We start from the raw sequence: 72089 nt of genomic DNA on the forward strand, positions 1-72089 counted from the left end.
ATGCCGGGGAAGGCGTCGATTCCAGCGAGAGAAATGAAGCTGGGTTCTAGTGAAACAGTTCTGAGTCAGACTGGGCCCGAGCCAGCCTCCAGCTCCTAGCCGTGGAAACAGCATGGCTGTGCTATGCATGGGCCAGAGAAAGGACGTGGGAAGGGCGTCTGTGTGGCACAAAGTGGGTGAGACTTGCTGTGCAGAGGTTGGAATGGGCTTCTCCTGGGGACAGAATTCCTCCCCTGCCCCCCGCAGGCATTCCCACTGTCCAGCCCAGATCCTGGAGCTGGGCTATGGGGATTGGCTTTACCTAATTAGGGTTTGGAGGTGCCTTGTCAAACACACCTGTATTGGGAGCTTTAATGCCACTGATGGTATCAGACTGCAAACATACCTAATTCCGCCCATATTCCTGGCCATGCTTTCAACGTGCTGCTTCATAGCAGATCTGGTGACAGGTCCTGGGTCTAAGAGACCTTCCTCATTTCGTTTCGTTACCCACCCCAGCCTATAAACCAGCATAGTCATATACAGCAGCACCTCCGCATAGCTACTGCTAACGAGAAGAAACCTCCTCGCATAATTAAGGGCCTATCGCGTCAGAGCAATATGAAAATCTGCATAGGCCTGGACTGAAACTCCCTCTTGGGTCCGTCGGTGGTCCCACGGCTCCAAGGTGATATGTGACTGCCTCCTGCTCAACAGCATTAGGATAAAGACTTCGTTATAGGCATCGTAGCAAATATCCCTTCAGATCTGCCTCAGAATGCGATTGGGTTATTAAAGGGCTGCAGCAGTGGTGGAATGATAATCCCTTGATTTAAAATTAAGTCATTTTATTCCAAACCTGCATGATCGTATCACTAGGGCAAAACACTGCCTGCTTAGCCCAGCCCTGCACTCAGCAAGTTTGAGGGGGGAGTGGGAGGGTGTCAAAAGAGCTTCTCACCAGGAGTAAGCTGTGAGTTGCATTTGAGAAGGCAAGTTGTTAACCGCAAGAGACAGCTGAACTCCTTAACACATGGGTAAGGCTGAGCAATCGCAAGGGCTTTGTCCATGCTGCAACTTTTAAATGAGTTTTAAATTAATTGGTACTGTTGGCTCTTTACCCCAGTTTGTGTTTGTGACAATTTGGGAACTCTAGCTGTACCATTTATAAATTCTGGTTGATCTTATGAAGTTGTTGCTATGATAATTGCTGTATCACTGAATGCCTCTATGCAAATACGGACTGCACCACTGCACAGGACCTGCGGGAAGCACACACCAGACTGAGGACAATGAGGAGTGCTTAACTTCAACGACCAAGCTTTGACCTCACAATAGTTATGCTAAGGAGGGTGCCTGGGGTGGGAAACCAGTTCCACCAAGTTGGTCTGCGGGGGCTGAGGGATTTGGAGTGGTGGAAGCAGGACAGAGAGAAAGCTGACTATGCAGGAGGTTGTAAGAGGAGTCACAGGGAAGAGACCCATGAGGAATTTTGAGCAGGAGAGGGAAAGGAGAGAAGAATTGAGGGAGAAGGCTCCAAACTAGCAAAATACGACCTAGATGGAGCTACTATAAGGTGGGTGCAAAACTGGTTGGAAAACAGTTCCCAGAGAGTAGTTATCAGTGGTTCACAGTCAAGCTGGAAGGGCATAATGAGCGGGGTCCCGCAGGGATCAGTTCTGGGTCCGATTTTGTTCAGTATCTTCATCAGTGATTTAGAGAATGGCATAGAGAGTGCACTTATAAAGTTTGCGGACGATACCAAGCTGGGAGGGGTTGCAAGTGCTTTGGAGGAGAGGATTAAAACTCAAAATGATCTGGACAAACTGGAGAAATGGTCTGAAGTAAATAGGATGAAATTCAATAAGGGCAAATGCAAAGTGCTCCACTTAGGCAGGAACAATCAGTTGCACACACACAAGTGGGCAATGACGGCCTAGGAAGGAGCACTGCGGAAAGGGATCTGGGGGTCAGAGTGGATCACAAGCTAAATATGAGTCAGCAGTGTAACAGTGTTGCAAAAAACAGCAGGAGTGTTGTAAGCAAGACACAAGAAGTAATTCTTCTTCTCTATTCCGCGCTGATACGGCCTCAACGGAAATATTGTGTCCAGTTCTGGGTGCCACATTTCAGGAAAGATGTGGATAAATTGGGGAAAGTCCAGAGGGAAGCAACAAAAATAATTAAAGGTCTAGAAAACATGACCTATGAGGGAAGGTTGAAAAAATTGAGTTTGTTTAGTCTGGAGAAAAGAAGACTGAGAGGGGACATGATACCAGTTTTCAAGAACGTAAAAGGTTGTTACAAGGAGGAGGGAGAAAAATTGTTCTCCTTAACCTCTGAGGATAGGACAAGAAGCAATGGGCTTAGATTGCAGCAAGGGAGGTTTAGGTTGGACATTAAAAAAAGCTTCCTAACTGTCAGGGTGGTTAAGCACTGGAATAAATTGCCCAGGGAGGTTGTGGGATCTCCATCACTGGAAGTTTTTAAGAGCAGGTTGGACAAACACCTGTCAGGGATGGTCTAGATAATAGAATACCAACCACATAGTTAAGGGTTCATTTGGACAAGCAGGGCTCTTGGAGGCAAGGTCAACTGCTATCCACAGGCTTGAAGTTTCTGCTAATCAGAATGGGAGGAAGAGAGAAAAGAGGCAGCTAATTATGAGACTGAAAGAAAATAAGTGGATGGAGACCTTGAGTTTGGGCATCTTTGATATAAAATGTTATTATGGCTCAGATTGTTAGGAATGCTTTGTTGATAAGCAGTTGATTGAAGTGAGGAGAAGTGATGACCCAGTAGGGGTCACAAAGAGCTGTGTGTTTTGTAAAAGTTAGTTACAAAAAGACTAGATAATAGAGTGTACTTTGGAGCAGTTCTCTGAAGTTGTCCTCAGAGACGTTTTCCTGACACCATATTCCACGGCAGGGAAGCGACCGGCCATTGCTGACCTGCTGCTAATTACTCGATACCATCTCAGATTTTAGATAATTATTTGAGATGTTTTAAACCTATTGTTTATGTCTTTGTGTACTTAGATCTAATAAATAGTAGTTTTAGATAAGAGCACGCTTAGTTGTATCAATCTTTCATCAGCCGGACGTGCTGTGTTCCCATTGATTTATTCCGGGCACCGCCTGGAGTCAAACAGTTACATTTCCACTGCTTTGGGTTCTGAAAACCTTGGGTAACAGTGCCACCATGGGCACATGCCCTCCATGCATGCTGCCCCCTGTGGAGGCCTTATAAGAATGCTGCTCAGATTTTCCCTGCGTGCTCCAACACGAGCACACGCTCAGGCAATGGTGAAGGAGTGAATGCGCAAAAGTGGTTGTGGTGGTGGAAGAGCTGCTGGCATGCACAACACACCAAACTGTGTTACTTGTGATTGGTTAAAGAACTCTGATTAGTTACCAAATCACAGTTAACAGCTGTGGTAAGGACAGGATGTAAGTGGACAACAACCAGTCGCCAGACAAGGTAGGAACAAATAGTGAGATGCAGCTAATAGGAATTATTTGCTAACGTTTTTCCCATTAGGGAGAATGTGTAAGATCTCATGGTTCAGGGTCTAAACCACCCTCTCACTATTAGAGATCAGGATGGGCCCTTCATGGAGGGCGGACTGTCCCACATCTGCTGCAGTGGGGCTTCTGCACTTTTCACTGAAGCACCTGGTGCAGGCCACAGTCAGAGACAGAACACTGGGCTAGATGGGTCCTGATTCTGATCCAGTATAACAATTCCTGTGTTGGGTTTGGGCCTTCACGCGTCGGTGTCACCAGCCAGGGGAGGCAGGGACAGAGCCGGCTCAGAGACCAGGACTAGTTTTCTATTGACACAGTTAATGTGCTTCCTGGTTGCCATTATGGAGATGGGGTGGGGGTGTCATTCTCAAATGCAGTGGCAAGCTACTTTTCAGACACTGGGAAGCTGCAGCCAAGTATCACAGACAGCCGCTCATCAAACTGGCTAGTCACAAAGACCCCTCTTACAGGACTGCCCAAGGGACTGACCATGTTAACTTGCTTAATCGAGGTGGCCTTCTAATGAAGGTGGAGGCCAACTGCACACAGAGGTTCAAACCTCCAGCTGGTGAAACTCACCATAGCTCCATTGTGGTCAATGGGTCAGAGCCCCCGCTGGTGGAGCAGCATCCTTCCACCCATGTCAATAGATCCGTGCACATTCACACACCAGCTGACAAGAGTCGCTTTGCTATGGAGGTGCCCTGTTCAGACAGAGGTTGCCCAGGAAGGGGCTAGTCTCTTTACAGGTTTTGCAGAACTATCAAAATATGGCATGTTTCGTCCTTTTCTTGTAATGGTCAGATGGAACAGTCCATCCATGGTAACGGAGCAGCCTAAAAACCAGTTCACGCCACAATGTGAGCAGGGGTGTCATTTGCTAGGGGGGAAAGTGGGGCCATTGCCCCACTCCTGGTCTTTGTTCCCCTCCTCAGACTTTGTCTAGGTTGGTATGCTCCAATCCGTCTCCCACGTTTTGCCCCCCATGACATTGGACACGGTCATGAGGAAAGCAAGAATTGCCTCGTTTTTTTCATCTGTGATGCTGTTTGGGACAGAGAATGTCTGTCTCCCCAGTCCCAAATTTTTCGGAAATGATGCGCCTGAGCGTGAGGTGTTTGGTAGCCAAAATTACAGGGGTTGGAAGGCAGCACAGCCCTCTGGTTTGCTGGTCTTCCCTGAGTGCTGTGGAATTTGTGACTTTTGTTGCTCGCATCCCCACATTTCCATGCTATGTAACAGGGGATGCTTATTTTTGTGGCTCTGTTGCCTTATTCTTTCACCACTGCTCATCCAACAACAACAACAACAAGTCTTAAGAGGCCATGCATTTTTTGTGGTGATGTTTTATGATGTGTTAATTATGCCAAATCCAATATATGTCTCTGCGCTTCCACTTTTACTCTCTGCATGTCTGCAAAATAAATTGTCATATTAAACACACTTTACCCTTCGCTCTAGAGATCTCAAAGCAATTTACAAATGTTAATGAGGTTAGGCATTCCCAGAAGGCAGGCTGGTTGCATTGTCTCCATTTACAGATGGGGAAACTGAGGCACAGAGCCTTAAAGGACTTGCCCGAGGTCACACAGGAAGTTAGTGACCAGAGTCAAGAATAAACTCCAGGTCCCCTGGCTTCCAGAATGGGATTATCATGGTCCTGTACAGGAATGAGAACGAAGAGACAATGATTCGAGTTGAGTGAATACACCCAGGAGCTTGATGCTGCTTTCTTCCCCCTCCCCCATGTAATCAGTCACTTCTTTTAGGTGCTCCGGTACCTTGTTGCTGGTGACAGAAAGGACTCACGGTGCCACAGGGCTGAAAAAAGAGCCGAAAGGGGAAATTCCCAGCCTGGAAATTGAAATCAAAGCACCAAGCGACTTTCCGCCAACTAATTGTTCCGCAGCGATCAAACGCTGCTCCGTCCAATAGGGAGATTTATTGAGCAAAGAGGGTTGATATTGATGAGGGTAAATCTAATGCTTTAAATGGAATCAAGCCCAATTCCCCCTCCCTCATCACACCCACTCTCCTGCTACAATAAAACTTTTTTACTGTAGTCCAGCCTTGGCTGCACCTGTCTTTCCTCAGTCTTAATTTGTGATGACTTCATTTACATTGGCTGCCAACCTGCTGACACTGCCATCAGCCCCACACCTCTCTCCATAGGAGCAATCAGTGACCGGTGGTATCCAACATGGTGGAATGTGTTATTAATAAAAATAATGTCACCCTGCCCCTGACGGCATTGTGAGCTGGGAAAATCACTTGTTCTCTCCCTATGTGGTGCTATACCTATCTCATAGAACTGGAAGGGACCCTGAAATGTCCACTGCTATCCCAGTTGCTTCCAAACCCATCCACCCAAGTCAGATTCTGCTGTCAGTTACACCAGTATATATCTTGGGTAGCTTCACTATCACTATCACTACACGTGCACAACGCACACACATGCATATGAAGGTACAGCATATGGAGGAAATTTCATGCTGGATTAGATCACTGGGACCATCTCATTCAGGATGCCGTCTTTAGCAATGGGTGGTGCTTGAGGCGACCTACAAAAACAAAAGAAAAGCACTTAATGCCAGACAGACAGACAGATGCAGCCGACATTAGAAATAATCAGACCTGTTTAGATAAAATAGGAACCAGCCTGAACTTTTGTCCACAGGTCAATCTGAGCCCCAAAGCCTCAAAAGTTTGGTCAAGTTTCTTCTCTTTCCCCAGCCACCTCTGCATTCCCTGGTCCCAGCTGGACAGCTGTTCTGAGGCGACCAATGCAAACTAATCCTACAGATCTTCTGAGAAGACATTTCCAGCCCAATTTCCACAGCAGACACAAGTTATTGGGTTCACTACAGGAATAAGTGGTAGAAATTCTAAACTGGGACTCTGACAGGGGTGCCGCCACTGTCCCTTCTCCTGACCATGCTGTAATGACTTGGGGAATCTGTCTGTACAGCTTAGGAACTCTGGTCAATGCTATATTTGAATGCTATATTTTTGAATGCCTCTATGCGAAGGCTGTGTCACGTCTTTCCCAGGTAAGGGGGGTCATTAGAACACAAGAGCTGCTTATCAGTAATAAGTAACAGGACCAGATGGTATTCACCCAAGAGTGCTGAAAGAACTCAGATGTGAAATTACAGATGTACTAACTGTGGTATGTAACCTACCACTTAAATCAGCCTCGGTACCAAATGACTGGACAGCTAATGTGACGCCAATTTTTTAAAAAGGCTCAAGAGGTGATCCTGACAATTACAGGCCAATAAGCCTGACTACAGTATTGGGCAAACTGCTTGAAACTATAGTAAAGAACAGAATTGTCAGACACAGAGATGAACATAATTTGCTGTGGAAGAGTTAACATGGTTTTTGTAAAGGGAAATCACGCCTCACCAATCTACTAGAATTCTTTGAGGGGGTCAACAAGCATGTGGACAAGGGGGATCCAGTGGATAGAGTGTACTTAGATTTTCAGAAAACCTGTGACAAGGTCCCTCACCAAAGGCTCTTAAGCTAAGCAAGCTGTCATGGGATAAGAGGGAAGGTCCTCGCATGGATCAGTAACTGGTTAAAAGACAGGAAACAAAGGGTAGGAATAAATGGTCAGTTTTCAGAATGGAGAGAGGTAAATAGTGGTGTCCCCCAGGGGTCTGTACTGGGCCCAGTCCTATTCAACATATTCATCAATGATCTGGAAAAAGGGATAAACAGTGAGGTGGCAAAATTTGCAGATGATACAAAACTACTCAAGACAGTTAAATCTAAAGCAGACTGCGAAGAGTTACAAAAGGATCTCACAAAACTGGGTGACTGGGCCACAAAATGGCAGTTGAAATTCATTGTTGATAAATGCAAAGTAATGCACATTGGAAAACATAATCCCAACTATACAGACAAAATGATGGGGTCTAAATTAGCTGTTACCGCTCAAGAGAGAGATCTTGGAGTAACTGCAATGTGATATATGCCATCATGTGCCAGCAATGTCCCTCTGCCATGTACATTGGCCAAACCGGACAGTGTCTACGCAAAAGAATAAATGGACACAAATCGGACATCAAGAATGTAACATTCAAAAACCTGTAGGCGAGCACTTCACTCTCCCTGGACACTCAATAACAGACTTCAAAGTGGCCATTCTGCAACAAAAAAAACTTAAAAAACTGACTTCAACGAGAAACTGCAGAACTGGAATTAATTTGCAGACTGGACACCATTAAATTAGGCCTGAATAAAGACTGGGTGTGGCTGGGTCACTACAAAAAGTAATTGTCCCTCTGTTGATAATCACACCTTCTTGTCAACTGTTGGGAATGGGCCACATCCACCCTGATTGAATTGGCCTCGTTAGCAATGACCCCTCCCCCCCTTGGTAAGGTAACTAACTTCCATCTTTTCATGTGCTGTATATTCATACTTGCTTACTGTATTTTTCACTCCATGCATCCAATGAATTGGGTTCTAGCCCACAAAAGCTTATGCCCAAATACATTTGGGTTAGTCTCTAAGGTGCCACAAGGACTCCTCATTGTTTTTACTGATACAGACTAACACGGCTACTCCTCTGGAACAGCATGTTAATGCTAGCTATAAAAACCACAGAGGCTGGGTGGGTCAGGGGGAAGATTCACAGAATCACACAGTAAGTTTTGGGCAGGAGAGGGGAAGAGTCGGGCATGCTTTCCTGGCTGGGAATGGGGGCGGTTTAGCTGTGGGACCAACTGAAGTCAGAAAAAGCAAGCTGACCTGCAAAGAGAGAGGGTCCGTGGTTCAGGAGTTCAGCCATGAGCTGCAGCAGAAGGATCCTGGATGCCCCAAAGCAGTGGTTCTCAGCCAGGGGTACATGTACCCCTGGGGGTACACAGAGGTCTTCCGGGGGCACAGCAACTCTTCTAGATATTTGCCTAGTTTTACAACAGGCTACATAAAAAGCACGAGCAAAGTCAGTACAAACTAAAATTCCATACAAACAAGTACTTGTTTATCCTGCTCTGTATACTATGCCCTGAAATGTAAGTACAATATTTATATTCCAATTGATTTATGTTATAATTATATGGGCAAAAGGAGAAAGTCAGCCATTTGTCAGCGATACTCTGCTGTGACACATTGGTATGTTTATGTCCGATTGTGTAAGCAAGTCGTTTTGAAGTGACGTGAAACTTGGGGGTAGGCAAGAGCAATCAGACTCCTGAAAGGGGAACAGCCGTCTGGACAGGTTGAGAGCCACTGCCCCAGAGGACCGAACCCCTAGCCCAAAGATGACTTCACAGTGGTGAGGAACCCGAGGCAGGGAAATGCATGTAGGGTTTATTTTGTCGAGATCTGTGTATCTCTCCTGCTACCTAGTTAAGACCACTGGTGTTCCAGAACCCTGGACAACATCTGTCTGTCTGTGTTGTGTGCTACACCTGCCCTGGAAGAGTTAACCTGTGGACCCAGAGAGCTGGAGTTCTGAGAAAGGGTATGTTAAAGCTATGGCAGAGTCTGAGGGCTCAGCTCTCGTCCCAGGCGCTGGGCAGTTGGATTGTAGGATCCCAGCCCTCGGGAAGGGGTGCTAGACAGAGGATCTTCACCACAAGAGGCACCTAGAAAGCTGGGGGCAGAGTCTGGACTCTGCTCAGACTCCAGAGGCGTAAAGCATGTGGGGGATCAGCGTCTGCATCCTGCACCGCAATCTGATGGGCATCCGGGAGACGGGGCGCGACGGGAGCTGTGACACGCACAGCCTGCGTGAAGCAGAACGCATAGGCATTGCCTGGCTGCTGGTCTCCCACTCTGCCCAGCGGAGCAGGAGCAGGAGCCGCTGCTAGGAACTGACTCCCAGACTGGGGCGAAGTTCAATAGCCAAGGCAGTGGAAGTGCAGAGTCATTGAAAGACGTGGCAAAGCGTTGCGGGATTTTGTTTGTTTGTGGTTTCCAAAACATCTAAGGCCTGATTCCCCTTTGCACTTTATCATCATTTGTCATCGCCAAGTGAGAAGAGTGGCAAGAGCTGGTTGAAATTTTTTCATTGAAACTCTTTTATATTCAATAATACTGAAAATGGCTTTTCAACCACACGATCATTGGCTTGGAAATGTTTCATTTTGGTTGCAATTTTCTAGCATTTCATCGAAGAGAAATGTAAATATTTTGGGGTTTAGAAAACTGTAATTTTTTACCCCAAACTGAATATTTTTACTGTAGATCAAGAATATTTTTGTAAGAAATATATATATATATATATATAGTTGGTTGCTATCTATATCTATCTATCTCCAGTTAAAAAGAATGAGCAAGTTTTAACCAATTGTAATGGTGCAAGTTATTGGTCTCAATCCAGGAGCAACTGGGTATTATTCTCTGGCCTGTGATATACAGGAAGTCAGACTAGATGATCTAATAGTCTCTTCTGGTTTTATACTCTATGGTAGCATTTTATACACACTTCACACTGGTCTAAGTAGGAACACAAGGTGCAAGGCTACAGAGTGTCAAGCCCTGGATATTAAATATCACGTTCAAACAGACCATCCGAAACGTTGCCTACCCACAGAAGAGAAACAAATGAACTTAGAAAGTTCCAGAACCAGCTGGATGCGTTTGCAAAGTTTGCTCATGGCTCACACAATCTTGTTGCTGCACGTTTTCAATTATCATGCCATCCAGCTAAGTGTGGGAAGCCACTTCCTGACAGTGGTGTGTCAAGGGGGCAAAGTTATCTTCAGCTGCTACTTTGAAGATTTTCCCAGCAAAGACAAGAACTGAGCAATTCATTAAAGAGTTGCCATGCAGTAGAAATCCTGGTAAAAACAGAGTCCAGAATATCAGTGAAGATATTTAAAATTGACTTGGAAACCACCAGCACATTCTCATTTTGTTTAGGTGAGAGCACTTACATAAATCCACAGACGTGACTGGTGGGGATCACAAGGATTACAGCAGGAAGAAGAGCTCATTAAATATTTAGGGTGCAGTGGCCTGAGCATTTTTTAGCAACGGACAAAATGAAAATCTTGACCGTTGTAACAGATGCAGCTCCAGGGCCGCCCAGAGGATCTAGGGGCCCTGGGGCAAAGCGGGGGAGCTGCGGTGCTTGTACTCACCCGGCGGCGGTCCGGGTCTTCGGCGGCATTTCAGCAGCTGGGGGACCGTCAGTCGCTCCGTGTCTTCAGCAGCACTGAAGGGCCCCCCCGCCTCCGAAGACCCAGACTGCCGCCAGGCCAGGGCTCATGGGGCCCCTGTGGGGCCCAGGGCCTGGGGCAAATTGCCCCATTTGCCCCCCCTCTGGGCGGCCCTGTGCAGCTCATGGGAAGGGGGCTGTAATGGGGTAAGGAAGGCTAGAACACTGGCTAAGGACTTTGATTTGAACATGGGCCCAAACCCCTGCTGTGCCACAGGTTTCCTGTGTGACCTTGGGCAAATCACTTACACCCAGATTCCCAGAGCCTGAGTTAGGTGCCTAGGCCTCCATACCATGAAGAGGAGAGAAAGGCACCGTAGAATGCGATCCACAAAAGCCAGCATGCTAGGCGAGGAGCTGCCTGAACCAGCCAGTGGGGGACAGCCACCAGAGGGGTTGTGCCCTAAGTCTCACCCCTCTCCTGGAGTCAGGCAGTTTAGGAGCCTTGCTTATTTCTTGTGAGAATGAGTTCGGCACCACACAACCAGCCAGAAGAGGAGTGTTCAGCGCAGTGGAGTAGAAGAGGAGGTAGCTAGTGGCTGGACCCACTTTCCAGATTTTAACCCAGAGACTAGAGTGCTCAAATGAGAGGGAGGAGACCCAGGTTACCTTCCCCACTCAGGCAGGGAGAGGGAAAGGGTTTGCACTGGGGTCTCCCACCTTTCACTGAGCAATGGGATAGTCTGATTTCGGGCGCCTCGTGAAGCTGTTCCACTGAGTATAAATACTTAAAAGAGTCACTGGGCCAGAAAAGGACAGAAAGCGAATGATTCTATAGGCTAGAGGTGGGAGACCCGGGGTCCAGTTCTCCTGCTCCAATACAGGGAATAATAGCACTTCCCTACCTCACAAGGGTGTTTTGAGGATAAATACATTAGAGCTGGTGAGACATTCAGATATTACAGTAATAGGGTCCATGTAAATACCTAAGCTAGATGGATTCAATGTCTTCCCGAGGGAATCAGCTGACAATAGTTAGAATCTCATTGGATTGGGCATCAGGAGGGGTTCTTTGCCAAAGGACGTTTAGCAACACTTGGAGAGGTCATGAAAGTGGCATCAGAAGTTGGGGATTTCATTGCTGATAACACCTGAGAGTTTAAAACACTTGTAGGAGAAGCAGAGAGTGTCGACATTCATGATTTCTGGTGAACAACAGTGTCAGAAGATTGTTTGCAAGGAAGCAGGAAGGTCTTAGTTCAGAAAGGACAAGATTTCTCAGAGCTAACAAATGTGTCAGGGGTGAATGACTTGATTTTATTTATTTATTTATTTAATTTGCTGACTTCACTCAACATATCAGTGAACTAATGCAAAATGTGACGGCCAAGAAAATGTCTGACAACATCGATACTTATGAAAAGATCTGGAAATGTTCAAGAAAGATTTGGACACCAAAAACTTAAAAAGACTTTCCCTTCATTGAGCAGACATCTGGAAAACTCAGGTATTTTCATGGATAATGAGAACATAAAAATGGCCATACTGGATCAGCCCAAAGGTCCATCTAGCCCAGTATTCTGTCTTCCAACAGTGGCCAATGCCAGGTGCCCCAGGGGGAATGAACAGAACAGGGAATCATCAAGTGATCCATCCCCTGTCGCCCATTCCCAGCTTCTGGCAAAGAGAGGCTAGGGACACCATCCCTGACTATCCTGGCTAGTAGCCATTGATGGACCTGTGCTCCATGAACTTATCTAGTTCTTTTTTGAACCCTGTTATAGTATTGGTCTTCACAACATCCTCTGGCAAGGAGTTCCACATTGTTTTAAGCTTCCTGCCTATTAATTGCATTTGGTGACCCCTAGTTCTTGTGTTATGAGAAGGAGTAAATAACACTTCCTTATTTATTTTCTCCACACCTGTCATGATTTTATAGACTTCTTTTTCAAGCTGAAAAGTCCCAGTCTTATTAATCTCTGAAATGCTGGCACCATTGAAAAAAAGGCACAGATCATTTCAGATATATTTGGGGAGTGGTTGGATATCTTTTCAGGACAGTTTCTTGAGTTCCAACAGCTAGAAAATACATTGGAATTCATCACAGCCACATAGGGAGAAGTAGGGCAATCTCTACATATCAAGACCCTAAAATCTAAATATTGATAAGCTTGAGATGGTTGAATTCAGGAGAGTACTTGCAGGAAAAATGAGTTTGTTGCCCTCAGTTCCCAGCTGGAAAATACTGAGCATAGTAGGACTGAAGTAAATAATTGATCCAAATGGAATCAAAATGTTTTGGTCTCGGAACACATTGCTTGATTATTTTGTTTCAATGAATAAACTACCCATAGTTTTGTGGACAGTCATTGGTTCAATGGGCTCCTGTGAACAACTCTTCTCAGTGATGAGCTTCATCAAGTATGACACAGAGAATTGACTGATGACTCACATGAGTTCAGCATGTGTGGCTGTGATGGTCTGAACTGCCCCCTTAAAGGTAGCGATGTCTAGGGGTCAGCCAGTCCCCATCAGATTGAAGATTTTGGGAGGTCTGGTATACAAAGACCAAAAAGATATCAGACGAGAAGAAATAGCCCAGGAAATAAATAGTGTTTGGGAGGCATCTTGTTCCTGACTCTTTGAAAGACCAGGACCAGATGGAGGCCAAGGTCTGAGCTTAGAGGTCACCAGACTTTGGTCTTTTCTGTTAACCCAGGAGGGGAATTGATTGAGATGTGAGCTGGCTGAAGGGCGAGGCCATGGAAGCAGAAGACCGCTGTGGAACCAGGATGGACAAGGTAGGGTATGAGAGTGAAAGAACTGGTGCAACCCTGCATCCTGACACGAGGGGCCGCTCTGATGGTGAATGCACCCCATAACCGAGGCACCCTGCAGCAGAACCGCACTGGCTGTTGAACAGCTGCAAAGTGAAGGTAATAACCTGTCCTTTCTCCCACCCTGCATCTGCTTTCTTTACTCAGGCTGAGAGTCTCACAGGTGCCTAAGGGAATTTGATGCCCCATTCCAAGTAATTTTGCCATCATGGGCAGTGGCACTGCCAGAAAAGTTTCCTCACTCCTTCACCAGATCATGCTGCTTCCCTACCCTTTCCTCTGCAATCTCCTCTCATATACAGGCACTTCCAACCTCTCCATGCCTGACACAGAATCTCTTTGGGAGGGCTGGGCACCAGCACACTTATGGGCATTATGAAGAGTAGTGGCTTTTTTCCCTCTGTGTTTCTCCAGGTCCTTCCCCGTCTTTGTTGCACCTTTGAGGAGGTGAGGCAACCCAACGAGTCACGGTTCCTTGGGCTGAGCCCAAATCGTCACATCCTATCGGGACACTGACATTGTGTTCTTCTCTATCTTTTTTTTTTCAAGAATTCACCCAAATAGCCTATTTCCTGTTCAGATAGCGGCTGGCCTTTGAACAAGCCTCTTCATTGAGCTGCATGCAGTGACCACAAGATTATTTTCCTAAGGGGCTTCTGCTTGCTCAGAGTCTGTCAGAGGAGAGCCGTGAGCCGTTCAGAGAGGGCTCCCAGTGTGCATTGCCTCGCATTTATCTCGGTTACATTTCATCAGCCAGCTTGGCCGCCCAGTCTCCCAGTTTGATTAAATCCTTCTGGAGTTTCTCACAATCCTTCATAACTAACTTCTTTTTTTTTTTCTTAAAAAAACCCACACACAACCTAAATAGTTTTGTGTCACATGGAGGGATTTCACAAACTCTCTGTCCTCTTCCTCCTCCAAACCATTAATAAATATATTAAATAACACCAGTCCTGGTGCAGGCCCCTGGAGTCCCCCTCTCTTAACCTCCCTCCACCCCAAGGAGCACTCATTCACTCCAGCTCTTTGTTTCCTATTGCTCAAGCAGTTTTTGATCCACAACAGGATGCTGCCCCTTACCCTGTAGATATTTATTTTCCTTAATAGTCTCTTGTGGGGAACCTTGTCAAAAGTCTTTTGAAAACCCAAGTAAATTACGTCCAGAAGTGTCCTATATTCCACTGTTTTATTAACTCTTTCCAACCATTCCAGCAGGTTGCAGAAACACAATTTGCCCTGGTAGGTGGCATGACGGTTTGACTGGATCATCGTATCATAGTTCTCCCAAGTGTTGTGTTATTAGACTCTGAATCTACTAAGGTGGTGGGGTCCATAATATTGCCCATTGTTGGTGTTCTTTGGATGGCGCAGTGCCCTCTGGCTTACTGGGTTTGAATCCATGCGATAGTATTAGAAACTACAAATGAGTCATCTGTTTGTGGGCCTTGTGGAAAAAAGAGTTGTTGGATCTCAGTCCAGTTGCCATCAGTGGCTAGTGATCCCATTACGTGCCTCTCACCTTCCCTGTTGTGCTGTCAAGGACATGGAATATGTAGTCTCCCCAGTCCTTAGAGGTTTTTCATCTTGCTTGGTTATGTACCCTGGGCTCAGTGTTAGAGCTGATTCAAAAATTCTTTCAAGATGTTTTCTCGATGGAAAGTGGCTTTTTGACGAAAGGGAAGTTTTCACACACAAAAAAATAAGTATGTTTTCTGTCAAGAATATTCAGGCTTTCCTGAGAAAAAACTAATTCAAACTTTTGGGGTTTTTGGCAAATGAAATTGTTCAGTTTTAAACCAAAAAATAATGATCTTGGGAAGCAAACCATGAAAAAGTTTGAACTCCTCCCCCCCCCGACGATAATGGAGAAAAAATCACGAGGGACCCCAGGGCTCTGCGCCATTTTAATGATAGGAAGACCAGACACTTACAATGGAGTACAAGACCACGGAGTTGCCCGGTTCTTCCAAATACTTCCCTTTTCTGGGAGGAAAATATTTTGATTTTCTTGAGTTTTTCTGGTTTTGGATCAATTTCACCTTCATTTTTAATTTACTGTTTTTGTTTCTTTTTTTGTTTTCAGTTTCTGTTTTTGCTCCCCGTTTTTACCCATGTTGTTTGGTCAGCTGAGTCCCATGGTGGGATCGTGCAAACTAGTTTTTAAAGTGCAAATTTTCAACTGTGAAGGAAAAACATTTCATTTTTGAAAATGACAATTTTTGAAAGCAAAAAACTGAGGAAGTCTGTAGAAAATCTTTGAAAAGGAAGAAAAAATTGGTCAGTTTTGAAAATCAGATTTGCTAACATGGATCTTTGGATGTATAAATAGGAATACACTGAGCAGGAATAGGGAGGTGATATTACCTGCCTCTATGACATGAGTGAGACCACTACTAGAAAGTCATGTCCTGAGGTCTGGAATACATACCTTAAAATGGGATTTAAGAACTCCAGTCTACTTAGTTTACAAAGAGAAGGTTAAGAGAAAACTTGGCCGTGCTTTATAAAGTATCTACACAGGGAGAAATTATCTGCTACTACAGGGATGTTTAATTTAGCAAATAAAGGCAGAATGAGATCCAACTGCTGGCAGCTGAAGCTAGAAAAACTCAAATTGGAAATAAGGTTTCAATTTTGAAGAGTGAGGGTAATTAACCTTTGGAATAATTTATCTAGGGACGTAGTGGATTCTCCATCCCTTGAATTCTTTAAATCAAAATTGGATGTCTTTCTAAAAGAGACGCTGTAGTTCAATCACAAGTTGTTGGGTTCAGTGTGGGACTAGTTGGCTGGAATTCTGTGCCCTTTGTTATGCAAGAGGTCAAAATAAATTATCATAGTGATCCCTCCTGGCCTTAAAGTCTATTAATCTTGCCAATTCATTCTGCATAACATGTCTAAGTTACAGCTATTTCTCTCCAGCCACTGCAAAAACTCTCACCCAGCCTCTCATCTTGTGTGTCGGTTGGTGCAACACACTTGACAAATGCAATCTTCTCCATTTCAAATGCTGATGCAGAGATCATTCTCCTAGCCCGTTGCTTTGATCACATCGCCCCTCTCTTCTAAGCCCTCCGCTGGCTCCCCCTTCTCTATGGCATCAAACATAAGCTACTTGTCTTCACTTTCGACTGCTTGCATGAGGTGTCCCCGCCCCATCTCTCATTCGCTATCGATAGAGCCCTGTGGTTTTCACAAATGCAAAATAGCACAAAGTAAAGCAAAATCAAACATATACAATAAAAAACTCACCCTGAAGCAGCAGCTGTCCTATGGGGCTGGACCTGGTGCTCCACTTCAGGCATTGGTCCAGCTGATTCTCTGTCATGGCGGGGTCAGTGGCTGAGCCAAATATGAGTGAGTGGCTTTGTGACTTGCATTGTTGCATTAATTTAGATGGAAAAAATAGCTCAAAGGTGTTAACGTAACCTAGTTACAGTCTAACACTAATCAGCAAGGGTCAGGATTTGGTATACAGAGACCGCAGGCTCCTTAGTACTATTGTAAACACTATTAAAATAATTTTAACCTTCTATTGAAGATACACAAAAGAAAGCAAACCTTTGAAAGCCTTTGAAATGTAAGGTATTAAATAAGCCTTTCATTTTAACAACATCCCGTGTTCCTTTTCCCTTTAGCTGGAGAGAGTTTTTAAAAGGAAACAAAGAAAACCTTGTTGTTTGACAATCTCTTAGAGGGTATCAAAGATGGTAAATAACTCTCCTTTTGGGGAAAAGAGTCGTTAGTTGAGATGAGCTAAAGCTTTTGATGCTCCTGCTGTTGGTAAAGTCTGATGCTGTTTCATCCCAGGTGGTGTTTGGGTTTCAGCTGGAGTTAGCAGAGGTGATGATGTCACTTGGGTTCCTCTCTCTGGCCCGATCTGGTTAGGACATTTCTCAGGATCTGGATGATGAAGACACAGGGACCCAGGAGACAGTGGGGGTGGCAGCCATGATGGTGAAGCTCACCCCAGTGAGCTCTGACTGTTGTTTCTGTCTGTTCCTTTTTGTTCTTTCATACCTCCACAAAATCTTCATACTTTCTCCACAATAGCCCTTCCCTTCTTTATTCTGTCCACCAATTAGTCCTAATATCCGACATACCAGTTTTGACTCATTAACTTCCGGCTCCGCGTCGCCTGTTTTTAACAAGCACAATTTCAACACAGTCCTTGAATCAGATCATCTTGGCCTTTCTGTTTAGACTCATTCAGTTATTCTGTCTCCCTTTCGTATCTTTTCCCATCAACATTTGTTCTTGTAGGTAAATATAACCTCACATGAACTTTGACATACTTTTTACAATTGAGCTCACGATTCAGGTAAATGTGTAGGCCCGATTGTCACAACACCATTCTCTCAAATTTGGCCCAGCGGCTCCTCCATGAGAGGGGCACACAAGCCACACCTGAGCAGAGAGATGGCCCTAGACTAAATGGTGCCCCAGGCGAGGGGCATCTTCTGTGCCCGCCCCCTCCATTTGTTAAACTTTAGAATACCTTACAGCACGCCAAGCCCGGCACTCTCCCAGCCCGGCACCCCAGGCAGTCACCTGGGTCGCCTGTCCCTAAATCTGGCCCTCCCTGAGGAGCCCTGAGGCCCTGTGTGCCAGGTCACAAGACCCCAGCCGCAGGGCCCAGAGCTGCTGCTGCAGGCTGAGTGTTGGGCAGGCTCACTCTGCACCCCCATCAGGACCACCCCCCGCCGCCCCCGGGGCAGGAGTCACAGCCCCATGCCTGGAGAAAACAAAATAACACAAAATTCCTCAAAAATAAAAATACAAATTCACCAGTCGACTATCAAAATGTCGACTCCCACCTCCAGTTGGTCCATGATGCCAGCCTCCATTGCCCACTTGTTACATTTTCAAACAAGCACTTTTGTGTTTTCTCCCATGATGGCCCTCACACTTGGGAGAAGCTCCCTATAAACATCTGCACAGCCACCGCATTATCCTCCTCCTAATTCCTCCATAAAACTCTCCTGCTTCATGATTCCGACAAAAAGCTTGACAACAGTTAAGCGGCCAGTGAGCTGAGACCACTGCCTGTCATGGTGACCACTGTTGTCTCATTGTTTCCTTGTTTGTCCCAACTGTCTGTATCCATCTGTTATCTCATGTTTTGTATTTAGTTTATAAGTTGTACGGGGCCAAAGGCTGTCTCTCTGTTCTGTCTTTGCACAGTGCCTAGCACAATGGAATCCTGGACAATGACTAGGCATTCCTAGCTTGTATGGTAACACAAATAAGAATTAATCATCATCATCATCATCTATGAAACTAGCAATAATATTTTCACAAATTATTTTCCAAACAAGCTCTAGTTTCAGCTTGAGTTTCAGGGGGGGGGGATAGTTCATGGTTTGAGCATTGGCCTGCTAAACCCAGGGTTGTGAGTTCAATCCTTAAGGGGGCCATCTGGGGCAAAATCAGTACTTGGTCCTGCTAGTGAAGGCAGGGGGCTGGACTCAATGACCTTTCAAGGTCCCTCCCAGTTCTAGGAGATTGGTACATCTCCTATTATTTATTATTAGCCCTTTTTTTCCTCCAGATGCTAATCTCAGTTAGAGCACTAGGACAAATGTGATGTAGTGCTACATGCAGATTCCTGGTGTGGATCAAAATCTGCCTACGGTCATGAGACATTACAGACTCAGATGCCAGCAATACACTGATGAAACACAGATCTATATCTCCGCATTTTAATCAAGTCAGAAAAAAGCAGCCGAGTGTGTAGAGTGGTATTTTCTGCTGTGGGTCATACATGAGTTTATTCTGGGTACAGACAAGATAAAGTAGCCCATGACCACAGTTTATAGTATATCAAATGGACTAGCATCCTCTAACACTGAGTTAAAAAGGGGGAGCCAGTTAGGGATGTCCCTTGACACCTAGCCCTAAGATCAATGGTGCTCACACCACAAGAGCATTAAGGAAGGGAGGAAGTCCTGTTGAGAAGAAACTTAAACTTGCTGATTGTGAGCCAGATCCACAAGTAGTGTCAGCTAGTCATCAGTGGAGTGGTTCCAATTCACTCCAGCTGAGGATCTGACCTAGAGTATATATGAAGATGTAAAATTAACCTCACATAAGAAGGTTCCTCATGTTAGAACTGTGCTCTTCCCATAACAAGTCAAGTTGCCAAGGCAGCCATAAGATATTTAGGCCTTCTACAGCCATATGAATAAACAAAATTAAGGCAGAGAACTCTATCCTTTGAAGCAGCAATACTTAAAAAGACTCAGGGTGGATAACCACGTCAACAATTCTCCCAGTGGGATACTATAGCTATGAGGATGAATGTGATTTTTGGGTTTTTAAATAGGGGAATAGCAAGCAGGAGCAGGGTGGTGGTTTTACCTATGTATATGGCATTCGTGAGACCATTACCGGATACTGCGTCCAGTTCTGGTGCCCATATTTCAAAACAGTTTGTTAACAAATTGGAAAGAGCTAAAACAATGATTTGAGGTCTGGAAAACCTGCCTTATACTGAGAGACTATAAATTATCCAAGAGAAGATAAGAAGTGACTTGATGATGGTCTACAAATACATACATGGGGATGAGATTTCTGGTAATAGGCAGCTCTTTGATCCAGCAGAAAAAGGCAGAAAGAGATCCAGCGCTTGGAAGCTGAAGCTAGACAGCTTCAGACTAGAAATAAAATGTAAATTTTTAACAAGGAGAGTAGTTAACCGCTGTAAAAACACACCTAGAGCTGTGTTGGCTCAAGACTGGGTCTCTCTCTAAAAGAGGTTCTCTAGCTCAAGCAGAAGTTATGGTTTGAGCCAAAATTTCTGCATGAGGTTCTCTGGCCTGTGCTATGCATTAGGTCCCACCAGATGATCACAGTGCTCCCTTCTGGTCTTAAATGTTGGGAAATGTCTCCGTTGGATGATAAGAACATAGATCTGTCAGGGACCTCTTGTGTCACCAAGTTCAGTCCCCTGTTCTTTCAGGCAACCATGTCCTACGATCCCTTTCATAAACTTATGAAGCTTTATAATCATGAGCGGCCGGTATAATGGACCAGGGGAGGCTCAGCCTCCTCTGGTGCTACCGCAGCCGCCGAACCCTGGTTGCAAGGTTTGGCGGGGGAAGTTTTTACTTTATTATGCCCCATGCAGGTTCCGGGGCAGCTGAGGAGGTGATAAGTGCTACTCAGCTTCCTAGGTCCATAGTAATCTCCCTGGACTCCAGAGAGATTACTGATGAACCCAGGAAGCTGAGTAGCAAATACCACCTCCTCAGCCGCCCTGGAACCTGCATGGGGCATATCAAAAGCCTCTTCCGGACGAGAGTCAGAGATGCTTTTCCCCACTGCGGCTTGGGGTCTGGAGAGGGGAGGCATGGTGCAGGGCTCTGACCGTGGGGAGGCCTGCAGGCAGAAGGGGCGGAGCTGGGGGCTATCCTCCCTGAAGGGGGCTCCACCCACTGCCCATGTTTATAATGCACAAAGCTTCTATAGGATACATGACATAGAAATGTGACGGAACCTGCCCTTAGGCTTACACAGTGGATGTGTGGTGATAAAAATGTACACAGCTCACGTAGCTGCTCCAGATGTTTCCCTATGGTCCATGGACTAAATTTTAATAAAAAAAATAAATGGGACAATAAAAAGCTAAAGCTTGCATAAAAATCCTCCAATTCTGTTGAGACAGAGGAAAGGTAAACGTCCCCATCGGATCTCACTAAGGGCCAGTGTGAGCCTTCCCACGGATTTCACTGGGCTTTGAAACAGATCTGAATTTGGGTCCCTCCGTTAGGATGTATATTACTGGACTGATCAGTAGCTACTGGCCACTGGGCCCAACGGCAGAGCATTTATAGCTCCTGTATTTTTAGTAAAGATGCTGTATTGCCCCTCAGCCGAGCTTTAATACAAATGAAACACACGCTCTTATGGGAGGCTTATTAAAAATATGGTCTGGTTGAAGTCAGTGGGAGTTTTATCATTGGCTTAAGGAGGGTTAGGATTTCACCAATAGAAAGTTATCCAGCAGTTTACATGAATTCCTCCTGAGGTTGCCGGACGACACTGTTGGAACATGGGAAAAAAGCAGGATCCAGAATTGTAAAACATTATCAGTGGGTCACGGTGCGCTGATATGATCCCGGGCTGTATAAACAAGCATAGTGAGTAAGGAGGTGATTATATCTCTCTATGCAGCAAAAAAACCAGGAGTTCTTGTGGCATCTTTTTTTAGAGACTAACACATTTATTTGAGCATAAGCTTTCATGGGCTACAGCCCACTTCATCGGATGCACAGACTGGAACATACAGCAAGAAGATATTTATACACGAAAAGGTGGAAGTAGCCATACCAACCGTAAGAGGCCAATCAATTGAGATGAGCTATCATCGACAGGAGAAAAAAATGTCTTTTTGTGAAGTGATAATCGAGATGACCCATAGAAGGTGTGAGGATACTTAACATGGGGAAATAGAAACAGCATTGGTGAGACCAACATTGGAATGCTACGTCCAGTTCTGGTGTCCACATTGATAAAAGGATTTTAAAAAATGGGAGAGTGCAGAGAAGACCCACAAAAATGATTTGAGGCTGGAGAAAATGCCTGAGTGAGAGACTTCAGCAGCTCAGCCTGTTTAGACTCACAAAAGAGAACTGAGAGTTGACTTTATTACAGGGTGTATGTACCCTCACGAGGCGAAAACACCAGGTACTAAGGGTTCTTTAATCAAGCAGAGAATATCAGACAAGAACCCATGGCGGGAAGTTAACACTACACGAATTCCAATTAGAAATAAGGCATAAATGTTTAACAGGGAGTGTGATTAACCATTGGAACAAACTGCCATGGGAAGTAGTGGATTTTCCATCTCCTGAAGTCTTCCAATTACGACTGGCTGCTTTTCTGGAAGAGATGGTTTAGTGACAGTCAAACACAAGTTATGAGGCTCAAGGCAGGGGTAACGGTGAAATTCTCTGGCCTGTGATACAGGAGGTCAGACTAGATGATCTAATGGTCCTTTCTTCCCTTGACATCTATGAAAATATAATGCAGACTTTCGATGTCTCACATACACATGCATTTCATTGGGTAGGAGCTAAGCACATTTGCATAACAAAGAGACGCCATTAAGGGGTAAATGTTTTTGTTTAGTTAAATAAAAAAACATGATTAGCGGGTTTTAGACAGCAAGGAGGGAAGGGCAACCAAATCCATGGCCTCTAATGACTAGAAAATGGCAAAGAAAGTAACAGCTGGATGCAGGGCGTGTCAGAATCTGCTCCCTGGGATGAAGCGAGAAACCCAATTTCTTATTTTATTCAGAAGTTTTATTCTCACCAAATTGCATCGCATAATAACACGCTAGCAGAACAGCTGTGCCAAGTATGAAATGGGAAATGTGTCACAATTCCCAATGATCTGGAAGAGTCTTTTAATAATGCAAAAGGAGCAGGCAAAGATTTGCCGTGTTTTGCTTGTTTTATAGGGTGTCTGTATCCCTTGTTCGTGCGCTGCCCGATCCTGCCAATAACACAAAGGGTTGCGCTGCCATGCAGATGGAATCCGCCACAGGGCTGAGCATGGCCTGGGAACCCACCCATATGGCTCCCAGCTGCATCTGGTCCAGAGAGCTAGGCACACAAGGCTGCCATACAGCAGAGGTCACACACCCCTGGTGCCCGCTGGAGAACTAGGTGTGGCATCCTCCCAGTGGATGCAATGTCCAGAAGGCAGTGACTGGGTGCCGATGATGCCCGTCCCACCAGATACTCCCACCAGCTGCAGGTATCAGGACGTCCACACAGACAGGAAGGGCCATACCTGATGGCTTGCCAGCCTAGGGTGCTCCCAGCTCAGCAAACCAGAGAGGTGGCCCCGGACAGAATCCTCCTCCTGCGCTTGTGCAGAACTCTGTGACCCTAGTCTGCCGCATGTGCAACACTTCTCCGGGCGGGCGGGCAGGGGCCTGGCCCTTCCTGCGCAAACAGGCTTTGGATTGCAATGCTCAGCGTGGTCCTGCAGCCTGAGATCCATGCGGTGGTGGGATCAAGCCCCTTAGGACTAGACTGGGCAGTGCAGTAAGAGAAGCACTGGGAAGGGATTGTACCCTCGAGACAGAACTTCTCTGCCTGGAGCTCCCCTTTCCTGCTGTTGGGGGAGGTATGTGCTGTCCAAGAGAATTGTAAAATCTCAGGGTTGGAAGGGACCTCAGGAGGTATCTAGTCCCACCCCCTGCTCAAAGCAGGACCAACCCCAACTAAATCATCCCAGCCAGGGCTTTGTCAAGCCTGACCTTAAAAACCTCTAAGGAAGGAGATTCCACCACCTCCCTAGGGAACCCATTCCAGTGCCTCACCACCCTCCTAGGGAAAATTTTTTTCCTAATGTCCAACCTAAACCTCCCCCACTGCAACTTGAGACCATTGCTCCTTGTTCTGTCACCTAGTACCACTGAGAACAGCCTAGATCCATCCTCTGTGGAACCCCCCTTCAGGTAGCTGAAAGCAGCTATCAAATCCCTCCTCATTCTTCTCTTCTGCAGACTAAACAATCCCAGTTCCCTCCTCATAAGTCACATGCTCCAGCCCCCAATCATTTTTGTTGCCCTCTGCTGGACTCTCTCCAATTTTTCCACATCCTTCTTGTAGTGTGGGGCCCAAAACTCCCCCCATCACATCCAGTTAGTTCCAGTGGCTAGTCAATGAACTACCTATTCCCTACCCCTCCTGGCTGACCTGCCCCTGGGAGGGAATATGAGCCCCTTTCCTCTCCCATCGCCTTGAGTCATGATCTGAGAAGGTCTTAGGGAGCCATGGGGCAGTAGGTTTAGCGCCTCCTTACTTCAGGGTTTGGCTGTGTACTGCTAGAAGGTCCTAGTCAGAGCTGATCGAAGCCAGAAAATCTGTTGCACCATTTAAAAACAAAAAGACGTGAAAACTTGATTTTCCATGAACTGTCATAAAACTTTGTTTTGTTTTGGTGGGACCGGGAGGAGCACAGACCAACCCCTCACCGTACACACACGCCTGCACACCCCCGACCTTTTTCCCAGCAGGAAAAAAGTGAATGATTTGGCCTCCTGTCAAGCCTTTTCAAACAGTGAAAAAAATTGACCATTTTCATTAAAAAAAAAATTAAAAGCTTCATCGAGAATGAGTTTAATTTGTTTTTTTGCCAAAAGTTTTCATTTCAAATGAAAAGGCATTTTCCATTAAAAAAAAAAAAGTTTCAACGCAAATGTTTTCCTTCTATTCCATGTAGGCCTGGAGCGTAAACTAGCCCTTCCATGTTGTGTTCTGAACATAATGAAAAGTATTCATTTGAATAGGATTATTAAAATGGTAGGTCTGCTTATGCTACTAATAGCAAAAATGCCTAAAGGAATTCAGTGACAAGGTGTGGGAGGTAATATCTTTTACTGGATGAACTTCTGGTGGGGAGAGAGAGAAGTTTTTGAACTTCTTCTCTGAAGAAGAGCTCTGTGTAGGCCGAAAGCTTGTCTCTCTCCCCAACAGAAGTTGGTCCAATGAAAAGATATCACCTTGTCCCCCCGGTCTCTCTAAGATCCCGGGATCGACACAGCTACAACAACACTGCATATAGGAACACTGGGAGCATGAGAGACTGTTTCTGTTGTACTGGACTGGAATTATTGTTATTTAACATTCATACTGTGGAAGTGCTGAGAGGCCCTAGTAAGGTCGGGGTCTAATTCTGCTAGACTCTGTGCATATAGTAAATCACAGGTTTTCCACTTAGGGTTGCCAGGTGTCCAGTTTTCGACCAGAACGCCCAGTGGAAAAGGGACCCTGGTGGCTCGGCAGCGCAGCGGGGCTAAGGCAGGCTCCCTGCCTGCTGTGGCTCCCCACGGCTCCTGGAGGCAACTGCATGTCCCCCATCCAGCTCCTAGGTGTGAGGGGCAGCCAGGGGGCGCCGCACGCTGCCTCTGCTGCAAGCAGCAGCCCTGCAGTTCCATTGGTTGGGAATCATGGCCAAAGGGAGCTGTGGAGGTGGTGCCTGCGGACAGGGCAGCACGCAGAGCTGCCTGGCCATGTTTACATGTAGGAGCCGGAGGCGGGACATGCCGCTGCTTCTGGGAGCTGCTTGAGGCAAGCACCGCCAGGAGACTGCACCCCTGACCCCCCTCCCGTGACCCAACCCCCTGCCCCAGCCTTGATCCCCCCTCCCCCCTCCAAACCTCTCGATCCCAGCCCAGAGCCGCCTCCTTCACTCCAAACCCCTCAACCCCAGCCCCACTCCATAGCCCTCACCCGCAGCCAGAGCCCTCACCCCCCCCCGCACCCCAATGCTCTTCTCCAGCCCTGATCCCCCTCCCACCCTCCAAACCCCTCACCCCTAGCCCAAAGCCCCTTCCTGACCCCAAATCGCTCATCCCTGGCCCCACACCAGAGCCTGCACCCCCAGCCAGAGCCCCCACCCCTTCTGCACCCCAACCCCATGCCCCAGCCCACAGCCCCCTCACACATCCTGAACCCCTTATTTCTGGCCCCACCCCAGAACCCACACCCCCAGCCAGAGCCGTCACCCCAATCCCCTGCCCCAGCCTGGTGAAAATGAGCGAGTGAGTGAGGGTGGGGAGAGTGAGCGACAGAGGGAGAGGGGATGGAATGAGTGGGGGGCGGGGTCTCAGGGCAGGGGAGGGGCCTCTGAGGAGGGGCAGGGCAGGGGGTGGGGCAAGGGTGTTTGGTTTTGTGTGAGTAGAAAGTTGGCCACTGTAATTACACTAAGTCACTGGCTGAGCAGCTGGCCCAGGATGCTTTCATGCATGTACTAATTTGCATGTTTATATATACACAACATTTTATAGCAGACAAAAAAGTAGTCGAGGTGAATGGATTCTGCAGAAACACTCCCCATGGATTGTGGTTTGAATTCTCTGGCGAATTCTTTCTGAATTCATTCTTGCCTTTTTGATGCTCACTTCCCCTGATTCTCATGTCCCTTATGCTGATAGAAATCAGGCGTTACACTGCTGATGTTGTATGTTTCAGCCTGGGCTGACAGTCACTGCTGTTAGGAGGGAGAACAGCATGAGACGTTTGTTCCCATGAGCGAGCTGGTTTCTCAGCCGGGCTCAAGAGATGAAGCATTTCAAGGAAAGCTGACGAGGTGAACTGGACTGGGATGCTTGGTCCAGGCCCCAGAGGAAGATTTAGAGAGGAGAGGATTGGGAAAGGCATCCTTATTGCAAACCATAGGGTGGTACCTAAAAACCGCAAGGAGAGTCTAGGAACAATTATCTTCAATAGGAAATGGATAAGCCTCTACCCGGCTCTACCTGGCGGTGGGGCTGGCTGGCTGGCGGAAGGGGCGGGGACGAGATATAGGCATCGCTATCTTCCTTTTTCGTTATTCCCAGTCTATCCATCAGTGAAGGATCAGAGCCTGGGAATCTTGGCCATGTTCCCAGCCTTGCCATGGGCTGCGTGTCACCGCGCAGAAGTCATTTGCCCGCTCCGTGCCTCAGTTTCCCTAGTCTGTGCAGTGGGGATTCTGGTCCTTACCTCTCAGAGGTAACTCTGTTGTGAGGCTCAGTTCGTTGATGCAGGCACAGGTTCAGAGCACCTCAGATGGAAGACAGCAGAGAAAGGCCAATAAGCATCCATTCTCTGCCCTGCATCACCCCTTTGCCTGCACTCACTGCTGAGTCCATGCTTAGATTTTCCTTTGTCCAGCTTTTTTCATAGAATAAGGTATTTCTAAAGCACCTGGTTAAAACAACTCAGATGCTCAGCCCCCCCATGCACCTTGGGGTAAATACGTCATGGACACCAAACCGCCATTGCAACAAGATACACCCTTGCCCTGGTTTTACTGGCTCGGTTTGCTTCCCAGTGTGCTGAGATCCAGGTCCCTGCCTGCTGGCATTGCCGTTCCATTTGGCAACGGGGCAACATGAGACACACACCTCAATACTCAGCTGCAGCTTGCACCCAGGGTTTGAAAACACAGAGAGAGGGAGCGTTCATGATCCCTCCAGGCTCCGATGGAAAAGTATCGGCCCTGGAAACGATCCAGTGCTTGGGGCTGGGGGTGTGCGGAGAAGGGAGCCGGCAGAGTGGGGAGGGGAGCTGGTATTAAAGTTCTAAGACAGAAGGCCAGAAGCAGCCCAGGCCAGGAGCCAGTGTTATTATTTCCAATCTTCAATGCGCTGGTTTTAATTACATAAAAAGCCTCCTGTAAAGTTCCCATCAGTCTCGCTCATTGCGTTGCAATTTCTTTCCAATAAATCATGCCAGCTGAAACCAATGCAATCGTGTATCTCGCCTTCCCAAGCCAGGGAGAGGGAGACTGAGTCTTGTGTCTAAGCGGCGACTGGAAAACGTGGCTTGGCAGAAGACTTTATTCCATGTCCCTGCCATTGTACATGTGTATCGTAGTTAGGAATCCGCCCCGTGTTACGCCTAAGAGATCATGCTTTCAGCAGAAGCACATCCCGATCTGGAGACCGTCCCACCACGTGTCATGTGATTGCACATGGCTCAGAGGGGAGGTATTAAAATCCTGCCACTCTGACTCTGCAGTGGGTCTGATGAACCACAAGAAGGCACCTGAGGAGCCGGGCGTGTGTCTCTGTAATCAGCTTTAGGAGGCTGCTAATCATCAGACAACATCTATGTTTGTGGAGACTCTTCTTTTGCAGCACAGCTACACCCTGTTAGGCCTACACAGTTGTCACTAGGCTGCATATCAGCACCACACAGCAACAAAGAGAGAACCCAGATTCTCTTCCTCTAACATCTGCTGCTTGAGCTACAGGGGGAATGTCTCTCAACTAACTTATCTGATATTGAGAGACACTGGAGCTCCCTGCAGCAGAATTTGGGCCTGGGTCGTGGTCTTGTTGGCACTGTAATTAATTGTGCCCTGAGCCACCACCTTATTGCAATGTGCTAGGAAGGCCGCCTCTGAAGAGACATCAGTCAAAGCTGTGATGAGATGCCCAGAGGGATGTCTTGTCTCACTTGATAAGGGCTTGTAGCACCACCTGGACTGACAAGCAGATACTGAGGTGCACTTACACCTTAAGGTATCAGAGGGGACCCAAGTGGAAATTCCAGTTGCAAATTTTCAGCTGTTCTCTGATGGTTCCAGTTGACCACCAGGTTTTGGAACGGAGCACCAGGCCTGTGGGCAAGTCCTCCAGCTAACACCCAGTAGAGGAGAATAAAAACCATTACACACCAGCAGAAACCAACAGAGGCCAGCGAGAGGAGTCTAATGGAGTTGGCTGGAATTTTTGCAAGGGTGTCTCCCGTGTAGCAGGGATGGTATCCAGGAGCCTTTGAACAAGCTAGTTATTACCAGCTTTCAGAGAAAAACACAACAAGGCAGGTCTCTTTAACCCCATAAATCCCTGCTTCTCACAGGGAGCAATTCTGAGAGCTGCTGGAAGGTGGGGGAGCGCAGGAGTTCTGTGCACATCACGTAAAGCAAAAGGCAGGATGGAAGCTGGTAGCAGGGCCAGGAAAGACCTACCTACCTATCTACCTACTGTACTCATACAGCATCGAACCACTGTGGCATCAGCTGCTGAGCTCCAGATGGCAGGTCCCAGCCTGGGACATAGAAATTATTGGTGGAAATGACCTTGACCATCTCCCCACCGATGCATTAGTAGATACGGTAATTAGCTACCGGGTGCTGTCAGTGTGCCCAGTCATGGAAATGGAGGGGGGGGAGTCAGGGTCTCAGAAGGACTTGAAGAAGGTGATTCCAGCCCCACCACCACCACCACACACACACACACAGGTGCAGGTTCATTAGATGTTTATTAGCCTGCTGCACACTAAAAGCTCTTGCACTAGACTAAACCCCAGCAGTGCCCGGGTTCTCAAATTACAGCATTATGGTGGCTTTAAAGGCTCCCCCGCTGCAGTCCCCCAACCTTGCTCCTCCAGGTGGGTCCAGAAAGCAGCTGGTCCCAAGGACAGGATTTTTCTCCAGTATTGCCAACCGTTAGCATCCAAAAGTCATGAGCCAAGCCTCCAGAATTATGAGACGGGGCTTAAAAATAATGAGATTGTAAACGACAAGCAGTGTGACTTGCCTTTCAGCCTTTAGGGTTCACATTTTCAAGCTTTTCTCTGGAACCATAAGAACTAGAAATTCACCAAAAAGGAAAATTAAGATTCTCATATAATCACATGAATCCAGGAGCTGGGGCTTTAAGAAAACAGCGCACCAAATACCACAAGACTCACAATAAAATGCTGTTTCCCTACAATACATTCTCCAGGGAAGTGTCTAGGCTCAGTTTAGGGCTTGTCTTCCTAGCCCTCAGACTGGACTCCAGGGAGCGTAAGTTGCAGCATGCACTGAAGTATTGCACGGTAACTGCCTCCTGTAGACCATGCTAGCATGAACTAAAAGGTACTTCGTTTGCATCAAAATAGTCCCATCTCAAGCTGGACCACATCAACACGAACTAGGTACCTTGTCGTTTGCGGTAGCAGGGTCTACACAAGATAGTTACAGCATAACACTTCAGTGTGTGCTGCAGTTCACACCCCCTTAGTCTGCACTGCAAAGCCACATAGACAGTGATTTAAACTGATGGACCCTCCACTATGTCCCTTGAGCAAATATCCCACCACCAAACAGATCGCACTGTTAGAACATGTCTTCTCTGATGTTCAAGCTAAATTTCCTTTTGCTCACTTTCATCCCGCTGTGCCTTCGCGCAAGGGAGCTGTGGTTTATTTGTGCAGCCTCTTCCAGGCGAGCTCTCTCAAAATGCTGAGTGTTACACATGACAGGTACAATGTTAAACTAGCCCATTGCACAGGGGAGAGGAACGCAGAGGCTAAGGTGAAGGAAGAAATAAAAAGCTATGCTCCCGGTTGAGCTGGAGCATTCATAGATTATTAGGGTTGGAAGGGACCTCAGGAGATCATCTAAACCAACCCACTGCTCAAAGCAGGACCAATCCCCAAATGGCCCTCTCAAGGATTGAAACCATAAGCCTGGGTTTAGCAGGCCAAAGCTCAAACCACTGAGCTATCCCTCCCCCTTGTTATTGGTTTTGTTGACAGTTTGGTGGTATGCTGGTTAATAATCTTAGGTCGACATCTTCCACAAAAGCCTGGCTTGCTTTCCATATTTTGTTTGATATTTCCTGATTCAGGGAAACCTCACTGGAGATGGTCCTGCCTAGGCATGTAAAATGATCTCCATTCTTTAGTTTTGTACCCTCAATGGTGATGATTGGCTCAGCAGAAGTGGTTGATGGGGCCGATTGGAAGAAGACTTCAGGTTTTCTCAGGCTGTTAATGTGGCCAAAAGCCCAGACATAGTGAAAATGATGTCTGGGTCCTCCGAGCAAGCTTTCCTTGTCACCAGCGGTTTTGGTAAGATATAAGCCAGAAATTTTGGAGCAAGTTTTAAAAAAGCATTTGCCATTGGCCTACCTCTGCCCTCCCTGAAATCAGCCTGAAGCCCACACTGAGTGCTTTGTTGGTGAACACCGGACATGAGAGCTACAGATACTTAGGCCATGTCTACACTACAGGGATGACACCAGCATAATTACAGCGCTGTTACTTTTTCAGCATAACTCTGTAGTGTAGACGCGGGGCTGGGAGTTTCAGGGTTTTCAGGCAACAAGAGCTGCCCCCACAAGTGGAAGTTTGTTAGAAGATTGGCGCTAGGTGAGCAGAGAAGAGACAAAGTCAGCGAGATAATCGGGAGCAAGTCCAACAAAATGCTCTTAACAGCAAGAAAGACCGTTTTGAACTGGAGCCTGAAATGACCAAGGAGCCAGCGGCGTTGTTTGATGTTGGGGCTACTCTGCTGATGCTTCTTTGCACCTGTAAATAGCCTGGAAGAGGTAGCCTTGACCTTTTCCCACAAAAAGTTTCGGTTTTGACAAATTTAAATTTTGTGGAGATAAAAACATGATGTCCAAAGATTCCCAACCAGCTCTACTCTTAACCCCTGAGCTCCGGAGCGCACGACAGTGCTGTCTTCCTGACTGTAGCTAGGCCAGTGGAACAGATGGTTTTCACAAGCCACATCAATATAATTTAGCCCAGCGTAATTTTTCTTAATATTGCTCACAACTTTAGGGCACCGGAGAGGTTCAGCAACATGACAGTTGTCAATGGCTGAGCCTCTGGAAACCAGTTGGATTTGCTACTCCTTCGTTATGAGGCCCCATCTGGTTGTGTTACCGCACTGCGGGCACCAGGATCTGACAACAGTCAGTGTTATTTTCATACTCGGATTCCTGCCTTTCTCAACAGGGTGTTGATAACCCCAGACGGAAAGGAGCAAGATCTCTGCCTAGAAGATTTTCTTTCATCCTCAGCAGGGATTCTCCATCCACTCCTCCTCTGTCAGCTGAGATGGCAGAGCCCAAACTGAACAGGTTCAGATAATGTCACTCTTCTTCCTCCTTTCGGTGCAATTTATAATTTTTACTGAGAAAGGGAAGACATGCTCCATAAATCAGGATCTGAGGGACAGAGTCTCGGCACAATGTGGCATCAGTCGCTCTCTGTAGAAGATAAAGCTGTAAATATAATGCATTTTCAAACAGCAAGGCTGCAAGGCTGTGACATTGTGTGTGTGTCTGTTTCCCCGGCACATATTTCAAGAAAGGTTGTTGGAGTTATTTGAGCAGTCTCGTTTTGAGAGGCAGTCAAGCCCACATAAGCCACAGCCAGAAATCCAGCCATGCTCAGGGATAACCAGTGGCTGGAAACTCAGACACGCCAGAAGGTCAATAAGGCAAATACCCTGGTTGGATTCTAACAAAAAGAATACAGTAAAATGTACCGCAAACCACATAAAGTGACAGAAAGCAATGGAGCTATTGTACCTAGGCTTGTTTGATGTCATGCTGCATGCAAATTACTGCCCAAGGACATTTTTGTCATATAAGAACATAAGAACGGCCAAAATGGGTCAGACCAATGGTTATTCTAGCCCAGTATCCTGTAGTCTGTCAGTGGCCACTGCCAGATGCTTCAGACAGAATGAACAGAACAGGGCAATTTCAAATGATCCATCCTCTGTTGTCCAGTCCCTGCTTCTGGCAGCCAGAGGCTAGGGACACCCAGAGCATGGGGTTGCATCTCTGCCCATCTGGGCTAGTAGCCATTGATGGACCCTTCCTCCATGAACTTATCTAATTCTTTTTTGAACCCCATTATAGCTTTGGCCTCACAATATCCCCTGGCAATGAGTTCCACAGGTTGTGAGTTCTTAGAAATACTTCCTTCTGTTTGCTTTAAACCTGCTGCCTGTTAATTTCATTGGGGGACCCCTGGTTCTTGTGTGGTTAGTGCTGGCTCAAATGCTGGCTATACCCAGTGTGTTCTGTATCTATAAGGTTACCTACCGGGAATCCCCATTAGATGTTTGAAGTATAGGTATTATGTCACACAGATGAGAAGTTCTGATTCCCTCCAGCAGAATGATCTCTCTGTTTCTCTCTCCCTCTCTCTCACACACACTCTTCCCCCCATCTTAATTCTGACTTTTTGATTTTCTGAGTAAATTTTTGTTTAAAACAACAGTTTCAAAAAGTTTCTCTCCCTTAAGTTACTGGGGATTTACAACCTTCAGTTCCAGTTTTATAGGGTTTTTTTTCCAGGGATGTGCCTAGATTTTATTGAACTTGCCTCATAATCTAATTCTAGCAAAGTCCCAGTGATACTGTTTTAATAGGAACTCCACAAAATACAGCTCCGACTGAAACCAATGGAGCCTTTCCATTGAGTTCAAGTGGAAGTAAATTTTGTCCGGGGGTGATTATCAGGGACACAGCATCTCATTTGGGAAGAAGAGGATGCCACAAGAGTGACTATTGGTATACAAGTGGTCTTTAAAATCTTCCAGCGCAATCTAGAAGATAGACATTGCTTGTAAATCTCATTCAGAGATGATACGGAGGCAGGGGAGCTGGGAGCCCACCAGAGCACAGAGAGCAGTTACAGAAGAATGTAAAGCAAAAACAAAGAGAAGCCGGGAGACACCAATGGAGAAAGGTTCAATTCAGATACATTAGTACTTCTGGAATCCTACTAGCAGGCACCGGACAAAAGGAGAGGTTATTGGTTCGAAAGCAGAAAAGCGAAGGGAAATCTGGGAGTGAAAGGGGCTGGGGAAGACTTTACTGAGTTTCTCGCAGTTTTGTGTGTGACATTTTATGTCAGTTATTTAATTAATTGGCATATTTTCCTAGAACTGTTACTACTGTTATTGGTATTGGTATTACAGTAGCTCCTAGAAACCCTGGATAAAATTGGCACCCCTGTGGCGTAGGCGCGAGAAAAGACATAACCAGAGACAGCCCCTGCCCCGAGAGCTTACCTACTCTGACCAGTGGGGTAACAGGTAACAGGGAGGGAAAATGTCGGCCCACAGTCACCCAGCGGAAGAGCTGGGGCTAGAACCAAAGCTGCCTGATTCCCACTCCCGTGTCCTCTTACCCGACCCATTAGAGACAGGCAGATGCTGTCTCCAGCCTCCTCTCTGGTGTGTCAATTTAGCCCTTTCAGCAACTGGGCACTGAAAGCCCAAACCCAAAGCATCACTGGAGTCTTTTCACTGGGGTCTGTGTTCAGCTCCCACCTAGGCATGGTGTGGGGAGAGGGAAGCTCCAGCCTTGGGCCCCTACAAAGGAAGCAGCTTCCCCCTGCAGGCCTCCTGGCCTCTCCCTAAAGCCACCTCTTTCCCCGCATTCAACCTCGCCCGCAGGCTGGGACCTAATGCAAAATCCCAACACTTCCAGTCAATCCAAAACGCACCCCCCTCTCCAGGGTCTACTTCCACGTCACCCTCTGTTCCGAGGAAAAGGGCTTTCTCCGTGCCCTTGCCCCATCTCCCAGCATTCCTTGCTGCAGCCTATAATCACATCCTTTTAGGAATGACAACTCATGGCATTCCTCAAGGCCGCAACCAGGAGCAGGGCAGAGCAGGGTCTGGACCCCATCTCTTAGGCTGAGCCCAGGATCAGCTATCCCCTGTACAGCCAGCCAGTGAGGAGTGGTAGGTCGACCGCCTCAGTATGCCCACACTTGGGGTGCTAGACTGTAGGGGGCTTGATCCTGCAAAGTTCAGAGCCCTGTTGTGTGGTACCCTCAACTCCCAGGCATTGCTCAGTGCCTTGGAGGAGTCAGGCCTAGATGTGGCCTAGATGTCAGGCCCATAACAAAACAGAAGGAATCCATAGGTAGATGGTAGATGCTAAAAGGCTTGATGGGAGGGAGCTGTGGAGAGAAGTTAAGGGAACATATAAAATAGAGCTGGAAGGGAAAAAAGTGGTGAAACATTTTGTTGACCAAAAATGGCTTTTCGATTGAACATTTTTGATCAGTCTGAAACTTTTGGGTTTTTGGCAAGAGAATAAAAACTGTTTGAAAACAGCAACAACAAAAAATTTTCTTGTTTGGTTTTTCAACTTTCCGCACTCTTCCTTTTTCTCTCTCCCCCTTTCCAGGATAAAAAAGGGTGACGAAGTTGGGGAAACCCAGAAAATTGATTCTTTTCCCCACTTTTTGAAAACCAGAAACCAAAAAAATAATTTTTCATTTCATTCTTTTTTTTTTCCACAGCAAATAAACAGCATTTTTCAACCCACTCTAATCTAGAGAAAAGAGACAAGCAAAAGGGTTCTGAGGCCCAGGAATAAATAGTGGAGAGGGAAGATGAGGGGGGTGTATTTATTTACAGGGTTAAAGTGTTAGAAAAAGGAATAGTTCCTTGGAAACCGTGCTGATTACACAGAGGAATCAGGCAGGGGAATAAATTGCCAATAAAAGTCACTTAAGCAGCAACAGAAGAGGTCATCAGGAAGGGACGAGATATAGTTGGAGCTGGTCATAAATTTCCAAAAAGTTTAAAATGTTAACAAAAATTGACAAAGTATGGTGTGAATTTCTCTCTCTCTCTTGCTATATATACACACACACACACACTTGAAATTTTGTTGAAAAATAATGAAAAGAATTTTTTTGGCAGAAAATGTTTCCTGGCCTTCGTTTTAATCGATGGGGAAATATAGTGTAAGGCATTATTGTGCAACAAAGGAAGACTATCACCTCCCCATCCCAACTGTCATTAAATTAGCATATGGTGAACCTCTCAAAGTTTGATGTTGATCCAGACCTTACCTGAACCTCTGGAGTCTGCAATATTGGGTGGGAAATTTCAGAGGAGCAAGCTTCCCAGTGAGATTCCCACGCTACTTCTGGCGTCCCATTGGGCCGGTTATCACAACGGGACAGCCTTGCCTCCTGTTATTTCAGCTCTTCTGCTTCCAAGGAGTGCAGAGCTGGGCACACATGGCTGATACATACGGTGCTGGAAGTTCAGTGAACGCTTTAGAACCTCAGAGCAGATTAGGCTTGGGTCTGCGGGAGAAACGCATGTGCTGCCAGTGCCAGCCCCTTGGGGGCCGTGAGCAGGAATATTTTTGGCCCCTGTGACGAGGCGCTTGCCCTGCACTGACCCTGAGAGGGTTAAAACCAGCCTAGGGAGGCTGAGCGGCAGGCAGCCAAAGGAGTCACCCCGTGACACCCCCCAACATACTAATAATTAATAGGAGGCCCCCTTGAGCTACTCGGGGACCTTAATCAATTGCTTCATTTGCTTATGCCTACAAGCACGTTATGACTGAACTAGTCCATTTCCTACTATAAACTTTAGACCCAGTCTCCTGTATTTCCTAGTTAACAGAAAGCCAGTTTCCCGAAGCGCTCCTGTGATGGGGCATCCACTCCACACAGGATTGGAAGGGGTTAATTAATTAGCTGGGAACTAATTGATTGCACACAGGCTCCCCTGTGCAGGAACAGGGGCTTATAAAGCCAGGAGGCCGGCTACAGAGGGGGGCTGCAGGAAGGCAGGGAAGTAGGCTGCAGCCACTCCCTCAGGGGAGGAAGTCGGAGGCTGGCAAACCTAGAGAGGGGAAGCCAGATGAGTAGGAAGAAGCCCAGGGAAACAGCAGCAGTAGGACCGCACAGACCTTGGCTGCTTGTTCTAGGGACCCTGGGCTGGAACCCAGTGCAGAGGGTAGGCCTGCTACCAGCCACCGGGGAGTGTCAAGGGCGTTGGAGACACAGCCAGCCAGTAGGTCCGGAAGGACTTTGAATTCCCTGGAAGGGGAGGACCTTAGTGACCTGGCTGGAGGGCCAAGCCACGACGAGGAGACTGCAGTCCCTGGGGTGAGAGAGGCCACAAGGTAAGACAGCCCAGGGGAAGACACTGCCAGAAGGGGAGTGCAACCCCTGGCAGAGCTAATTCCCGGGACTGCCAGCAGGAGGTGCTGCTAGCAGTGAGTGAATCCATGACAGCTCCACATACCTCTAACCATTTATCATTCCAACCATCTTCTGGCATAGTGTGATTGCTCCCAAGAACTCTAAGAACAGAACATCAGAGCGGCCACACTGGCTCAGACCACGGGTCCAGCTTGCCCAGTAGCCTGTCTTGCAACAGTGGTCAATGCTTCGTGGTTCAGAGGGAATGAACAGAACAGGATAATTACTGAATGATCCATCTCTTGTCATTCAGTCCCAGCATCTGGCAATCAGAAGCTTAGGGACACCCAGAGCATGGGGCTGCATCCCTGACCATCTTGGCTAATAGCCATTGATGGACCTGTCCTCCAGGAACTTATCTAGTTCTTTTTGAACCCTGTCATGGTCTTGGCCTTCACAACATCCTCTGGCAAGGAGTTCCACAGGTTGACTGTGTGTTGTGTGAAGAAATACTTCTGAATGTTTGTTTTACACCTATTGCCTATTAATTTTGTTGGGTGACCCCTGGGTCTTGTGTTATGTGATGGCATAAATAATACTTCCTAATTTACTTTCTCCACATCATTCATAATTTTATAGACCTCTATCATATCCTCCCTTGTCATCTCTTTTCCAAGCTGTGTAGTCCCAGTCTTTTGAATCTTTCCTCATACGGAAACAGTTTCATACCCCTAATCATTTTTGTTGCCCTTCTCTGTACCTTTTCCAATTCTAACACATCTCTTTTGAGGTGGGGCGACCAGACCTGTCTGCAGGATTCAAGCTGTGGGTGCACCAGGGATTTATATAGTGGTACTGTCCTATTTACAGTTTTCTTATCTTTCCCTTTCCTAACATTGTTCACTTTTTTGACGGCTGCTGCACACTGAGCTGATGTTTTCAGAGAATTATCCATGATAACTCCAAGAGCTCTTTCTTGAGCGGTAACAGCTAATTTAGACCCTATCATTTTGTATGTGTAGTTGGGATTGTATTCTAGTGTGCACTACTTTGCATTTATCAATCCTGAATTTTATCTTCCATTTTGTTGCCAAGTAACCCAGTTTTGTGAGATCCCTTTTGTAATTCTTCACAGTCAGCTTTGGACTTAACTATCATGAGTGATTTTGTAGCATCTGCAGACTTTGCCACCTTTCTGTTCACCCTCTTTTCAAGATCGTTTATGAATGTGTTGAACAGCACTGGTCCCAGTACAGATCCTGGGGGACCCTGCTATTTACCTATCCCCATTTATTCCCACCCTTGGTTTCCTTGGTTACTGATCCATGAAAGGACCTTCCCTCTTACCCCACGACAGCTTCCTTTGCTTAAGAACCTTTGGTGAGGGAGCTTGTCAAAGGCTTTCTGTAAGTCCTAGTACAGTATATCCGATAGATGACCCTTGGCCACATGTCCATTGATCCCCCTCCAAGAATTATAATAGATTGGTGAGGCATGATTTCCCTTTACAAACGCTGGGTTGGCTCTTCTTTTATCGTGTTCATCTATGTGTCTGATAATTCTATTCTTTACTGTAGTTTCAACCAATTTGCCTGGTACCAAAGTAAGGCTTACTGGCCTGTAATTGCCAGAATTGCTTCTGGAGCCTTTTTAAAAAATTGGTGTTACATCAGTTATCCTCCAGCCCTCTGTAACACAGGCTGATTTAAGTGATACATCACATACCACAGTTAGAAGTTCTGCAGTATCATATCTGAGTTCCTTGAGAACTCCTGGGTGAATCCCATCTGCTCCTGTTTAATTTATCAATTTGTTCCAAAACCTTCTCTAGCAACACCTCAATCTGGGACAATTCCTCAGATTTGTCACCTGAAAAGAATGGGTCCAGTGTGAGAATCTCCCTCACATCCTCAGCCGTGAAGACCAATGCAAAGAATTCATTTAGCTTCTCCACAACAGCCTTGTCTTCATAGAATCATAGAATCATAGAATCTCAGGGTTGGAAGGGACCTCAGGAGGTCATCTAGTCCAACCCCCTGCTCAAAACAGGACCAAACCCAACTAAATCATCCCAGCCAGGGCTTTGTCAAGCCTGACCTTAAAAACCTCTAAGGAAGGAGATTCCACCACCTCCCTAGGTAACCCATTCCAGTTCTTCACCACCCTACTAGTGAAAAAGTTTTTCCTAATATCCAGCCTAAACCTCCCCCTCTGCAACTTGAGACCATTACTCCTTGTTCTGTCATCTGCTACCACTGAGAACAGTCTAGATCCATCCTCTTTGGAACCCCCTTTCGGTAGTTGAAAGCAGCTATCAAATCCCCCCTCATTCTTCTCTTCTGCAGACTAAACAATCCCAGTTCCCTCAGCCTCTCCTCATAAGTCATGTGCCCCAGCCCCCTAATCATTTTTGTTGCCCTCCGCTGGACTCTCTCCAATTTATCCACATCCTTCTTGTAGTGTGGGGCCCAAAACTGGACACAGTACTCCAAATGAGGCCTCACCAGTGCTGAGTAGAGGGGAATGATCACATCCCTCGATCTGCTGGAAATGCCCCTACTTATACAACCCAAAATGCCATTAGCCTTCTTGGCAACAAGGGCACACTGCTGACTCATATCCAGCTTTTTGTCCACCGTAACCCCTAGGTCCTTTTCTGCAGAACTGCTGCCCAGCCATTCGGTCTCTTCCTTGAGAGCTACTCTATCACCTCCGTTGTTCAGTGACCCCACTGGTTGTTCAGCAGGCTTCCTGCTTTTAATGCACTTAAAAACATTTTGCTGTCAATTTTTGTGTCTTTTGCTAATTGATCTTCAAATCCTTTTTATTGGCCTGCCTAATTCTACTTTTACAATTGACTTGCCAGAGCTTATGCTCCTTTCTCTCTTCCTCAGAAAAATGTGACTTCCAATTTTGGAAGGATGCCGTTTTGCCTCCAACTGCCTTTTTTGTTCTGTTGCTTAGCCATGGTGACATTTTTGCTCCTTTTGTTGTTATTTTTATTTGGGGTATATATTTAATTTGAACCTCCTATTACGGTGGTTTTTTAAAAGTTTTCATGCAGCTTACAGGCATTTCACCGTTGACTGTTCCTTTTCATTTCCATTTAACTAGCTTCCTCATTTTTTTGTGTAGTTTTCTTTTTGGAAATTAAATGATACTGTGGTTGGCTTCTTTGGTATCTTCCCCCCCCACAAGAATGTTTAATTTAATTACATTATGGTCACGATACAGAGCTGTCCAGCTCTATTCACCGCTTGGACCAGAATCTGTGCTCCGCTTAGGACTAAATCAACAATTGCCTCTCCTCCGGTGGGTTCCAGAACTAGCTGCTCCCAGAAGCTGTCATTAATGGTGTCTCGAAATTTCATCTCTGCCTCACGCCCTGAGGTGACTTGTACCCGTCAATATGGGAATAGCTGAAATCCCCCATTGCTATTGGACTCTAGTGCTAACTAGTGAGTCCCCAGGTGGTACCAGCTCCATCCAGTTTGTGGTCAAGAGCGAAATGTCTTTTCAGCACTCATCAGGTTCCATTCGCCAGCTCTCGCTGACAGTCTGCTCTTCCTCAGGGGAGACAAAAGAAGGAGAGAGGATGTTATTGTAAAGAGATGCTAATTGCCCGACAGGGATCTCCTTAAGAAAATGGGTAGCCCTTTGTGGAGAGATGCCACATCTTGTCAGACTTCTTCGTTTCTCCTCGGATTTCTTTAAGACGCCGGGTGTGCCAGCAGAAGGGGAAGCGTTTGTGAAGATATTGAAGGGCAGGGGAAGGGCAGAGCTTAATGCTGATTTTAAGAGATTGCTGTAAGCTCTGCTGAGCTGGGAGCCTCTCTTTGTTGTAGACGTGTGCAGAGCCTAGCACAACGGGGCCCTGGTCCTCCTCTGGGCTCTACTATATTTATTCATGATTATTTTTTATCTCCCATTTTATTTTTTCCTGCCAAGGGCTGTGTATCAATGTCCTACCACTGACTGCCTGGGAAGCTATAGCTTAAGCCTCCACGTTTCTTTTTGTGGAATTCTGGAAAGGCAGAAAAGAAACTAAGTAGTTCAATGCTGTGTTGTAACCCAGGACATGAGAGACAAGGTGGGGGAGGTATTATCTTTTATTGGACCAGCTTCTGTTGGCGAGAGAGACGAGCTAGGGAGCTTACACAGAGCTCTAGGCCAGGAGTGGCCAACCTGTGGCTCCGGAGCCGCATGCGGCTCTTCAGAAGTTAATATGCGGCTCCTTGTACAGGCACCGACTGGAGCTACAGATGCCAACTTTCCAGTGTGCCGGGGGGTGCTCACTGCTCAGCCCCTGGCTCTGCCACAGGCCCTGTCCCCACTCCACCCCTTCCCGCCCCCTACCCTGAGCCTGCTGTGCCCTCGGTCCTCCCCCACCCCCCAGAGCCTCCTGCACGCCATGAAACAGCTGATCGGGAGGTGTGGGGAGGGAGGGGAAGGCACTGATCAGCATGGGAGGTGCTGGGGGTGGGGGAGCTGATGGGAGGCTGCTGACGTATTACTGTGGCCCTTTGGCAATGTACATTGGTAAAGCCTGGCTCCTTCTCAGGCTCAGGTTGGCCACCCCTGCCCTAGGTAGTTCTTTCCGCCTGCAATAGAATGCACGGCCTCTCACCTCGAGGGCACGGGCGTGAACCTTTGCAGATTGGTAGGGGCTGAAGCACTGATGACTTTGGTCTCAATGCCTGAATCAGCCCCCGTTGGCTTCATGCATTGGGCCTTCACCTGCAACGAATGAGAGGCCTCAGTCCGGTTACTTGATGGCAGGTGTCCATGTCACTCAGCTAGCCTCACTGTCCCCGCCCCATGAGACAGAGGCCATGGAGGGAATGCCATGGAGACAGGTAGTAGCTGACTAGCAAATCTGATCCTAGATGGGGGTTCTTCCAGGTCAGAGGGAGGGTTTGTCAACTTCAGAAAAGAAAACATTGTCACATAATAAGTCACAAAAGGATCAAACTTCCCCCTCTGCAGCTTGATTCTAAGATGCTTCCTCTTCTCTTTCTTCTGACAAAACTCCATAGTTCACACCTCCGCGAACTGTGTGTTCCTTCCCCGGTACAGGAGTCCCATGTCAGCCGCTTGGTGATCATTTGGAAGGGATGGCCAAGCCCCCATTCTCCGCCAGAAAACAGAGCTGTAATCCATGTAAATACAGGCCAAAAAGAGGCTGCATCCCAGTTTGGTCTCAGCGGATGTTCCAGAAACGGTTTGAAATCGGTGTGTTGTGTACGAAGGAGCAAGGGGATTAAAATTCTCCTTCGCCGCCGGTCTGCTGCATTTGCTGTGCTGCTCCTGGCTATTGACTTTCCATTGAAATCCACTACAGTCCGTGACATGCTAAATAGCACAGCTGTGCATTTGGCAGTGCTTGGCAGGTGTTCTTCACCTAGGCTTACTTTGCGTTTTGAGTGGTGCGCAACAGGTGTGTTCTATGCTTGGGGGAACCTGGCGTGACTGGCCGTGCGTTGGCAGGCACGTTCTACACAGGCATGCCCTCTACACCCCGTAGGGGCCTCTACCTGCATCCCTTTGCCATGTGCCCGAGTGCTTGCAAGTACCAGGGCGTGCCCATCATTGCGTTCCACCCGGCACTGGGAGCACGATCAGTGGCTGGCCATCACCCACGCCTGTGGAAGCACCCAAACGGTTAACTTCCCTCCAGATGGTCTCAAGTCTGAAGACTTGAAATGGGACCATAAGGCTGCAAAACAAAGACGGGAGCAGACCAGCAAACCATATGCTGCTACACAGGAATAACAGCATCATTAAAATCCTGAACTGGGAGCTCAAAGGAGCATTTATTTTGAAAGTAAACAGCTGCGGAAGCTGCATCCTAACTATGAGCTAAGCTTCAAAGTTGCTTCCCCCTCCCTCCTCACCCCCTTGTTTCCTTAGCATGAACTGAATGTAAAAGCAAAATGCCTAAGTTGCAGCAACAGCCCCCTTGTACCTGGAGTAACTCTTCAGTCTATCCACTCATCGGAGGAGTGCTGCAGTCCATACCAAGAGCCGGAGAAGGAGCCTGGGGAAGCAAACAGGTGAAACAGCAGAGAGTGTGTGTGTGTTTGAGAGACCAACCTCGGGTCACTGCTTAAACTTTGCTTATTTACAGCAGTAGCATACATATGAAGCTCAATAGCACTTCCACCCAAATCAATCCTCCCCTGGAGACAGGCGGCAGATTTCCCACTCCATTATTTACAGCCACTTCTCGGTGGAAACTGCCAGCTGTAAAATGTCCATATCCCGTTGGAGAGATTTATGGCTGTCCTCTATTTCAAACGCTGCCTGCCCCAGCGGGCTGCAGCTGGGATACACTGGAAATGCATTCCGAGGTGTTGGGTGAAGATGAAGGCTCATTTATTACTCAATCCTTTGCAGAAAGGTATTTGTACCTCACTGTGGTAGACACGGAGAAGCAAAAGGCTAATGCTCCCCCATCCAGTTAATGGTGGGCTTTATGAGCACTGAGGATAGGGGCTGGATTGATATCCCTGGGGAGAGACGCTCTCTCTTGATCCACAGAAGAGGGACACCGACGGCAAAGTCAGGGCAAGCTCCCATCACATGGCTCTGTCGACGTAGGGCAACCCCTGCTAGGTTCATTTGCCACGGACTGTTCTGTCCTGAGCCCTTCTGCTGAGGCTGCCAGCAAAAGGGCCAATTAGTAATGTGGACTCCTGTCCACTAGGAAGCGGACCGAGGTCCCCGCTTCATTTAGTGTGGGTCACCAGCCAGTAGTTCCCTTTCGCCCGCTGCCAGTGTCAAGGTGACCTGCTCCATCTTTGAGAGCCCCGGGCCAACCACTTCACTGGGAGCTCATGCACTCCCCTTTCCCAGACGTCCCTGGCCTCGGGAGGCCCATGTCTATGAAATACAGTAGAACTTCAGAGTAACACCAGAGTTAGGCACTGGCCGGTCAACCGCATGCCTCATCTGGAACCAGAAGTACGCAAGCCAGCGAAGATCAAAAATAACAAACAAAAAAGCAAATCCAGCGCAGTACTGTGAATGTAAACTACTAAAAAAAATAAAGGGAAAGCAGAATTTTCCTTTTACATAGTAAAGTTTCAAAGCCGTGTTAAGTCGACGTTCAGCTGTAAACTTTTGAAAGAACCACCATAACGTTTTGTTCAGCGTTACGAGATTTCAGAGTTACGAACAACCTCCATTCCTGAGGGGTTCGTAACTTCGAGGTTCTTCTGTACCCTGGAATTTGATACCCGGTGAGAGTTGGTGGGTCTCAGTCCAGTTCTCAGTGGCAGGTACCCTGACCAAAAGCAGCCCCACCATTCTAAGTGGCCCTAAGCCCCCACCAGAGGGGTCTGTGGGCCTCCGTGACCGAACTCTCGAGGTGGTCCTTGTTAATCAGCAGTGCCGTGCACAAGTCATTGCTGCCAGAGCGCTGTCTTCTTTTGGGATAAAGAGAGGCCTTCAATCTCCGGAGCTGTCAAAATGGTGCATTTCACCAGCGCTCCATTCCCACAAACCTTTAATGTGAAAACAGAGAAATAAAAACACAATATAAAAATACACGATAAAAATATAATATGAAATCTATCACTTAACTCTAAAAGTGCTGACTTAGTGAGTTTGACATTAATGCTCTGTTGGTGAAGATGCAGCATTCCGACTGAATACTAACGCTGGTTGCAAAGCCTCATCCCATCCTTTGCACAGGAGCTGTGCTATTGAATCTTTCCTGTTCCGCTGTGATCACAAGTACACCCTTCTCTTCTGTATTAGCCTTTCTTTACGGCTGCAGAGTGGCAAAGAATTGTTTTCCAGCCATCATAGAATCATAGAAATGTCAGGCTGGAAGGGACCTTGAGAGATCACAAGTCCGGCCCCCTGCACAGAGGCAGGACCAAGAATAACTCAGATCATCCCAGAAAGGTGTTTGTCTAGGCTCTTCTGAAAAGCCTCCAGTGACGGAGATTCCACAACCTCCCTTGGAAACCTGTTCCACAGCATAACTATTCTTAGAATTAGAAAGATTTTCCTAAAATCTAGCCTAAATCTCCCTTGGCGGTGCAGATTAAGCCCATTGCTTCTTGTCCTGCTTTCAGTGAACGTGGAGAACAATTGATCACTGTCCTCTTTATAACAGCCCTGAACATATTTGAAGACTATCAGGTCCCTTCTCCATCTGCTTTTCTCAAGACTAAACACGCCCTGTTTTTTAAACCTTTTCTCAGAGGTTTTCTAAGCCCTTTATCGTTTTTGTTTCTCTCCTTTGGCCTCTCTCCAATTTGTTCACATCTTTCTTACAGTGTGTCACTCAGAAATGGATGCAGTCCTCCAGCTGGGGCCTCACCGGTGCCCAGCAGAGTAGGCTAGTTACCTCCTGTGTCTTATATATGACACTCCTATTAATACACCCCAGAATGCTATTCGCCTTTTTCGCAACTGCATCACATTGTTGGCTCGTATTCAATTTGTGATCCACTATAACCCCCAGATCCTTTTCGGCAGTACTACCACCTAGCCGATTATTCCCCATTTTGTAGTTGTGCATTTGATTTTTCCTTTCTAAGTGAAGTTCTTTGCACTTATCTTTATTGAATGTCATCTTGTTGATTTCAGACCAATTCTCTTTCTTTATCAAGGTCATTTTGCATTCTAACCCTGTCCTCCAAAGTGCTTGCAAACCCTCTCATCTTGGTGTCATCTACTAATTTTATAAGCGTGCTCTTCACTTCATTATTCAAGTAATTCATTAAAATATTGACTAGTACCAGACCCAAGAGAGAACCCTGGGGATCCCCTATAGATAAGTCCCCCCAGTTTGACAGGGAACCATTGATAACTGCTTTTTGAGTAGGGTTTTTCAACCACTTGTGCACCCACCTTATAGTAGTTTCATCTACGCCACATTTCCCTAGTTTGCTTAGGAGAACGTTGTGTTGGATTGTGCCACAAGCCTTCCTGAAATCAACATTTATCACAGCTTCAGCTTCCTCCCTACCCACTAGGCCACTTACCCTGTCAAAGAAGGAAATTTGGTTGGCTTGGCAGGATTTGTTCTTGACAAATCCTTGTTGGCTATTCCTTATTATCCTCCAGACCCTTCAAAACTGGTTCTTTAACCATTTGTTCCCATAGCTTTCCAATATTAGACTGACTTGTCTATCATTCCCCCCGTTCTCTTTGTTCCCCTTTAATGATAGGTTCTATGTTTGCCCTTCTGGGACTTCACCTGTCCTCCAGGAGTTCTCAAAGATAGTCGCTAATAGTTCTGATATTGCTTCAGTGATTTACTTACGTACCCTATGGGCCTGCCAACCTGAATACATCTAACTTATCTAAATATTCATTAACCGGTTCTTTCCCTATTTCGGCTTGCGTTCCTCTTTTTGTGAAGAGTGAAGCAAAACCGGCATTAAACACCTGCTCGTCTGTTGTTAGCTCTCCACCCCCACTAACTAGCCGGGCCTGCACTTCCCTTCGTCTTTCTCTTGCTCCTGACGTACTTGTAGAACCTCTTTTTATTGCCTTTATGGCCCTTGCTGGGTGTAGCTCATTTTGTGCCTTAGCCTTTCTGATTTTGTCCCTACTTGCTGGTGCTGGTCTTTTGTGCTCCTCCTTAGCAATTTATCCAGGTTTCCACTTTTTGTAGAATTTCTCTTGATTTTCAAGTCATGAAAGGGCTCCTGTTAGTCAGAATCACTTCTAAAACGGTTATTTCCTCCGCGTGCTGAAATGAATCGTTGTCCCTGATTCAGCTCAAGAACCTATTGGACATCTTGTTTTGCCATATCGTTTTTCCAACAGATGTGTGGGTAGTTAAAGTCCTTCATTACTCCCAGGTCACATGTGTTGGATATTTGTTTTTGTTCCAGAAGTGCCTCATCCGCCACCTCCTCCTGATTTAATGGTCTAGTGAACCCCACCCTGACATCACCTCTGTTTTTTCCCCTTTTACCTTCATCCAGAAACTTTCAGCGGCTCTGTCTCTCCCCTCCTTCTGGACCTCAGAACACGTGTTTATATTCTTGGTGTGCAATGCACCACCTCTGCCCTTTTTTCCCTGCCTGTCCTTCATGAACAAGCTGGACCCCTCTATACCAATATTCCAGTCAGGAGATTTATCCCACCAAAACTCTGTGATTCCAGTTAAATCATAATTTAGTTTATGAACTAATGCTTCCAGTTAGATTCATAGACATTAAGGTCAGCAGGGACCATCATTATCATCTAGTCTGACCTTCTGCACATCGCTGGCCACAGAACCTCACCCACCCGCTCCTGTAACCTCTGGCTGAGTTACTGAAGTCCTCAAACCATGATTTAAAGACTTCAAGTTACAGGGAATCCACCATTTATACTAGTTTAAACCTGCAAGTGACTCATGCCCCATGCTGCAGAGGAAGGTGAAACGCCCCCAGAGTCTCTGCCACTCTGACCCGAGGGAAAAATCCTTCTCGACCCCAAGTATGGTGATCAGTTGGACTCTGAGCATCCAGGTAGGACCCACCAGGCAGATACCTGGGAACGAATTCTCTGTGTTAACTCAGAGCCCTGCCCAGCTAGTGTCCCATCACCAGCTATTGGGGATTTTTGCTACTGGCAGTCGCCGATGGGCCACACGCCATTGTAAGCAGTAATGTCACACCAGCCCTTCCATAAACTTATCAAGCTCAGTCTTGAAGCCACGTAGGTTTTCTGCCCTCACTGCTCCCCTTGGCAGGCTGCTCCAGAACTTCACTCCTCCGATGGCTAGAAACCTTCGTCTCATTTCAAGCCTAAACTTCTTGATGGGCAGTTTTTATCCATGTGCTCCTGTGTCCACACTGGTGCTTAACTCTAATAACTCCTCTCCCTCCCTGGGGTTTGTCTCTCTGATGTATTTATAGAGAGAAATCAGATCTCCCCCTCAGCCTTCATTTGGTTTGGCTAAACAAGCCAAGCTCTTTGAGTTTCCTCTTGTAAGGTAGGTTTTCCATTCCTCAGATCATCCTGATAGTCTTTCTCTTCCTGTTTATTCCCTGTACTCCTCACATTTCTGTACAGACATCTAAGATGTTGAGCAGATTCCCCTACTGTTTCCCCTCTTGTTGTGCCTACGACCTGACTGTAATTCCCCCCCACACACACACACACACTTTGAGCCCTCTGTTAAGGTCACCTTTGGGCTTTTGTCACCTCCGCCCTTTGAACCGAGTGTAAATCCCTCCTCACTAGGTTGGTGAGTGGGTGTGTGAAGAGGCTATTTCCCTTCTTGGTCAGGCGGAGCCCATCTCTAAGGTAGACTCCATCCCAGAACAGCGTCCCATGGTCGAGGAAGCTGAAGCCTTCCCGTCGACCCCATCTGTGCAGCCATGCATTCATCACCAGGATGCATGTGTCCCTGCCTGGGCCCCTATCCTCAACCGGGAGGATGGACGGGAACACAATATGTGTCCCTAACTCCTTCACCCTCACTCCCAGGGCCTTGTAGTCACCGCTGATCTGCTCAGGGTCAGGCCTGGCAGCATCGTTAGTGCCCATGAGCAGCATGGAGTATTGTCCAAGGGGAGAACGCGCCTCGTCAACCTTTCCATAACGTCTCAGATGCAGGCGACCTCCCAGGATGCACAGTCAATTTGTGGAACTCCTTGCCTGAGGAGGTTGTGAAGGCCAGGACTATAACAGGGTTTAAAAGAGAACTGGATAAATTCATGGTGGTTAAGTCCATTAATGGCTATTAGCCAGGATGGGTAAGGAATGGTGTCCCTAGCCTCTGTTTGTCAGACGGTGGAGATGGACGGCAGGACATCTTGATCATTACCTGTTAGGTTCACTCCCTCTGGGGCACCTGGCATTGGCCACTGTCGGTAGACAGGATACTGGGCTAGATGGACCATTGGTCTGACCCAGTACGTCTGTTCTTATGTTCTTATGTCATGTCAGGTCGGCAAATGGATGCCTCCATCCCCCTCAGAAGGGAGTCCATGAGCACCAGCACCTAATGCTGCCTTCTTTTGGGTGTCTTCTTGTCACCTCATGTTTCCAGTACAGCATACTGGCTCTTGCCTGCGATGGATGGGGGGACTGGGAGGGGTGGGGAGGGGAGCATTGTCTACAGCTTGAGGTTGCCAGTAGCCAGTCTCCTCCCCACAGAGCAGCTGGTTTTCCTTCCTCCTCCAGTGCTGCCGTAGTCAGCTATCATCCTCCGTCTCAGACATCTCCATGTGCATCCCGTCAATGAAGCCATTGCGATCCCAGATGCTATGCTGACGAGCCATCTCCTTCTGCAGCTCTCTGACCTGCTCCCTGAGGGACTCCACCCACAGACACCTCTCAGGCCAGGTGGTTTCCCCTGGCTGGCTTTGTCGGCGAGGACATGCAGGCTGCATTCCCAGCAAGTCAAGTCCAGGACCCGGGTGGATGCTGCCAGGCTCAGGATGTCTGCCTGGCGGGGGCCCCCACAGGTGCAGGCAGAGGAAGAGCTAGCGGCAGTGTTGGCAACGGGCCATGGTCCTCCCATTGCGGGTTCCTCCTTATAGAGCACCCAGCAAGTTAACAACCTTCCTCCCTGCCTGCCTGTGCTGGTGAACTCACCTGGCTAACTCCCTTCATCTCACAAGCCACGTGTCTTACTAGCCACTGGGAGTCTGCATGCTTCTGAAAGCCTCAGCCGCCTTGCCTCCCCAAGGGAGACTCTCCCCCTCTCACCCAGCCACTGGCCTCTTCAGAAAAACCTGTCCTGGATCTTAACCAGAGATGGACAAAATACTGGCCCCCGGCACTCCTCGAACTTGGAGGAACTTGGCATCTGGATCCCAACCTTGTAGTCCGGGGTGGAAGAAGCAGGAGCAGTGTTAAGAAAGGCCTCGCTCAGCGAAAGATGTCTGTGTAAGGGGTTCGTTAGTAGATAAGGTGCCAATAGATGACGCACCAAGATACAGAGCGTAGCTCCTGGGTTTTGTAGCACCAGTTAAATTACTTGGTCCTGTCCCCTGCAAAGGGCTTCTTGTGTGCAGCTCTTTCCATGGAGCTGTTACCATGGTAAGAGCCGTGGGCTCTGCAGAAGAGGAAGTCCCTGTCCTCCTTGGCTAGCGTGGTGAGAATTCCCAGCGAGGGAGACTCTCTGGATGCTGACATGGTGGCATGTAAGGGCCACAAAACCAACTTAAGTAGCCAGGACAAGACTCCCTCCATGCAGGCAGCGTGTGAGAAAGGCAGCACTGCGCAAACCCTCTCACAAGGCCTCGTGCGAGAGCCCTGCTGGAGGAATGTCAGGGACAAGCTGGGGCAGAAGGGGCTGCTTTTGGTCACCTGCTCATTCTGCAGTAGGCCGGGATCTGAGCACTGCCAAGCCCCCAGCGTGGGAAATCCAGAGCTGAATTGGAATCCAATGTGCTGCATCAGGGCTCCTGACTTTTTTTTTTTTAATTTTATTTATTTATTTATTTTTGTACCTGCCAGCACAACCTTAACTAAGATCTGCCCTTAAATGTTCACAACTTGGAATAAAGAGACACAAATCCTCAATTTCTACAAGGTCACAGAAAGTGTCCTCCTTTCAAGGGCTATCTGTCCCCACACACCCCATATCTATCTATCTATCCTCCATATACACCCATCTATCTATCTATCTATCCTCCATACACACTCATCTATCTATCTATCTATCTATCTATCCTCCATACACACTCATGTATCTATCTATCAATGAGTTTTCTGTAGTATCCACCACTGTAGCAGCGAAGGGACCGGAACGATACCACGCCTTGATCTCAGATACCAATCACCTGTCCTCAGCCTAGGAATTATAGCCATAGAGTCATCCCTCAACTATTCACCCATTACCTCAGCTCACCATCAGCGGGGGCATGTCACGGCCTTTTGTGGGCTATTGGGCCATGATTGCTCCGGTGATATCTCCCGGGTGGGTTTGCGACTGTTTGTCTCAATGCTGTAATGACCAATTACGGAGCCTATAAATTCTGTAATGACCAGTTACTGAACCTATAGAACTGAGCAGACAGGTACTGATCTCTTGCATTATTTGATCCATTACAGATTATAATAGAAACTCCTGGCACTGCTACTTGAGTTAATGGCCCGTGTGTCTATTATGTATATGAAAGGGCAGCCTTAGGAATGCACATGGAACCACTGCATGGCCCATATACTGCACATCCCACTGCTTCTGCCTCATTCTTTTTCTCCCTGAATAGTCCTCGGGGAGGAGGTCAGGTGTGTGGCAGCTCCAAGGTCAAAGTGGATGATGATGGGTGATGGAATTTAATCGCCCTGAAAGTGAGAAACTAGCTGCCCTGGCTGAGGCAACGGCATGGCACAGGGAGGACATATGCAAGCTTCTGGAGTGTCCGTCCGGAGCTCCTGCCCTCCCTCCCTGATACTCCAGTCCTGGGACTCCCCACAGCTCTGCAGGTGCCGTGCAATCCAGACCTGCAGCCCCATACCCGCTACAACCGTCCTGCACACCTCCAGCTCTGCCAATGCCCCTTGGTCCTGCCCCGCAGCCCCCCTGCTCCCCCAGTCCTGGCTTCCCCACGCGCCTCCGCCGGTGCCTCAGTCCTGCCCCGCAGCCCCCCTGCTGCCCCAGTCCTGGCTTCCCCACGCGCCTCCGCCGGTGCACCTCAGTCCTGCCCCGCAGCCCCCATGCTGCCCCAGTCCTGGCTTCCCCACGCGCCTCCGCCGGTGCCTCAGTCCTGCCCCGCAGCCCCCCTGCTCCCCCAGTCCTGGCTTCCCCACGCGCCTCCGCCGGTGCCTCAGTCCTGCCCCGCAGCCCCCCTGCTGCCCCAGTCCTGGCTTCCCCACGCGCCTCCGCCGGTGCCTCAGTCCTGCCCCGCAGCCCCCCTGCTCCCCCAGTCCTGGCTTCCCCTCACGCCTCCGCCGGTGCCTCAGTCCTGCCCCGCAGCCCCCCTGCTGCCCCAGTCCTGGCTTCCCCACACACCTCCGCCAGTGCCTCAGTCCTGCCCCGCAGCCCCCCTGCTGCCCCAGTCCTGGCTTCCCCACACGCCTCCGCCGGTGCCTCAGTCCTGCCCCGCAGCCCCCCTGCTGCCCCAGTCCTGGCTTCCCCTCGCGCCTCCGCCGGTGCCTCAGTCCTGCCCCGCAGCCCCCCTGCTCCCCCAGTCCTGGCTTCCCCTCGCGCCTCCGCCGGTGCCTCAGTCCTGCCCCGCAGCCCCCCTGCTGCCCCAGTCCTGGCTTCCCCACACGCCTCCGCCGGTGCCTCAGTCCTGCCCCGCAGCCCCCCTGCTGCCCCAGTCCTGGCTTCCCCTCGCACCTCCGCCGGTGCCTCAGTCCTGCCCCGCAGCCCCCCTGCTCCCCCAGTCCTGGCTTCCCCACGCGCCTCCGCCGGTGCCCCTCAGTCCTGCCCCGCAGCCCCCCTGCTGCCCCAGTCCTGGCTTCCCCACGCGCCTCCGCCGGTGCCTCAGTCCTGCCCCACAGCCCCCCCGCTCCCCCAGTCCCGGCTTCCCCACGCGCCTCCGCCGGTGCACCTCAGTCCTGCCCCGCAGCCCGCCTGCTCCCCCAGTCCTGGCTTCCCCACGCGCCTCTGCCGGTGCCTCAGTCCTGCCCCGCAGCCCCCCTGCCCCCCCAGTCCTGGCTTCCCCACGCGCCTCCGCCGGTGCACCTCAGGCCTGGCCTGCAGGCCCCCTGCTCCCCCAGTCCTGGCTTCCCCACGCGCCTCCGCCGGTGCCTCAGTCCTTCCCCAGAGCCCCCCTGCTCCCCCAGTCCTGGCTTCCCCACGCGCCTCCGCCGGTGCCTCAGTCCTGCCCCGCAGCCCCCCTGCCGCCCCAGTCCTGGCGTCCCCACCCGCCTCCGCCGGTGCCTCAGTCCTGCCCCGCAGCCCCCCTGCTGCCCCAGTCCTGGCTTCCCCACGCGCCTCCGCCGGTGCCTCAGTCCTGCCCCGCAGCCCCCCTGCTGCCCCAGTCCTGGCTTCCCCACGCGCCTCCCCCGCCGGTGCCTCAGTCCTGCCCCGCAGCCCCCCTGCTGCCCCAGTCCTGGCTTCCCCACATGCCTCTGCCCCAGTCCTGGATTCCCCACACACCTCCGCCGGTGCCTCAGTCCTGCCCCGCAGCCCCCCTGCCGCCCCAGTCCTGGCTTCCCCACGCGCCTCCGCCGGTGCCTCAGTCCTGCCCCGCAGCCCCCCTGCTGCCCCAGTCCTGGCTTCCCCACACACCTCCGCCGGTTCCTCAGTCCTGCCCTGCAGCCCCCCTGCTCCCCCAGTCCTGGCTTCCCCACGCGCCTCCGCCGGTGCCTCAGTCCAGCCCCGCAGCCCCCCTGCTCCCCCAGTCCTGGCTTCCCCACACACCTCCGCCGGTGCCTCAGTCCTGCCCTGCAGCCCCCCTGCTCCCCCAGTCCTGGCTTCCCCACGCGCCTCCGCCGGTGCCTCAGTCCTGCCCCGCAGCCCCCCTGCTGCCCCAGTCCTGGCTTCCCCACGCGCCTCCGCCGGTGCCTCAGTCCTGCCCCGCAGCCCCCCTGCTCCCCCAGTCCTGGCTTCCCCACGCGCCTCCGCCCCAGTCCTGGCTTCCCCACACGCCTCCCCCGCCGGTGCCTCAGTCCTGCCCCGCAGCCCCCCTGCTCCCCCAGTCCTGGCTTCCCCTCGCGCCTCCGCCGGTGCCTCAGTCCTGCCCCGCAGCCCCCCTGCTCCCCCAGTCCTGGCTTCCCCATGCACCTCCGCCGGTGCCTCAGTCCTGCCCCCAGCCCCTGCCTCCTGCATCGCAGGTCCTTGTGTGGAAGATGCAGAGTATCCCCAGGGGGGGTTAAAGAGGGCATTAACCAAGCCCTGCCAGGGGGGCGGGGGCAGCCTGTGGAGTTTCGCCCTGCAAACGCTCTCCAGTTTAATTAAGGCATTGAGGGCCGCAGTTAAACAGAGAGACGAGGAAATGCTAAGGCCAGCTAATTTCTTAAACTGCTCTTTGGCACCTGCTGAAACTTACCTCATGTAGCAAATTAAAAATGCTGAGAGACGGCCAATAAAAAACCCTTCTTCTCTGTAATTTCAGCCAGCTGAGTGGCTCTGTGCATTAATTAATGGTGGGAAATGGGGCTCGTTCGATTCAGGAACGATTAGAAAGGAGATGTATACGTACAGCCGGGCTGCGCTCTGGACTCGCACTCCCATCCCACAGAGTTACAAGGGCTCAGGGCCGCGAGGAGCTTTCCTGGACACCCGTGTAACCCGGGACCCCTCCCTGCCGGCCCATTTGCCCTCTTCTCCTACCCGCAGCTTTGCACTTTCTGACATGCTGCCCGTGGGATGCCCTTCCTGCCCCAACCCATGACGGCCCTACCCCGCCCTCCTCCAAATCCCTCTGCAAGACCCACTTCGGCCCTGGCTGGGTCCAATTTCAGATGGAGTGTCTCCTTCTGGCAAACATGCCGTGTCTCTGGGTCGATGCAGGACTCACTGAATGTCTGTCTGTGGCGTGCAGGGGTTCCGGCTAACAGGCCCTTCCCACCTTAAAATCTACTACCTATATGATGCCATGGATAAATTACAGCCTGAACATGGTTACCCAGGTGGGACCAGCAACTACGGATCCTTAATAGCTATTGTTTACTCATACTAATGCCCCACCTCAAAATCCGAAAATGGTGCCCACAGCTAATCTATGTAACCATGTGTTTCTATTACACTCATCCTCATCTGCCCACCTCCACTTCCTTCCCTTTGTCACAGCTACGTGTTACATCTTCATTTCGACCAGAAGGTCCAAGGGGCAGGGACTGTCTCTGAGCCAGTGCAGCAGCTAGCAGGGCCCGTGGGTGCTACTGTAATATCAATCACTCGAATGGTCGTGCGCGGACACTGTCTTTGTACCCGCTTGCATCACCCTGTCAAAGCAGGTGTGCTCACATGAGGATCTTAGATATTATCCTGCTGGCAGCAAGCGGTACTGGCAGTTAAAGGGAATTACACCTGTGCTGCAAAAGATGAGAACAGAACTCCCCTCCCGTGCTGCCTTTGACATTAGACAGCTGCATCCCTAAAACCATGGATTAGAAACTGCCACATCCTGTTAGATCCCGTCTTGTCCATTCTCCCTCCATCACGGCCAGGCTGTGAGTGCTGAATCTAGCGAGAGAAAATGTCTCTTGAATGGTCCAGTTTGGTTCCTTGTGATGGGGAACAGGGAGGCCCTGTTTACAGCAGCTAAACAATGCCTGTCCCTCCCAGCTGTTGCGTTCTCCCATAAATACCCTGCAGCGATGTAGATATCAGAGGCCTCAGTCTGGAGCCTGACCCAATCAGCTAAATATCCAGTCCAAGGGGATTGATTTTCCAGGTCACCTGGGATACCTTGCAGGTAAAAGGTCCAGCATGAGTGATCTTGAAGGAGCTCACGGACAAAGAAGCAGACACACTTCTTGGCCTCTATCCAGTGGCTGTGTGTTTAAAAGCTTTCAGCCAACGATACCCAGCCTTGCAGCACCAGGAAGGTGTGAACAATAAATCTGGAGCATGTTAATGATGCTTCTGTCTTTGGTGTATTTCACCCGTGTCCTCTCTTCTCCCACCCAGCCCTGCTTCAGCAGAGCGGACAGAGGGAATGACAAAATAAAAGGGGAAGTTTCTACCTTCCCTCTCAAATTGTCTTGACTTCCGATTCCCCCGAGGGCCGGCCGGGTCTGGCACGCTGTAGGGCCGGCCAAATGAACAGTGACCCGTTTGGAACTGCACCTCAGATGGAGTGCTCTCCAAAGGGGAGACAATCCCTTCCATCGGGGCCCTAGCGCTGAGTGTGTGTGTGCGATGCATCGGGGAGACATTCAGCTGCACCATCCCTCACCAAACGCACGGCTCTGCTGGACAAAGGAGGAGGTCGGGGGACATAGGCCTCGCTGGGGTCTGAGCTCAGTGATCGTGCTCTCCCCTGTCTGCTGACTTCAGGGAACTAAGATTTACACCAGGGAAACTGGGGTCAGAATGTGGCCCCTAAAGGCCAAGAGATGCGACATCAAGTGCTTGATAGAGATTCAGATTAGAAGGGAACCACTGTCTTGTCTGACCTCCTCTATCACACACATTATAAGATGTCCCTGGGTTAATTACGAGGGTGCCACAGCTGGGGAAGGTCACAGCGGGAGCAGGTCCTGGATTTTTCCCGAGACCCAGGTGGGCCTCCATCAGTCACAGGCCTGGGGGAGATGGTAGAGAAGGAGGCTTTAGCTGCTGGGTTTGGGGCTCAGGTGCTGATTGTGCCTTTTTCTGGGAGCAGAGAGAAGCCACCCAGATCCTGACGTGTACAGGCCCCCAGTGATGTATGACAAACAGGGCTGAATCACAGGTCTGTTTAGATGTGGGGCCAGACTGTGTCTAGACCTGCATTGGTGCACTGCCAGGAGATGGGGCAGGGTGGGGACCAGGTGCTTTCCCCTCACCCTTTGCATGTCACGCAGCCGCAAGCAGAGCCCTTGACTCAGCTGCTTCGGGCTAGCACTAGCCACCCCAAAGCAGGGGTCGGAGGGGCAGGTCCATGGCTCCAACTCACCTTGCCCACTGGCTAGTGGAGCCGACCAGATGTGGAGAGGGGGCAAGGCAGTAGGAGATGCTGCACCCTTGGTGAGCGTGGCAGAGCCGCTGTTCCAGGATTCTGAGTCCCTCGGGGCAGGATTCCCTTCTGGACCAGCCACTCTCTCTCATGACTCCAGCTGCTGTGCCTTCTCCTCCTCCTCCACCACCACATGGGCTCTGGGTGAGTGTGTGCACACGTGTCCCTGTGTGCACGGGAGAACAGAGCACGTGGCTGCAACTGTCCCTACTACCTAATGGGTGATTTGTCAGCAATGGGTTGGCTTGTGATTGAGGCTTTATCCTGGGATTCGGGAGATTGGGGTTCTGTTCCTGGCTCTGTCACAGTTTCCCTGTGCGACCCTGAACAAGCCACTCTATTCCTGTCCCGCTTCAGCACAGCTACTAATTAGACAGACTCTAACCCCCTGGTGCGTTGGCTGGCCCCTGCCCGCCCCCCTCTGATTTCTGTCCGTGGCCCGGGGCAAAGGGATGTATCACACTCCAGCTCCGAACAGGCAAATGGCAGAGGCTCCATTATTGGCAGTCACAGCAGAGAGGCCAAGGACTGGGTGGGACATGGAAACAGGCTCTCCTGCCCCGCACTCCCGAGGAAGACCAGGCCAGCCAGAGGGGAGGGAAGCTTATTCTAAGGCGGGAATTGCAAACATTAACATCCCTTTAGTAGGTGGTGGGAGAAAAAGAGAGATTTACACTTGCCAGATTCCACAAACTTAATTAGAGTTCTTGGAACCACATCGTGTGTAGTTCATTTCCTGGAGGAGTGTTTGGGTATTTTCTAGCCCAAAACATCTTTCCTGAATGGTTGCAGAGCGTGCGGTCGACTGAATGAACTTGTGCACCCGATTCACTGCTCTTTATGCATCAGGGTTCTCGCCCGGGAAGAGCTTGGAAGTGCCTCGGTGGAAGAAGGGAGCTGCCAGGCTCTCTCCCTGCTCCATTATTCTGGGGACATTCCTGGGCCCAAGAATGGGTAAGGAATGGTGTCCCTGGCCTCTGTTTGTTTGTCAGAGGGTGGAGATGGATGGCAGGAGAGAGATCCCTTGATCATTGCCTGTTAGGTTCACTCCCTCTGGGGCACCTGGCATTGGCCACTGTCGGTGGACAGGATACTGGGCTAGATGGACCTTTGGTCTGACCCGGTACGGCCGTTCTTACGTTCTTATGATGCTTTTGCAGCCTTTGGAAGCCCTGGGGACAGCTTAACTCGACACATCGCTTAGTGATGTGATGCCGTGCCATTGGGACAGCTGATTGCGACTCACGGGACATTTGGACTGAGCCTAGGTCAGTGTGTTCTCTCCCTGCTCCGGTCATGCAAAGCGTGAATTCAGCTACGTTGCATGAGGGTGCAATGATCTTGCACCGGTGAACGCTGACATTCGCTGTTGGCCTGACCGTGCCAATATTGCAGGGCGATTATTTCACCCAGCAGGATGCAAGGTGACAGCCCTGGGCATCTTCCCGGTCTCTGTGCTTTCCATCTCTGGGTTCTCTGCGAGTGACTACTCTACATGCTCCTGCCCTGCTACCCAGGTAACATGCTCCCCCCCACCCCGTCTTGCACAGACCCCTCGACAGGTGAGAGAGGAGGTCAGCCGCCAGGGCTCATCCCTTGGGCTGAGACCTCCTGGCTCCTTTCCCGCACAGGCGGCCGAACAGCCGTCAGCTGGTAATGGATATGGGCGGAGCTTCCGGAGGGAGGAGCCTGGGGACGGAATTTCATTCATTTTTAGAGTTTTGTAGCCCCTTCCCCATCCTCCCTCTTTGCCAGCGTCCCAACTGCTGCACCTAGTTTGGCCGGGGCTGCAACCTGGCCCACATCGTGCCCTGGCCTTTGCTCTCCCCAGCCTCACCTGAGCCCATCCAACGGCCTGGATCCTACTCCAGCCACGTGGGCAGAGCACATTCCCAGCGCAGTGTGGGCATGCTGGGATTAGCGGCATGGCCCCCTTCAAAGGAGGGCATGCCTCTAACCTCACAAATCCTCCCCTGTGTCTCCTCCCGCCGCAGCCTGTCCTACGCACCACAATCTCCTCCCGGCCCGTCGTGCCCCAAACCCCATTAAACCATCAGTTGCTCAGTTTCTCTTCAGTTGTTCAGGGCTGGTCTTCAGATCAATGACCCCGTTCTGCTTCCCTCCGTGCATTTCCTGCGCCTTTCTAATGTGGACCAGTTAATTGCCGTTCACAGCTCATCCTAATGCTTCCCCTCTCTCTGCCTCCCTCCTTCTCTTGTACATTTCAGGCACTTGCGAAGCACGTTCAGGCTGCGCTGGCAGCTGGATTCCATGATAACGATTTTTGACATCCAGTGATTGTTGCTTGATAACATTTCTGTCCTGTAATGGAGATGGGAGGGGGCAGGAGCGATGAGATCATTATCTTCTGAAGTGTGGGAGTGAAAGAGAAACAAGTCCTCACAGCTGAGAGCAGCCCAATAATCACCTCTAGCCTCCCAGCCCAGAGATTGCTCCCCATACTTATGGCTCGGCTCACTGCGCGTCTTAGTAAGGGGTTCAGACCGGACTTCACCATGCCGGGAGGGGGAAGGTGGGTTTCTCTTCCTCTCCAGCGATCCACGTTGCTAGGGCTGGGGCTGCCAGCTGGGGCCTAGACACTACCATGGAATCAGCTAGTCACTGGGGTGTGTCTGTGTGTCCTGCACGGGACTTGTGGGGCCCACCAGCCATCTCTTCTATCCGCCTGTCTAATCTGGGGATCTCTAATACACTGACAGGCCGGTCTCTACGCAGCACAAAAGCCATGGGAGTCAGTAACGCAGCCAGTAGCACATGCTCCCAGGTGATTAGGGAGCCTACCTGGTACACTAGCTACTAGGGGTCTAATCCCAGCTCTGTCAGGGGCTTCCTGGGGGGCTGGTTGCTCCACCTCTCCGTGCTCTGTAAAATGGGGCTGATGCTAGAGCCTTGGTCTATTTAGACTCTGAGCTCTTCCAGCCAGGGACTGTGTCTTGCTGTGTGTCTCTGCAGCACCCACTGCAGGGAGGCCTCAGTGTGTGACTGATATGCAGATAATGAGGGTAAGAATACCTGCCTCACCTTGGCCTAAAGCTCAGGCTAGAAGGAGAATCTCCCCGCCCCCGCACATCTATTTAGACACCCAGAGCCAGAGGCAGTGCCTGGGCGCTGTTCCGAGGAAAGTTTCAAAGCACACGAGTCTAGCACGTGGGACCCAAACACACTGGTCTGCCGAGGGCCCAGATGTGGGGGCTGGAGCAGGACTGGTCTGGTGTTTCTTGGCAGCACAGGTGGTATGACAGTCGGGAAGCTAGAGGCCCATAGGGTATATGTGTGTGTGACCATCAGAATCCCCAATTATATTTGTTACCGCTGAATCCCTCCCGCCTCTCCTCTATATAAGTCCAAAATAAAAAGACTGTAATTGAAGCCACTGGCCAGTCAAGGTGTGTTAGGTATCCCCAGCTACACCCAACCCTCAGAGGATGTTGCTAACAAAAACTGCAGGACATCAGAGTGGAAACGCAGGAAGACGTATCAGTGGGGATCCTTAAAGAAGTGACCAAGGGAGGCCTGAAGAAATAAGCAGTTGCAGTCCAAGTACAAGAGACTATTCTGCAGACATGAACTTACTGAGTAGTGGAAGCAAAAGGCCCAACTTGTTCTAAGACTGAGCTTGATAAATGTATGGAGGGGATGATGAGGTTGTTCACAATGACCTACGGACCATCCATGTCGGCTCTGAGAAACTATCTCCAGCAGGCAGAGATGGGGAAGGCTCTGAGTTACTACAGAGAATTCCTTCCCAGAGCTCTGGCTGGTGGGTCTCGCCTACATGCTCAGGGTCTAACTGATCACTATATTTGGGGTCATAAAGGAATTCTCCCCAGATCATATTGGCAGAGACCCTGGGAGGGATTCGCCGTCTGTGACACACTGTACCTCAGAATGGCACCCTGTGACCCCCTATATTCATCATTTATTGATATTTCATGCAAAGCAAGCCATGTAAGATATCATATGAAAGGTCATGATCTCCTGAAACCCATTGTTTTGTCCAAATATGTATATCATTAGTGTGTATGAAGTTATGAGATTTTGCTGTAGGGTTGGTACTGATGTATGTTATACATTTGCTAGTGGCACACAAAGGACCCCCGCCCAACAAGGTGGTCAACGACCATTAATCAGCAGGGGAGTTGTAATCAAGGGATTTACAATTCAATGACAGCTGCCCAAGCACCACACAATGGGGATTGCTTAACCCAGTGACTCAGCAAAGCCCACCAGGACATGGCTGGGCAAGTATCTTCCAGACACATGGATTGAGCACTGGAATGGGTTACCTAGGGAGGTGGTGGCATCTCCATCCTTAGAGGTTTTTGACAAAGCCCTGGCTGGGATGATTTAGTTGGGGTTGGTCCTGCTTTGAGCAGGGGGTTGGACTAGATACCTCCTGAGGTCCCTTCCATCCCTGATATTCTATGATTCTATGACTGAGGATATAAAATAGGGGACAGCGGCATCTTGTTTTTGCCTTTCTCCTGCCGGCAGCTATGGTGGAAGCAACAAGAATGCTGAGAAGACAAAAACTTCAGCTGAGGAGACTCGTCCAGGCTTAAGGAGAAGCCTGTGCATTAAGAACTGTAACATCCAGTGGGGTGAGAAAACTGCTGATCTACATTCTGCCTAGTGTAAGAAGGTTTAAGATTTACATTGTGTGTTTATCTTTTATTTTCTTTGGTAACGTTCTCTGATCTTTTATGCCTCCCACTTATGACCACTTAAAATCTCTCTTTCTGTAGTTAATAAATCTGTTTTATACTTTACTTAAAACAGTGTCCTTTGCTTGAAGTGCTTGGGAAATTACAGCACATTTTACAAGGCTGGTGCGTGTCCTCTCCACACCGAAGGAGGGGCGGGCTGGGTAATGGTCAGGCTCTGATCAGAGCAAGATGGCACAGTTCTGGGGTGCAAGGCAGGAGAGCTGGAGCCCCTCTAGTGTTAGTTCATGAGTGGCTGGGAGAAGCATTCATGTACCTCAGTTGGGTGTGTCCCTGCTTGTGAATGTCTGTGTGAGGGCATGGCTACGCTTGCAGATGAAGAGCGCTTTGGGTTAAACCAGCCTTTGGAGAGCACAGTAGGGACAGCACTGCAGTCTGGCCACACTGCCAACTGCCAGTGCACTGGCGTGGCCACATTAGCAGCTCTTGCTACGGCCACAGAGAGCAGTGCATTGTGGTAGCTATCCCAGCATACAAGTGGCGGCAACGTGCTTTTCAAATGGGGAGGGGGGGTGGAGTGTGACAGGGAGTGTGTTGTGTGTATGTGGGGTAGGGGAAAGAGTGGGGTTTTGGGGGGCTGAGAGCATGTCAGCATGTTGTCTTGTAAGTTAAGACAGCAGCAGACCCCCTCTCTCCCGCCACCTCTCTCACACACACAGCATTCCACAGGAATGGTTGCTTTGTCTCGGAGCAGATAAGCAGCCAGCTGTCAGAAATGGAGCTTTCAAAGGGCACTTCCGCATTTCTACAGCCATTCAAAACAATGACAAGAGTGGCCACTTGTCTTAAGGGATTATGGAACGTTTCCGGATGCCGATCAGAGCGCAGTAACACAACACCTCATTCACACTGATGCCCGTGCGTTGTAGCCAAGGTGCAGCAAACGTTATTCCTCTCGCCGAGGTGGAGTACCAGCAGCGCTGTAGCCGCAGAGTCAGAGCGCTCTACGTGCCTTGCCTGTGTGGACGGGGAGTGAGCTATGGTGCCTGGGGTTGCTTTAATGCGCTGTAACTCGCAAGTGTAGCCAAGCCCTAAGTGTAATACCTGCCAAAGGTTTGGAGCTTATCAGAGTGTGCAAGGGAGCCCATGCTGGTGAGTAAGAGGGCTCAGTGGTCCCCAGTTCCAGGTTGCACCCCAGGGAACTCATCAGACCTTCCTCTACAGCATGGGGCATTAGTCACTTGCTGGTTTAAACTAGAGTAAAGGATGGATTCCCTGTAACTCAGAGTTCTTACATCTAGATTTGAGGAGGTCAGTAACTCAGCCAGAGGTTCTGGGCCTATTGCAGGAGTGAGCAGGCAATGTTCTGTGACCTGCAATATGCAGGGGGTCAGACTAGATGATCATGATGGCCCCGTCTGGCCTTAAAGTCGAGGAGATGTGAGTTTGTTACAGCCACCTTTACGAAGCCTGCTGTGTTAGCTCACGCTGTGGCTGCATGCGCTCGGCTCTGGAGGTCCGAGTTCAATCCCTTGTGTTAACCACACTGGCAGTCCTGTTATTTATCGCGGCCGTTCTGAGCTGATCCCAGCTATGACCTGCTCTTTGTAGCTTTCACTGCTGAGTCAGGTCACCATGTGAAACCTCTGAATTAAATCATCAATGGTTTTCCATGCTCTTTCCATTTGCAGCGTCAGGCTAGGGTGGAAACGTCCTACATGTTCTCACAAGTAGACCCAGTGTCAAATCAACAGGGGATTTCAGATTAAAGGGGCTTCAGGCAAACCAAAGTATTTTATCAGATGGGGAAAAGAATCCCATTTGGACTCTCGCTTTCAGTCAGTAGTTGCAGGTGGCTGCTGGGTCCTGCAGAGTGCCCTCTGCATTGCCAGCCACAAACATCCAGAAAACACAGGAGACTGGCTTAAAAAGCATGAGATTTTAAAAGTAATACACCCAAGGCTCTTTTTATTTGCTTGCTGGTGTGTGGGGGGACGCTCAGAGCTCATATTCTCAAGCTTTAGCTGTGATGCCGGAAGGGCTAAAAACTTACATTAGAAAAAGGGGAGATTCCCAGCATGTGGGGCCTTAAGACAAACACCACCGTCTCATGATACAATTGTCAGACTTGGCACCAGTTCACCCTGCCTGTCCAGCCTGAGCTGCCCAAAGGCCCGCCGGGGAGTTATAGGCAGACAGGCACGGTAGTTTAAGGCAGCATTGGGGGTGGACGGCTGGGGCGACTCTCTACAAGTACCTCAATGCACTGCACTCTGTTGGATGATCACAGAAACTCAGCTGGTCCCACTTCCCCTTAGCTATGCCCAGTGTCCCCTTGACAGAACATAAGCACCCAAATAACCAGCCTGAGTTCCAGAGCTGCTGAGTCCTGGCCGCTCCCCTAGAAGCTGAGAGAGCCCGAGGTGCAGAACTGGGCTTTGTTGATCACACCTGCACTGCAAGAGCAGCCCCTCCCGTGACAACCCACGGCACAGCTCCGAGTTGGCCCAGGGGCTTCTTTAAGGGAAAAGACAGTTACATTTCCTATCTCCCACGGGAATGCTGCCTCTTCCTACGCCAGCCACCAATCACCAGCCATCCTGTCTAGCCCCAAGACCCCCTCCCCAAACAGAAATAAACAGCAGATTGCCCCAGCTTTATCATCCAGCTTTTCCCCCAGGAGAAGCCTTTTCCCCTCACAACCCTTCTGCACCTTGATCCTCAGCCTTTCTCCCACCCTGAAAGTGGGTTTTAAAGGTCACAGGCTGCTCTTAATTAGACTCAGGTGTCCATCATTAACCTGCAGTAACCTCTCTCAGGGGCTAGGAGAAAGGGCCCAAACCATGCTAAGGCTTCCTCCAGGCTCTCAACCCCAGCCCTGTGTGAGTGTCCATGGTCCCGTCCCAGCCTGCCCCAGGCTCCGGGTTACACATGCAGGGGTTCTCTGGGGCCAGCCCCTGCTGCTGGACGGGTGCGTGGAGGGGACGTGCCAGGTCCCTGCAGGAAGGTTCGACCCAAACCAAGTCCCAAAGTAACAAAACGTGGAGGCACAAAGCGAAAGAGGCCCCTCTCCTCCTCCCAGCCCAGGGAGCCAGCTCAGTGTGGAGGGACCCAGGGTGCTGTGCACACAGGAGGGAGAGGAGCTGCAGCTAAGGAGCTCCTCTCAGGCTGAGTGAGAAAGAGATGGCGTATCCCGCCTGCATTTACCACCTGGCACCACATGGGACCGGAGCTCCCCCAGCTGGTGGGGCAAAGCAAGATTTCAGCCAGGCTCCCCTTGGCCCATCATAGAATTTATTTTCCCTTTAACAAAAGCCCATAGGAAATTACACACAACAAAGAAACCTTAGAATAATGTAATTTAGGTTGCAGAGTCCTGCTCTCCAAAGACAGCAAATGCCAGATTTATGGTTGCCCAAGAAACCATATTTCTGGCCCCTGTGCGTGTGCGCAGCAATGCAGCCTTTACTGGCACAATCACAGGCTGTTTTCTCCACAGGCCTCTGCCCCATTCCAGCCACAGGATGGAGGCACAAGGAGGCCAAATTAAGGTCGCTGAGGCAAGTGTAAATTGGTCATTTCCTAACTTTTGAGAGCTTGGTTCTACCACCTGGATAACATTCTTGTAAAGTAATTTTTGTAGGTAATTGTGTGTATGTTCCTGCATCCCCACACCCCGACAGTCCTGCTCACCGAGTGCTAGGTGCTGTACAGTCATGTAAAAAGACACAGTCCTCCCAGAGCGTAAGACTAGATTAGCCGTTCCTTAGCCTCCATCCATAAAACGGGCCATATGCTTTGAGCCCAGGAGGAGAGGAAGCTGGTCTTTTATTACACAGTATAACATAATACCGCAGCAAAGCACAATAAAAGAGAGCAATATCCCCACCACATAAAATGCTAAGCTGCGACTATGGAACACTCAGGGTCAATTACATCAAACTCTCCCAGCCTGCAGAAAGCTGGGGAATTCTGCCTCATTTACTGATATTGACCAGACCTGCTGTCAGGCTAGTTAGCACAGGCTGGCCCGCTTCGAGTGGCCTTTCCCGGCATGCTCTCCTGGGAGCTGGCTCTTTAAATCTGGGAGAGCCAGCCAGCTGCAGGCCTAATGGGCCCACTTTGCAAGGGACCTGCTGCTAAGCCGCATCTCTCTGCTTCCCGGGGGTAAGTGTTTGGGCTCAGCTCTCCCCATTGCTTCCTGCGGGGCTGGCCCTTCCTCCCAAGTTACCCAGGCCAGTGTGATTTAAGGGTCAAAATATTCTGCTCTCCTAGGGGAGAGGAACCCTTTGGGAAGCGGGCGAGGCTGCCTCGCCTTCGTTCTCTGCCCCCCACCCTCCTTGTAACTATGTGGTGATGTTCCTCTGCGTCAGATCAGGGGGCGCTAATGGGGCCTGATCCTGACAGGTGCTGTGCGCCCCCAAAGCCTGCTGACTGCAGCGGGAGTGTGCAGTTCTGCAGCCCCTTCCAGGAGTTGAGCCCAGTTTGCTTGCCTGGATCTGGGGCTGTGCTTCATTGCTCCTCTTGAATGTTCCCAAGCTTTGCCCCTGTCGTGAGGAGCCAGGGCCTTGTCCCCAGTGCAGCATCCAGGGTGGGCATCCCAGAGGCTCAGAACTCCACAGGCTCTTCTGAAGCTGCTGCCTCCTGCTGGGAGTGGCGGGGGTACTCCTGCTCTCTAGCTGTGGAGCTGACCTTGTGGGGTGGCCGCAGCCTGTGCCTGGCTCCTCTTAGGGTGGAGCGTTCGGCGTTCTCTGCAGTCTGGCTGTTTTGCTGGGTGGGATTTGTTGGTAGCAGGGGGTCCGAGAGGGGAATTGTGGTTAACACTTATAGGGCTCCGGTGGCACCTTAAAGACTAACAGATTTATTTGGGCATAAGCTTTTGTGGTTTTTACCCACGAAAGCTTATGCCCAAATAAATCTGTTAGTCTTTAAGGTGCCACCGGACTCCTTGTTGTTTTTGTGGATACAGACTAACCCGGCTGCCCACTTATAGGGCTGAGAGTCAGTTCTGGGTTCACCTCTTAGCTCCGTGCCTCGGTTTCCCTTGCTGTGAAATGGGGATCTCAATACCTCTGGGGTGAGGTAAGGGCAGAATGCTGGGATCTCCGTGGCTGCGTTAGCCTTACCCGTGGTGACAGGCTATGGAATTGGGGCTGGGCTTTCAGCTGCCTCTCTCGATCTTGTGCCAGCATTTCATGTCCTGTAACCATTAACCCTTTGGTTGCTGGGGCTCTGTTGCCCATTATGTTTCTGTTGCAGCCATACTAAATTATGCCATGGCCAGCAGAGCAGGTATGGTCCAACCGGCACGTGTGGCACCAGAGCAGCTGCCTTCAACCCAGGTGCCCCTAGTACGTTAGGTAGCTGAGTGGGCGTCTTCTTACTGCATCTACTTGGCACGGCTTGATGGGCAGCACAGCAGGCGTGTTCTGCCTGGACATGCTTCCGGGTGGCGGGAGAAAAGTCTGAACGCTGCTTGGAAGGTGTAACACCAGGAATGTGCCGGGGGAAGGAGCCGCTGTCTGTGACTGTTCTGCAACACTGGTTGAGGGGTCTGTGGGATAAATGTCCGCTGTGGACATCCAGGTTTCACGTGGGGAAAGGGGTCTGTGCTATCTACAGATGCGCGATATTTTTCTAGGGCATAAAGGAAAGTTTCCCATCATGCTGCAGCTGAAAATAAGCTACTTTGTCTCCCAGCCCTGCCTCCTCCCCTGCCCGTGCTTTGGAGGCAGAGTTTTTGCTTCCATGTATAGGGCACGACGCACCAGTGCCCTGCCCCTTGCACACTCCTTTGCACCAGGGCAATGGGAGTTTTTAACACCAGGGTTTCGTGCCTGTTTGGCACTGGGGTCAAACCCATCTGTTCTTGGTTTTGCAGTCGATTTAGTGGCGTGGATGATGAGCTGCATGGAAATGGTGAACTGAGTCTGTGGACTCTTCATTTGCCATCCCCTCCTCCCGGCAGACACGGGTATCCCAGAGCCAGGGAAAGCCTCCTCTTAAGAGCCATCTAAGGCCTGGCCCATGCACAGAGTTGCACCGGTGGATCAAAGGTGTGACGCCGAAGCCAGGGCAGCTCTGTGCCTGGAAGCTCATATCGATTTAAGCGTGTCTTCAGTCAGTCTAGTTTTCAATTGGTTTGTAAATCAATGTCAGCTAAGCTTAAAACGCCCTTAAACCGATTTGAAAGTATCCTGGGTTGGGTGGATTGTCTATGAGATTCATAGGGTGTGTCTGTCCTGCATTGTAAACTCAGGGCGGTGAGACCTGGCCTTGGTGTTTTCAAGCTTACAATGGAGCATCTGTGCTAACACGTCCAGACTGCCCAACTCGGGTCTGCGGCTTGAGCTGTGTCCACGCTGCAGAATGACTCGGCTCAGACCTGAGTCTCAGCAGGACTCAGGCTGAGACCCACCCCCTGGGGGGATGCTAAGACCTGGGTCCTGAGTGCTTGCTGGCCTGAGTCAGGCAGACTTGTGTGTGGACAGTTGGGAGTTTGGGGCTCCAACCCGAATCGGAGTCCAGGTTTACAATGCAATACAAACTAGTCATAGAGTCTATGGTGAGAAGGGACTGGATCATTGAGTGTGAGCTCCTGTATAGCACAGGCCACTAAATATCAACCCCCCACCTTAACCCCAGTAACCTGGGTTAGACTAAAGTATTAGACTTAAGTTTCTGACTTACGAGGAGAGGCTGAGGGAACTGGGGTTATTTAGTCTGCAGAAAAGAAGAGTGAGGGGGGATTTGATAGCTGCTTTCAACTACCTGAAGGGGGCTTCCAAAGAGGATGGAGCTCAGCTGTTCTCAGTGGTGGCAGAAGACAGAACAAGGAGCAATGGTCTCAAGTTGCAGTGGGGGAGGTCTAGGCTGGATATTAGGAAACACTATTTCACTAGGAGGTGGTGGAATCTCTATCCTTAGAGGTTTTTAAGGCCCGGCATGACAAATTTGTCTGGGATGATTTAGTTGGGATTGGTCCTGCTTTGAGCAGGGGGTGGGACTAGATACCTCCTGAGGTCCCTTCCAACCCTGATGTTCTATGATTCTATTTATTACATCCCTCAGGAGTCTGAATTAGTGTGCGCCACAGGCAGAGAACAGGAGGGACCGAGGCGCACCAGTGCCCAACGCCCTTGCAATAGCAAGGAGTTAATTAAGATACCCAGAGGTATCGGTTTTAAACAAATGTGTTCTCTGATTAAACTCCCCCATTAAACTCAGCATTTTAGGGTTGCCAAACCGGTTTAGTTAAATTGCTGCGCAAACTGTGTGTTGACAAGGCCTTAGTGCTAAGTATGATGATGGTTCTGGATGTACCTAGTGGCAAAGAATTGGTTAATAGCAGTAGGCACAATCCAAACTAAATATAAATATTTCACAGCGCCCTTTGGGCAAGTCCATTGCAGGTCAGGGCCGTCCCACGCTGACCCCAGCAGAGGGGATGCAAACCACCATCTGTGAGTTTTGGTGTGGAAAATATTAGTCATTAAAACAGTAATAAAAAAAGAAAAACATCTGCCATCTGCAGCATCTGTCGCTTTGCTTCTTCAGAGCTTCCAGCTTGGAAACTTTTAAAACAAGCCGATATTTTTAGTTTGAAAAAAAAAAAATTAAAAGCAGAATTTTAAAATTAAAAAATATTTTTTCATTGCTCTTTCCCTAGCCTCTGACATGCCCTTTGGATTCACGTTCAGGTGGGGTTGGGAGGGGTTGACCCGTCTCTCCCCTTGTCTAGATCCAGATTCCGTTTCCTATTTTTGTGGGGGAGGGGTGATAAGGAGCAGATCTGGGTGAGTAGCTGCCTCTGCCCCTTATTCCAGCTGAGCTGTTTTGCATGTGCTGAAAACAATGTTTTGTTAATTACAAAGTCGGGGGAGAGGGTGACATCCTGGCTGCTAGTGCTGAAAAGAAATCTGCCTGGCTGGCACACTGGAGGCAAATACAGAAATAAACCCATTGAAAAGTCAGTGATGGTGAGAGAGAGGAGCAGAAACATACATGTAAAAGTGAGGAGCTGGTGACAGCTGATTGGCAGGTACTGTGTGAATGCTATCAATGCACTTTAATATTGACCATGCTATTCCAGCCTGGAGCTCCCCATACACACACCTCTGAATCCTGCCCCTAACCCCGCCAGCTATTCCAGCCCTGGGCCTGCCCCCACACATACCCAGCTCTACTGATGCCCCTCAATCCCAACCCAACCAATCCCCCGCTATGCTAGTCCTTGGCCTCTGCCCAGCCAGGCCAATGCCCCTCAGTTCTGACCTGCAGCTTCTCCCCTGCAATTTCAAATCAAAGAAGAAATAAAGCCAAACCTTTGCCTATGCATCAAACCCTTGAAGTTCACAAGCCTTTGGCTTCCTTTCTTCCTTATCTGTCATTTTTGCCATCTTCTGCATTTCCTCAGCCTGGCTACAATCTTGTGATGGAGCCTATATGCACTGGGCTCATCTTACCTGGCCTTGTGAAGTTCCCAGATAAATGTCTGGTTGGAAAAAAATATATTTTCCATGACAAACTTTGTTTTAATTTTTTTCTGAAGATTGTCATAGGTTTTTTAAGAACATAAGAACAGCCATATTGGGTCAGACCAAAGGTCCATCTAACCCAGTATCCTGTCTGCCGACAGTGGCCAATGCCAGGTGCCCCAGAGGGAATGAACAGAACAGGGAATCATCAAGTGATCCACCCTTGTCGCCCATTCCCAGCTTCTGGCAAACAGAGGCTAGGGACACCATCCCTGCCCAGCCTGGCTAATAGTCATTGATGGACCTATCCTCCATGAACTTATCTTGTTCTTTTTTGAAACCTGTTATAGTCTTGGCCTTCACAACATCCTCTGGCAAAGAGTTCCACAGGTTGGCTGTGTGTTGTGTGAAGAAATACTTCTTTTTGTTTGTTTAAAACCTGCTGCCTATTAATTTCATTTGGTGACCCCTAGTTCTTGTATTATGAGAAGGAGTAAATAACACTTCTTTATTTACTTTCTCCACACCAGTCATGATTTTATAGACCTCTGTCATATCCCCCCTTAGTCGTCTTTTTTCCAAGCTGAAAAGTCCCAGTTTGATTAATCTCTCCTCATATGGAAGCTGTTCCATACTCCTAATAATTCTTGTTGCCTTTTTCTGAACCTTTTCCAATTCCAATCTATCTTTTTTGAGATGTAGGGGAGGACCACATCTGTGTGCAGTGTTCAAGCTGTGGGCGTACCAGGGATTTTTATAGAGGCAACATGATATTTTCTGTCTTATTATCTTTCCCTTTCTTAATGGTCCCAACATTCTGTTCACTTTTTTGACACCGCTGCACATTGAGTGGATGTTTTCAGAGAATTATCCACAATGACTCCAAGATCTTTCTTGAATGGTAACAGCTACGGTAATTTAGACTCCATCATTGCAAGTCTTTACACTCTGCTTTGGACTTAAGTATCTTGAGTAGTTTTGTATCATCTGCAAATTTTGCCACCTCACTGTTTACCCCTTTTTCCAGATCATTGATGAATATGTTGAACAGGATTGGGCCCAGTACAGACCCCTGGGGGACACCACTATTTACCTCTCTCCATTCTGAAAACTGACCATTTATTCCTTCCCTTTGTTTCCTGTATTTTAACCAGTTACTGATCCATGAGGGAACCTTCCCTCTTATCCCATGACAGCTTCCTTTGCTTATGAGCCTTTGGTGAAGGATCTCATCAAAAGCCTTCTGAAAATCTAAGTACACTGCATCCACTGGATCCTCCTTGTCCACATGTTTGTTGACCCCCTCAAAGAATTCTAGTAGATTGGTGAGGCATGATTTCCCTTTACTAAAACCATGTTGACTCTTCCCCAACAAGTTATGATCATCTGTGTGTCTTACACTTCTGTTCTTTACTATAGTTTCAACCAGTTTGCCCGATACTGAAGTCAGGTTTACCCACCGGGTTCACCTCTGGAGCCTCTTTTAAAAATTGGTGTCACATTAGCTATCCTCGTCATTTGGCACAGAAGCTGATTTAAATGATAGGTTACAGACTACAGTTCTGCAATTTCACATTTGAGTTCCTTCAGAACTCTTGGGTGAATACCATCTAGTCTGAGTGATTTATTACTGTTTAATTTATCAATTTGTTCCAAAACCGCCTCTAATGACACCTCAATCTGGGACAGTTCCTCAGATTTGTCACCTAAAAAGAACAGCTCAGGTCTGGAATCTCCCTCACATCCTCAGCCGTGAAGACCGATGCAAAGAATTCATTTAGTTGCTCCGCAATGGCCTTATTGTCCTTGAGTGCTCCTTCAGCATCTCGATCGTCCAGTGGCCCCACTGGTTGTTACCAGGCTTTCTGCTTCGGATGTAGTTAAAACAAATTTTGCTATTACTCTGAGTCTTTGATTAGCTGTTCATCAAAATCTTTTTTGGCCTTCCTAATTGTATTTTTACACTTCATTTGCCAGAGTTTATGCTCCTTTCTATTTTCCTCACTAGGATTTAACTTCCACTTTTTAAAGGATGCCTTTTTGCCTCTCGCTGCTTCTTTTACTTTGTTGTTTAGTCACGGTGGCACTTTTTTGGTTCTCTTACTATGTTTTTTAACATGGGGTTTACATTTAAGTTGAGCCTCTATTATGATGTCTTTAAAAAGTTTCCACGCAGCTTGCAGGGATTTCACTTCTGGCACTGTACATTTTTAATCTCTCTTTAAGTAATTTACTCATTTTTGTGTCATTCCTCTTTCTGAAATTAAACAGTACCGTGTTGGGCTGCTGGGGTGTTTTCCCTGCCACCGGGATGTTAAATCTAATTACAATACAGTCACTATTACCAAGCGGTTCAGCTCTATTCACCTCTTGGACCAGATCCTGTGCTCCACTTAGAACTAAATCAAGAATTGTCTCTCTCCTGGTGGATTCCAGGACCAGCTGCTCCAAGAAATAGTCATTTCTGATGTCTAGAAACTTTATCTCTGCATCGTGTCCTGAGGTTCATTTAAGATTTTTACTTCAGTACTTCTACTACCTTTACAGTTTTTAAAAAAAGTTCAGTTTTTGACATCCTGATAATTTCCCAGTTTTTTTTTAAATTTTGCATTAAAGAAAAAACTTTCTGTGAAAATATTTTGTGCAGAAATTCTAGGCTCAAAGAAAAGTTGAATGGAAAACTGAGTGGTGGCTCTGCATTTGAGCCTTCCTGGGCTTGTCAGGGCCA

The sequence above is a fragment of the Mauremys mutica genome, chromosome 6, assembly GCF_020497125.1.
Source record: "Mauremys mutica isolate MM-2020 ecotype Southern chromosome 6, ASM2049712v1, whole genome shotgun sequence".
Lineage (NCBI taxonomy): Eukaryota > Metazoa > Chordata > Testudines > Geoemydidae > Mauremys > Mauremys mutica.